At 40.2% G+C, this 72089-nt stretch overlaps 1 protein-coding gene and 2 non-coding genes across 7 annotated transcripts; all 3 read right to left on the bottom strand.

The window, feature by feature from the left end:
* Positions 1-17347: 17347 nt before the first annotated feature.
* On the bottom strand, positions 17348-54073 carry TMPO (thymopoietin). 5 transcript variants are annotated; one of them, XM_066262119.1, is made up of 9 exons: positions 53391-53975; positions 41445-41571; positions 37447-37605; positions 31894-31991; positions 22859-22978; positions 22664-22759; positions 22132-22242; positions 20691-20779; positions 17348-19718 (listed from the first exon to the last, which is right to left on the bottom strand). In XM_066262119.1, exons 1-9 carry the CDS (start codon positions 53661-53663, stop codon positions 19433-19435), a joined length of 1359 nt encoding a protein of 452 aa, XP_066118216.1. In that variant the 5' UTR covers positions 53664-53975; the 3' UTR covers positions 17348-19432. The 5 variants fall into 5 exon arrangements, with proteins under 5 accessions (XP_066118216.1, XP_066118225.1, XP_066118234.1 ...); XM_066262128.1 differs by lacking the exon at positions 22859-22978; XM_066262137.1 differs by lacking the exons at positions 22664-22759; positions 22859-22978 and having other exon boundaries at positions 53391-53973.
* An 11646-nt stretch (positions 54074-65719) lies between these two features.
* Positions 65720-65791, bottom strand: TRNAW-CCA (transfer RNA tryptophan (anticodon CCA)). Its single transcript has one exon. It is a non-coding gene; the product is annotated as a tRNA-Trp (tRNA).
* A 653-nt stretch (positions 65792-66444) lies between these two features.
* Positions 66445-66516, bottom strand: TRNAD-GUC (transfer RNA aspartic acid (anticodon GUC)). Its single transcript has one exon. It is a non-coding gene; the product is annotated as a tRNA-Asp (tRNA).
* Between the last annotated feature and the right edge of the window lie 5573 nt (positions 66517-72089).

Here is a 72089-nt window from a genome sequence, read left to right as displayed (position 1 = left end):
TTAGCCTAACCTGTGGTGGCGCAGTGGATAAAGCGTCAATCTGGAAAAACTGAGGTTGCCGGTTCAAAACCCTGGTTTGCCTGGTCAAGGCACATATGGGAGTTGATGCTTCCTGCTCCTCCTCCTTCTCTCTCTCTCTCTCTCTCTCTTTCTCTCTCTCTCCCCCCTCTAAACTGAATAAATAAATAAATAAAAATTATATATAAAAAAAGAAAATAAAGAGATTAAGTTTTACCAAAAGGAGTAGAAATAGTTCTGTTTATCCTTAAAGACATGGGACAGAGCATATTTAACACCTAAGTTTTTGTTTATGTCCTGGGACATTATGAACTGAAATGTATATGGTTTTTTTGTTTGTTTTTGTGACAGAGACACAAAGAGAGGGACAGATAGGGACAGACAGGAAAGGAGAGAGATGCGAAGCATCAATTCTTCATTGCAGCACCTTCGTTGTTCATTGATTGCTTTCTTATATGTGCCTTGACCAGGGGACTACAGCAGAGCACCTGCTTGACCCCTTGCTCAAGCCAGCAACCTTAGGCTTCAAGCCAGCGACCTTTGGGCTCAAGCCAGCGACCATGGGGTCATGTCTATGATCCCATGCTCAAGCCAGCGACCCCACATTCAAGTTGGTGAGCCCACGCTCAAGCTGGTGACCTTGGGGTTTCAAACCTGGGTCTTCTGAATCCCAATCCAACACTGTATCCACTGCTCCACCGCCTGGTCAGGCTGTACTGTGGTTTTTTTTGTAGTTCAAATCTCATACCACTTGTGTTATTTTTGCCTTAGATGCAAGGGGCCTACTCACAAATGAGTACCATATAGGTCAAGTCTGCCCTACATGAAATTAAAATTTACAAACATAATGACACCTTAGAAAAATATTTTGAGTTCTACTATATCTCTAAATCTGGAGGGTAGTCAATTGGGAAGCAACAGCATTAAGGACTCAAATATATCCTTTAGAGAGCCTTAACTTCAAATGCCAGTGAAATTGACTTTATTCTTCTGAGAGAAGCTAAATATTGCTGTTACACAATTACAATTAACCTACATAACACTCACAATTACTTAAATTTTCTATAATTTCTGCTGACTTGAAACATTGTGTAAAAGAAACAGTATTTTTCTTCTTATGATTACAAGAATGTAAACTTTGAAAATATTTAAATCATCCCTCATTTAAATTATAGAGTAGGAGAAAATAAAAATTAGGATTTTTGTCAAAAACCTAATTTACTTACCTACAGCAGTTTATGGGTCAGCATAACTTCTGATTAGATTTGATACCTCAATTAAATGAACAATATATATATATATTTTTTGTATTTTTTCTGAAGCTGGAAACGGGGAGAGACAGTCAGACAGACTCCCGCATGCGCCCGACCAGGATCCACCTGACACGCCACCAGGGGCGATGCTCTGCCCACCAGGGGGCGATGCTCTGCCCCTCCGGGGCGTCGCTCTGCCGAGACCAGAGCCACTCTAGTGCCTGGGGCAGAGGCCAAGGAGCCATCCCCAGCGCCCGGGCCATCTTTGCTCCAATGGAGCCTTGGCTGCGGGAGGGGAAGAGAGAGACAGAGAGGAAGGAGGGGGGGGGTGGAGAAGCAAATGGGCGCTTCTCCTATGTGCCCTGGCCGGGAATCGAACCCGGGTCCCCCGCACGCCAGGCTGACGCTCTACCACTGAGCCAACCGGCCAGGGCCATGAACAATATTTTTAATATTATTTACTTCAACCTGCCCAGGCAGTGGTGCAGTGAGTAGAAGGTTGGTCTGGGACACTAAAAACCCAGGTTTGAAACCCCGAGGTTGCCAGCTTGAGTTGGGGGGGTCACAGCTTGAGCATGAGATCATAGACATGACCCCACTGTTGCTGGCTTGAGCGCAAAGTTCACTGGCTCGAGCAAGAGGTCACTGGCTTGTCTGGAGTCCCCCCACCCCCGGTCACTATGAGCTGATGCTTCTCATCTCTCTCCCTTCCTGTTTGTCTGTCCCTGTCTGTCTGTCTGTCTCTCTCTCAAAGAAAAAATTATTCACTTCATTATTAAGTATATAGTATAGGTGAAACTTAGAAACCAATTATCCATTTTTTAAAAGATTTTATTTATTCATTTTAGAGAGGGGAGAGAAAGAGAAAGTAAGAGAAAAAGAAGGGGGAGGAGCAGGAAGCATCAACTCCCATATGTGCCTTGACCAGGCAAGCCTGGGGTTCTGAACTGGCAACCTCAGCGTTCCAGGTCAACGCTTTATCCACTGCGCCACCACAGGTCAGGCTTATCTATTTTTCATAATTTGGATTTTTTATTAAGTTATAAGAAGGTTGTATCTGCACAAAGTGATGCTGTTTTTTTACGTATTTAAAATTTATTGGGGTGACATTGGTTAATAAATTTACTCAGGTTTCAGGTGCACAATTCTACATCACCTGTATATTGCCTTGTATGTTCACCACCTCAACTTAAGTCTCCCTCCATCACCATCTATTCCTCTCTACCTTCCTCTACCTCCCCACCTCCTTTCCCTCCTGCAATCCCCACAGTTGTCTGTATCTTTATTTTCTTTGCTTAATTATTTCACCTTTCCACCCAGTCCTTCAACCCCACCCCCTCTGATAGCTGTCAATCTGTTCTCTGTATCTGAGTCTGTTTCTGTTTTGTTTGTTAGTTTATTTTGTTCATCAGATTCCACATATGAGTGAAATAATATGGTACTTGTCTTTCTCTGACTGGCTTGTTTCATTTAGTATAATAATCTCCAGGTCCATTCATGCATTCACAAAAAGCAAGATTTCCTTCTATTTAGCTGTAAAATAGATGTATAAATGTACTACAGCTTTCTTATCCACTCATCTACTGATACTCATCAGTAGATGAACTTGAACTGCTTCCAAATCTTGGCTATTATAAATAACTCTGCATATATCCTTTCAAATTGGTGTTTTGGGATTCTTTGGATATATTCCCAAAAGTGGAATTGCTGGGTCATAAGGCAGTTCCATTTTTAATTTTTTTTGTGTGTGTGACAGAGACAGAAAGAGGAACAGATAGGGACAGACAGACAGGAAGAGAGAGAGATGAGAAGCATCAATTCTTTGTTGCAGCACCTTATTTGTTCATTGATTGCCTTCTCATATATGCCTTGACCGGGGGCCTACAGCAGAGTGAGTGACCCCTTGATTAAGCCAGAGACCTTGAGCTCAAGCCAGTGACCTGGGGCTTCAAGCCAGTGACTTTGGGCTCAAGCTAATGACCATGGGTCATGTCTGTGATCCCACGCTCAAGCCAGTGACCATGTACTAAAGCTGGTGAGCCCACCCTCAAGCCGGATGAGCCCATGCTCAAGCCGGCAACCTCAGGGTTTGGAACCTGGGCCCTCTGCATCCCAGTCCGAGGCTCTATCCACTGCACCACAGCCTGGTTAGGCAGTTCAGTTATATTTTTAAATTATTTAATATCTATTGGACACCTAATTTAGGGTACCGTGAATTTCTAAAGTTCTGTTCTAGGCCTCTCTTCTTTAACATTCTCTTCCCAGGACGCTCCATTACTCCCATGGAAATGAGCTTTTCATTTTTTTCTTATTTTTTTATTTTTTTATTCATTTTGTTTTAGAGAGGAGAGAGAGAGAGAGAGAGAGAGAGAGAGAGGAGAGACAGAAAGAGAGAAGGGAGGGAGGAGCTGGAAGCATCAACTCCCATATGTGCCTTGACCAGGCAAGCCCAGGTTTTGAACCGGCGACCTCAGCATTTCCAGGTCGACGCTTTATCCACTGCGCCACCACAGGTCAGGCCTGGAAATGAGCTTTTATTCTTTAGGGGAAACACTTCAATATTTTTAAATTTTCTGGTTTTGCTTATTTGCTTACTTTGTAAAAATTTGAAGTAATTTTAAATTTACAGAGAAATGTATGTATGAATATATAGATTACATATACACACATAAGTAAACACACATAGACATAGAAACACCTACATTTACACATACATATATTTTTCCTGAATATATAGGATGCCTTGTTATACTTAAACACTTCAGTGTATATTTTCTAGAATACAGAGCATACCATCAAAATCAAGATATGAATATTGATATAACGGTACTATCCAAGTCATAAATTCTATCCAAATTTCCCAATGTCATTTAAAACAAAAGACAAATCAAAACAAACCAAAATTATTTCTTCTCGAGTACCCAGTCAAGGAGCACATTGCATTTCATTTTTATGTCTCTAAGCTTCTTCCACCTGAAACAGTTCTTTCTTTGTCATTCATGACCTTGGCATTTTTTATTAAATATATTATGATTTTTTTTTTTCCAAAGTGAGAAGCAGGGAGGCAGAGAGACAGACTACTGCCCGCGCCCAACCTGGATCCACCCAGCATACCCACCAGGAGGCGATGCTCTGCTCATCTGGGGTATTGCTCTGTTGCAACCAGAGCCATTCTAGCGCCTGAGGCGGAGACCATGGAGCCATCCTCAGCATCCAGACCAACTTTACTCCAATGGAGCTTTGGCTGCGGAGGGGAAATGAGAAATAGAGAAAGGAGAAGGGAGGGGTGTAGAAGCAGATGGGTGCTTCTCCTGTGTGCCCGGGAATCAAACTAGAGACATGCACATGCCCCCGTGGCTCTACCACTGAGCAAACCGGCCAGGGCCCACCTTGGCATTTTTGAAGACAACTATGTTGGAGAATGTTACTCGATTTGAATTCATCTAATGTTTTCTTGTGATTAGATTTAGAGTGATCATTTAAGGCAGAAATATCATAGACATGATTCTTTGTTCTTTTTGGAGTATCATATCAGAAGGCATGTGATGCTGATTTGTCCTTTTATGGTGAGGTGAACTTGAATCACTTGATTGAGGTGTGATTTGTCAGCTTTCTTCATTATAACTTACTGTCCTTAATCTCTAACAAGTAATTTGTGGAGAGATGCTTTGAGACTTCATAAGTATTCTGTTCTTCAACAAACTTTCACCCACTAATTTTTGTATGTATTGATTGTTACCCAAATCTATTTTCTATTTTCTATTTGTGTGTGTGTGTGTGGGGGGAGACAGAGAGAGTCAGAAGAGGCACAGATAGGGACAGACAGGAAGGGAGAAAGATGAGAAACAATTCTTCGTTGCGGTTCCTTAGTTGTTCATTGATTGATTTCTCATATGTGCCTTGACCATGGGGCTACAGCAGACCCAGTGACCCCTTACGGGGGTCAGCGACCTTGAGCTCAAGGGTGGATCCTGGTTGGGCACATGCGGGAGTCTGTCTGACTGCCTCCCAGTTTCCAACTTCAGAGAAAATACAGGGAAAAAAAAGCGCCTTGATTATCAAGTTATATTTTATTGGAAAAATTATAAGCTGACATTAAGGCTACTTGTTTCCTATTTATTTATTTGAACCCGCACTCAAACTAATGACCTCGGGGTTTAGAACCTGGGACCTTACCATCCCAGGTTGACACTGTATCCACCGCACCACCACAGGTCAGGCTGTTTCCTATTTATTGATTGTCCTATTACTCTACCTTTATTTTCTTTTTTTTTTTTTTTCTTTTTTTTTTATTATTTTTTTTATTTATTTATTCATTTTAGAGAGGAGAGGGAGAGACAGAGAGAGGAGAGATAGAGAGAGAGAAGGGGGGAGGAGCAGGAAGCATCAACTCCCATATGTGCCTTGACCAGGCAAGCCCAGGGTTTCGAACCGGCGACCTCAGCATTTCCAGGTCGACGCTTTATCCACTGCGCCACCACAGGTCAGGCTACCTTTATTTTCATTTTAGTGTAATGATATGTACATAATAAATAAAGTCTCATAGCATTTTTGATAAAGCATGAATGACAGCAACTCAACATTTTAAGTATTATAAGTGACACAATGTGATAAAGCTCTCTGGTAGTAGTAAACACAAATTATCGTATTTCCCCATGTATAAGACACTCCCATGTAGAAGACACACCTTAATTTTGGGGCCCAAATTTTTTTTTTTTTTTTTTTTTTTTTACAGAGGCAGAGATAGACAGGGACAGACAGACAGGAACAGAGAGAGATGAGAAGCATCAATCATCAGTTTCTCGTTGCATGTTGCGACTATTTAGTTGTTCATTGATTGCTTTCTCACATGTGCCTTGACCGTGGGCCTTCAGCAGACCGAGTAACCCCCTGCTGGAGCCAGGGACCTTGGGTCTAAGCTGGTGAGCTCTTTGCTCAAGCCAGATGAGCCCGCGCTCAAGCTGGCGACCTTGGGGTCTCGAACCTGGGTCCTTCCGCATCCCAGTCCGATGCTCTATCCACTGCGCCACCACCTGGTCAGGCGGGGCCCAAAATTTGAAAAAAAAAAGTATTACGTAAAGTTAATGAACTCATTTTATTCATCATAAAATTCATACAACTCATCATCATCAAAACTCCCATCCATTAGTTTGTCGTCATCTGTGTCTGATGACGAATCACTGTCTTCAACAATGAGAGCAAACACAAGCATGAAAAAAGCAGGAAATGCAAGTAAAAAAACCTACAACCACTGTATAAGACGCACCCAAATTTTAGACCCCAAATTATTTGGTGCACCTTATACATGGGGAAATACGGTACAATGAGTTCCACAGCGACATCTAGTGTTCCATTTTATAAAATTGTTAGACACCAGGATATTATTTCTGGAAAGTAGGTTGTGGTCCATGACCAGGCACTACTTTTAAAGTCCTGAAATAAACAGCCTAACAGGAGTCTGCTTATTAAGTTGTGATTTTTTTTAGATTACAGTACAAAATGTGGTATTATTTGGGATTCTCACAGTACATGTTTTAGCTGGAACAGAATTTATTACAGCAGTTGACACTGCAGTCTAAAAATAGTTGTTTGATTACTATAAAATTTACAGTTTAAATTTTTTCCATTGATTTGAGAGTGAGGAAGAAAGAGCAAAGCACAACTCGTTCCACTTAGTTTTTCCATTTAGTTGTGCACTCATTGATTGCTTCTAGTATGTGCCCTGACCTGGGATTGAACCCATGACCTCAGCACGCATGACGATGCTTTATCCACTCAGCAACTTGGCCAGGGCTACATAGTTGTTGATGAGAAGAAATTTAGTAAGTGTGAAGTCATCTATAATGTTTTAAATTGTTATAAACTCTTCAATTCAAAGATGTCTAACTAACTCAAGCTATAATATGAAAATGGTATACCATATTACCCCATGTATAAGACACACCGTTTTCCAAAAAATGTGGGGTCTAAAAACTGGGTGCATCTTATACAGTGGTTGTAGATTTTTTACTTGCATTTCCTGCTTTTTCACGCTCATTGTTTTACACTTGTTACCGGTATATTACGGTAGGTTCTATAATAATTTTTTTTCAAATTTTGGGTCCCCAAAATCAGGTGCATCTTATACATGGGAGCATCTTACACATGAGGAAATATGGTAGAAGGAACCTCCACAGCAAAACAAAGATTCTATTTGTATAATATTTAGAAGTTAGAAATCACCTGAGTGAAAATATCAGACTTTTTTTTTTTTTTTTTTAGCAAAAGAGACAGATAGGGGCAGACAGTCAGGAAGGGAGAGAGATGAGAAGCATCAATTCTTTGTTGCGGCCCCTTAGTTATTCATTGATTGCCTTCTCATATGTGCCTTGACCAGGGGGCTCCAATCTAGCCAGAGATCCTTTGCTCAAACCAGAAACCTTGGGCTCAAGCCAGTGACCTTGGGCTTCAAGCCAGCAACCTTTGAGCTCAAGCCCGCAACCATGGTCCCATGCTCAAGTCAGCGACCCCACACTCAAGCCAGCAGCCTTGGGGTTTCGAACCTGGGTCTTCTGCATCCCAGGTCAACACTCTATGCACTGCGCAACAGCTTTATCAGGCTCAGAGACATTCTTGACTAATAAAGGAGTAACAGACAATAGGTATATGCTTTGGCATTGCTAACATTCTCTAGTATAAAAAAGATGCCCAAGTAGCTCCAAAGTGATTCATTTGCAAAAACAAAATCCGTAAGTGAACATTTACTGATAATGTCATATAACTTTTTCCTGTTATATTTATTTGGAATACTCTTGGGAAAAGTGTCACTGTTACTATGATACCTGGAAAAAAAATCTTAGTATTATGTCTCCAATCCAATTTAACCAAACTAACCTTATTTGAAGCCTTTACCAAAGAAAGATTATTACTTGTTCTGTTACCTTATGATGGCTGCCGTCTTTCCATTGATCAAATTCTCACTTAACTAAAAAGCAGAGTCTAAATGTCTTGAGTTACTTAGCTGTGCCTGGTTTGACATTCCTTTGTCATTATCACAGTAGGCATATACCTTACATTCACAAGTAAGAATACTCTTGGGTCAGATCGGGATTCAAAATTTCAGTCTCTGTTACTAGCTGTATGGCCTCATGAAAATTCCTTAACCTGTTTAGGCTTTAGTATCCTCAACTGCAAAATGAAGATCAAACCTACTTCCTAGAGATGAACAGATACAGATGATAGCAAGACCTACAAATCAACTTACCAAAACTAACTCAAGAAAACGTTAATAGTAATTACATTTTAAGTACATAAAATATAAAACTTATTTATTAACTACATTAAGTATGGAATTTGAAGCTTCAAAGAAAACAGCATAATAGAATTACAGAATGAATTCTATCAAAAATATTAGACATCAAGGCCCCAGCTCAATAGCTCAGTTGGTTAAAGCGTTGCCTAATATACCAAGGTTGCAGGCTTGATCCTGCAGTCATGGCACATACAGGCATCAACCAGTGAATGCATGAATAAGTGGAACAACAAATTGATGTCTTTCTCCCTTCCTCTAAAATCAATAAATAAAAAAAATAAAAATAGGCCCTGGCCAGTTGGCTCAGTGGTAGAGCGTTGGCCTGGCATGCAGGAGTCCCGGGTTCGATTCCCAGCCAGGGCACACAGGAGAAACGCCCATATACTTCTCTACCCCTCCCCCTCTCCTTCCTCTCTCTCTCTTCTCCTCCCGCAGCCGAGGCTCCATTGGAGCAAAGTCAGCCCAGGCGCTGGGGATGGCTCCATGGCCTCTGCCTCAGGTGCTAGAATGGCTCTGGTTGCAACAGAGCAACGTCCCAGATGGGCAGAGCATCGCCCCCTGGTGGGCATGCCGGGTGGATCCCGGTCGGGCGCATGGGAGTCTGTCTGACTGCCTCCCCGTTTCCAACTTCAGAAAAATACAAAAAAATAAAAAATAAAAATATATGGTATTATACCAATCTTGCACTGCCAGGGAACAGAAATATATAAATCACTTAAGTTGTTTCACACAATTCTGTTAGTGAAAGGATAATTTTTTTTTCTTTTTTTAAACAAATTTTTATAGACAGTGAGTCAGAGAGAGGGATAGACAGGGACAGATGGACAGGAACGGAGAGAGATAAGAAGCATCAATCATCAGGGGTTTTTTTTGTTTGTTTGTTTTTCATTTTTCCAAAGCTGGAAATGAGGAGGCAGTCAGACTCCCACATGCGCCCGACCGGGATCCACCCGGCATGCCCACCAGGGGGCGATGCTCTGCCCCTCTGGGGTGTCGCTCTGTTGCATCCAGAGCCATTCTAGCGCCTGAGGCAGAGGCCACAGAGCCATCCCTAGCGCCCGGGCCATCTTTGCTCCAATGGAACCTCGGCTGCGGGAGGGGAAGAGAGAGACAGAGAGGAAGGAGAGGGGTAGGGGTGGAGAAACAGATGGGTGCTTCTCCTGTGTGCCCTGGCCGGAAATCGAACCCGGGACTCCTGCACACCAGGCTGACGCTCTACCGCTGAGCCAATCGGCCAGGGCCCATGAAAGGATAATTTTTAAAAGTAAATACTGCTGGAGAAATTAGATCTTTATATAGGAAAATAATAAACATTGACCTTGGCCCTGGCCGGTTGGCTCAGCGGTAGAGCGTCGGCCTGGCATGCGGGGGACCCGGGTTCGATTCCCGGCCAGGGCACATAGGAGAAGCGCCCATTTGCTTCTCCACGCCCCCCCCTCCTTCCTCTCTGTCTCTCTCTTCCCCTCCCGCAGCTAAGGCTCCATTGGAACAAGGATGGCCCGGACGCTGGGGATGGCTCCTTGGCCTCTGCCCCACTCGTTAGAGTGGCTCTGGTCGCGGCAGAGCGACGCCCCAGAGGGGCAGAGCATCGCCCCCTGGTGGGCAGAGCATCGCCCCTGGTGGGCGTGCCGGGTGGATCCCGGTCAGGCGCATGTGGGAGTCTGTCTGACTGTCTCTCCCCGTTTCCAGCTTCAGAAAAATACAAAAAATAAAAAAAATAAAAAAAATAAACAAACCTTGACCTTCACTCACACTATTCACAAAAAATGATTTTGAGGTGAATCAGTGACCTAAATATGAAAGCTAAATCAAGCTTCCAGAAACCATGCTCCCTGTGAACTTCGACCCCACGAGGCCTCTTCTCTACGGTGGCTGCGGCTCTTTCAATGACCAGTAGCTGCATCCAGTGTGGAAGCTGTGCCCCGCCTCGCCCTTCAGCTGGCAGCGCCCCTCCACAAAGGTCTGAGTGTCAGCCCCACGGGGTCCTGCTTTCAGCTTCCAATTTTTAACAATTCCAACCTCTTTTCTGTTTTCTTGGCCTTAGGTTTTGTAGCTACTACAGTTGCTGTCTCCATAATACCTCAAAATCCTGTTACTCCTAGTTACCTAGTCAATAACTTTGGTTAATAATTCTTTAAATTATTACTGTACAAATAACTGGTGTCACATTTGTTTCCTGATTAGAATGTGACATATTAAAAAAGCATTCAGAACATGTAAAGACCTTTTAAAAATCAATATGAAAGACAACTGGCACATAAGCAAACCCAGTAGCTGAACAGACAGAAAGTTATGCGCACCTACCAAAAATATGCAGATTCGTAGCAGCATATGTGGTACTAGCCAAATGCCCATTAACAGTTAAAATGATAAATTATGCTATATCCATACAAAATACATTATGACAACAATCCACCACTACATATTTATATATAGATTAATCTCACAAAGTTAAATGAGAGCTACTGAGCACAAAATGTACAGTTTTATTTACAAAGTTGAAAAGCCTGGAAAAGAAATTCATGGTGTTATTTTTGTCATCACAGTGGTTGCTCTAGGAGGGGGTTTAGGTTAGAAAGGGATAAAAACTAGAAGGGAGATAAGTCTATGGGGGACTATTTCTTTTTTTCTAATTATATTTTAAAAATTTATTGATTTTAGGCCCTGGCCGGTTGGCTCAGAGGTCCAGTGTTGGCCAGGCATGTGGAAGTCCTGGGTTCAATTCCCGGTCAGGGAACGCAGGAGAAGCAACCTTTTGCTTCTCCACACTTCCCCCTTCTGACTCTCATCGCACCTATCCGTAGCCATGGCTCAAATCAGGGGTAGTCAACCTTTTTATACCTACCGCCCATGTTTGTATCTGTTAGTAGTAAAATTTTCTAACCGTCCACCGGTTCCACAGTAATGGTGATTTATAAAGTAGGGAAGTAACTTTACTTTAGAAAATTTGTAAAGCAGAGTTACAGCAAGTTAAAGCATATAATAATAATTACTTACCAAGTTCTTTATGTCGGATTTTCACTGTTTGGCAGAATAAATCTTTATAAAACAACTTACTATAGTTAAATTTATCTTTTTATTTATACTTTGGTTGCTCCACTACCGTCCACCATGAAAGCTGGAACACCCACTAGTGGGCGGTAGGGACCAGGCTAACTACCACTGGCTCAAATGTTTGGAGCAAGTTGGCCCTGGGCTCCAAGGATGGCTCTATGGCCTCCACCTCAGGCTCTAAAATAGCCCAGTTGCCAAGCAACAGAGCAGCAGTCTCAGATGAGCAGAGCATGGCCAGGTAGGGGGCTTGCCAGGGGGATCCTGGTTGGGCTGCACACTAGAGTCTATCTCTCTGCCTCCCCACCTCTCACTTAATAATTAATAATAAATTATTGATTTTAGGGAGAGGGGAAGGGAAGGAGGGAGACAGAAACATCCAGCATGTTCTTGTATGCACCCTGACCAGGAATTGAACTGGCAACCTTTGCACATCAGGATGAAGCTCTAAACTATCCAGCCAGTGCTCTGGGAGACTGTTTACTGATCTGTGTGCTGGTTGAATAGTGTCTCCCAAGTTGCTGTCTTAGTCATCTTAGAGCTGTCTCCACTTCTGTAACACTGAAATTCTCACTGAAGTCGTCTGATTTTATTTAGGAGACATCATTTCTCTGCCCATATTTTACTCAAGGTAACTGTTGACCAGTGGTTTCTTTCTCTCCCTCCCTTCCCTCCCTCCCTCCCTCGCTGCCTCCTTTCCTCCCCTCCTTCCTTCTTAATTCTGTGAGAGGAGAGGAGGCAGAGACAGATCCCTACATGGGCCCCAACTAAGATCCACCCAGCAAGCCCACTAAGGGGCAATAGTCTGCCCATCTGGGACGTTGCTCTGATGCTCAGCAACTGAGTTAACACCTGAGGTGAAAGCCATGGAGGCATCCTCAGCACCTGGGGCCAACTCACTCCAATCAAGCCATGGCTGCTGGAGAGGAAGAGAGAGAGAGAAGCAAGAGGGGGAGGGGTGGAGAAGCAGATGGGCACTTCTGTGTGTCATGACCAAGAATTGAACCCGGGATGTCCACACACTGGGCTGACGCTCTGTTACAGAGACAAACAGCCAGGGCTGACCAATCTTCTTAAAATGCTCTTTTCATCAACACTGCATTCCCCTGGTCTTCCTCTATTACCCATCCCTTAAGTACTGATATTTATCCTTACCCATTCCTCATTTCCAAATCTGTGGATATTCTCACATCTTCGCATCACTTGGAATATATGTCTGCTATGGACTTCCAACATCTAGTTTCTCTCCTAAGCTTCAGTCACCTGACTTATTCACATAGTACCTAAGTGCTTACTATATGTGAAGAAATGTTGGTGCTTGAACGTCTCAACATGGATGTCAAATTCAAGGTATTCAGACCCAAAGTCTACCTTCTTTCCCCACATTTATCCTGCCTTTAAAATCCTTTCAGCACATACATGAGACAACTACGAGTTGATGCTGCCCATTCCTCCCCCTTCTCTCCTCTCTGAAATCAATAAATCAAAATCCTTAAAAAAATTAAAAAAAAATTTTTTGTGACAGAGAGGGACAGATAATACAGGAAAGGAGAGAGATGAGAAGCATCAATTATTCATTGCGGCACCTTAGTTGTTCACTGATTGCTTCCTCATAAGTGCTTGACCAGGGGGCTCCAGCAGAGCCAGTGACCCTTTGCTCAAGCCAGTGACCATGGAGGTCATGTCTGATCCCACACTCAAGTGAGCAACCCGGTGCTTAAGCTGGCGACCTTGGGGTTTCAAACCTGGGTCCTCTGCATGCCAGTCCAACGCTCTATCCATTGTGCTACCGCCGGGTCAGACTTTAAAAAACAATTAAAAAAAATTCTTTCAGCGACTTGCACCACCTCCCACTAAGCCAAACAAATAAAATACCTTTAGGTAGTTTCTTACATTTTCTTCTCTATTAATGAGGAAGTCTGTTGAATTTACCTCTGAAAGGTAACTCCAACTTACTTGTCTCCCGTCTCATTGCTATCCATTCATATTTAATTTCATATATAATCATTTTTAAATGAATAGATCAATAATTATTTTTAAATGAATAGATCAAAGTGAACACCCAAAGAAAGGTCCATATGAATTCCAAGCAACACTTAATATTGTTTTCAAACACTATAGCATGACCCAGTTAAACACAGTGCCTCCCCTTATCTGCAATTTAACTTTCTGCAGTTTTTCAGTTACCTTCAGTCAACCACAGTCCAGATATTAAGTGGAAAAGTCCAGAAATAAACAAGTTTACAATTGTGTGCCATTCTGAGTAAAATGAAATCTTGCACTGTCCCACCCTATCCAACCCATGGTGTGAATTATCCTTGTCCAGAGCACCCAGTGTACATGCTGCCTGTCAGTCATGTAGTAGCCTTCTATTATCAGACTTTCACCATGTTGCAAGGCTTGTGTTCAAGGCAGTCTACATTATGTCACAATGCCTATGTCACTCACCTCACTTCCTCGTGTAAGTACTTTATCCCCTCATAGAAAAAGGGTAAGTATAATACAGGATATAATACCTCATTTACATTTTACTAGAGTATAATTATCCTATTATTATTTCTAACTGCCTAAATTACAAATGAGCCTATTAAAGGCAAATAGGTATTGGAAAAAACAATAGTATACATAGGGTTCAGTACTAGCGTGGTTTCAGATATCCACCGAGGGGCTTGGAATGCATCCCCCACAGATAAGGGTGAACTATTTTATCTATATAATGCCTCAGATTAATATATTCACTTTTATGTAGTCCCTTCCCCTTTTATCAGAGTAGATCTGTAAAAACACTATAATCTGGCAAGTGATAGTATATCACTTCCAATATTAGGTTATGTAACGCTGCGTCTTCAGTCCTGGGTCCACTTTCTGTCTTGCATTGCTCTTGGAGGAGCCAGCTGCCACATGAGTGCACTCAGCTAACCTATGGTGTCTGCAGCCCGCAGTCGTAAGAAACTGAGGCCTGCCAACTACTATGTCAGCTTGGAAGCAGATTCTGTCCCCAGTTGAGCCTTGGCAGACAGTTTAATTACAAAGCCATAAGCTCGAGTGAGAACCTTACAGCTAAGTCTCTGCCTGATTTCTGACTCATAGAAATTGCAACAATTGTTTTAAGCTGCTAAAATTTGAGGTTATATAGCAATAGATGACATTCCTCCCAATCAAACCATGTATGATAAACATTATAATTTGTTACTAGGACAAATAAAACAAATACCATTTATACTGCTTCACAATTTAACATTATGAATGCACTATCACAAGATCAATGTGTTCAATTCTTGACAATAAAGTCAGTAGTGCTCTAGCATAAAAGCATATGATTAAGAGGACTGTATTTCATAATCAGCCTTAATTTATTGCAAAGAGCTAACAAATTTTTGGATCTTTGCCTTCTCAGAGGTAAACATAGTATTTCCTCTCAATACAATAGAGAACAATTAGTAATATTTAACTTGCTAATAAACCTATACGTATTGCTATTAGTTAATGGAATGTTCAGTATTTTTCTTTTTCAAACTTCCCAAAAGACTAAGATAAATTTAAAGACATTTCTAAAACTGCATCCCAAAACTGCAAAACACTATACCTGATACAGAGGAGGTATCAAATGGCTGAAGTGGATAGTAAGCTTTTACAAGCAATAACTTTCAAAGCACTGTGACTACAGCATAAATGACATCAAGTGCCAATTCAACTGATTCTACACCATAACAGAATCGATCTGTTCTGAGTGCCCCTGCACTCAAAACTCCATGTCTTTTTCCCAATTTTTTTTAATTAACATTTTTGTGTATTTATTAATTCCAGTGAGAGAGGAAAAGAGAGAGGCACACTGAGCTGTTCCTGTATGTGCCTGGAGACCAAACTGGCAACCTCTGCGCCTCGGGCCGACGCTCTAAGCAACCAAGCTTTCTGGCTGGGGCTCTTCCCAAATCTTTGATGGGAGATCAGTATGTGAACTCTGAAAAGCTCCCTGTAACTGCTAATTCAAGGTGACAGAGTACATGTTTGTAGCCTCTTCCTGTTGAGACTCTATTACTAAAAAGCAAATGTTTTACACAATAACAGAGTACAGAAGAGAAATAAAACATCCAAAGACAATGTTTCAGAAATGTATGATAATGAAAACATTAAAAAATTGAAAATGGCCCTGGCCGGTTGGCTCAGTGGTAGAGCGTCGGCCTGGCGTGCAGAAGTCCCGGGTTCGATTCCCGGCCAGGGCACACAGGAGAAGCGCCCATCTGCTTCTCCACCCCTCCCCCTCTCCTTCCTCTCTGTCTCTCTCTTCCCCTCCCTCAGCCGAGGCTCCATTGGAGCAAAGATGGCCTGGGCGCTGGGAATGACTCCTTGGCCTCTGCCCCAGGCGCTAGAGTGGCTCTGGTTGCAACAGAGCAACGCCCCCTGGTGGGCAGGGCGTTGCCCCTGGTGGGCGTGCCGGGTGGATCCCGGTCAGGCGCATGCGGGAGTCTGTCTGACTGTATCTCCCCGTTTCCAGCTTCAGAAAAATACAAAAAAAAAAGAAAAAAGAAATGAATTAACAAAGGTAAAGGCTTCAACTTAAATGACCACGGAGGAAGATTCAATGTAGAAGTAAGCTTTAAAAAAATCCCCAGCATGACCAGGCAGTGGCGCAGTGGATAGAGCGTCAGACTGGGATGCTGAGGACCCAGGTTCGAGACCCCGAGGTTGCCAGCTTGAACATGGGCTCGTCTGGCTCGAGCAAGGGGTTACTCGGTCTGCTGAAGGCCCATGGTCAAGGCACATATGAGAAAGCAATCAATGAACAACTAAGGTGTCGCAATGCGCAACGAAAAACTAATGATTGATGCTTCTCATCTCTCCATTCCTGTCTGTCTGTCCCTGTCTATCCCTCTCTCTGACTCTCTCTCTGTCTCTGTTAAAAATAAATAAATTAATTAAAAAAAAAAAAAGTCCCCAGAGGTCTGGAACTTAGAAGCACCATCAGTCATGCAGAGAGAAAGGCTAAAATAAACAGAAGTGGTATAGAGTATGAACTCATCATTGGTCTTTTAGATCCCCTGATTTCCCAGCTGTGCAAACTTGGGCAAGTTTCTTAACCCCTCTGAGCATCATTTTCCTCATTTGTAATATGGGAATAAGAAAATACCTAGTTCATAGGAGTAGCACGAGGATTAAGTGAGTCAATACATATCAAGTACACAGAATACTATTAGTACATAGTAAGTATTCAATAAAAGCACACTTTATTGTTATTTTAGGCCTTTGATGCTATTTCCTATCTAGTTAATTATACCAAATATATTACTATGAGAATCACTAATTTAAATAAAATCACCTCTGGGGACACATGGATGATGAAGAGACAAAGGCACTTTGATCCTTGTGAACACAGCTCTGGGATATATGTACAACAGTAAAATTTCTGATTAGTCTCAGAGCAAGACTAACAACCATGAGTGCTATAGAGAAGACATATACCTGGGCAGTTAAGAGGACATAACTGAAAAGAAGTAGCTACCACATTGTAGTGAGTGGTCAAGGTGTCTCTGTAATTGTTCTAAGTATAATGGCTATACATTTGCTTATTGATGAATAAACAAGGACCCGATTACTACAGTGATTAGAAGCAAATCAGAGGAGTTGATTGAAATGAGAACTAAAACTCAACAATCCATAAATACCACATAAAAAATGTTACCAGGAAATTTTATAGTTTGTTCTATGTAAAAAGCATTTATTGCAATGACAAAACTAGAGGTTAATTACTTTTTATTGTTGAATTATATTGTAAAGTCTACATCTACAGTTTAATCAGGAAGAAACGCTTTGCATTTACATTAAGGGCATATTCATTCTACTGGAATAAACAGACACCGACAAAAGACCAAATACACATTAAAAATAAAAGGCTACATGTTTTACCTGGTCTACCTTTGCTATTTTGGACCATACCTTTCCTATGAGAAAATTGATCTTACATACATAGTCTGATTTATCGTCCCTCATTTTTAAACATTAAATGCAGCTTCTCACAATTTCTAATTATAAACAAAAGAATGAAAACAAAATGGGAAACAAAGTTTAAAAACAGAGGAAGTGAAAGGAGACTGCTATTGCCCTTTTTTTTTTAAGTTTTTACTTATTTTAGAGAGAGAGAAAGAGAGAGCAAGCACTACAGAAACAGGGCTCCTGTATGTGCCCTGACCAGGGACTGAACTGGCAACCTCTGCACTTCTGGACGACGCTCCAAACAACTGAGCTATCTGGGCAGGGCCTATTACCTTACAAGCAGAAAAGTTGAGGAAAGCTTGCCCTCTATGTGGCACATCTCAAAGAAACCCTTATCCACAGAGCAGCAAGCGCTTCTGATGCAGGAGTATGTTTCTAGCCCCCTCCACAGTATCAGGCCTATAAACATTTCTGCTAAACTGCCAAGTGAAAAATGTCTACAAAATATCTAAAAGCTAAATATCAGAATAGGACTAATTCAACCCAAAGTTGTGTGCTGATCTAAATATACATCTTCAGCTTTTCCTCTTTTTAAAAGTATCTTTTTATTTCAGATGATATTTAAAAATAACTTATGTTTTTAGTGTGCTTTATGGTCAAAGGCTGTAAAATTAATAACTCAAATGAGTAAGTTTAAAATTTTTGTTTTACTTGATTCTATTGAAATTTCAGTTACTTAACCAAGTTATACATGAGGTAAGTTTTAGCTAAAAAAATAAATCAACCAAAAGATAAAACTGAAACCACTTTATGAATACACAAAAATCATAATGCCCGCCTCATATTAAGAGTTCACAAATTCATGTATCAACTACTGTGTATCCGAGAAGTTTACTATGTAATTTAAAAGCAAATATTTTCTGTACTCTTAAATCAAATTATATTGAGAAATACAGGGCAAAAATACTTGGCAAAATTTGTTTTTGGTAACATAAGACAGTGCAATAAGGAATCCAAATGGAAGCTAAAACCAGTGTGTAAAGTTCCTAACTTTTAAACAGACACACAATTATCTTAAAAACTATTTTGGTAGCAAACTGGACTGACAATATTTTTTGCTGTAAATAAAAAGCACAGGTTTCCAATTATAGCCTTATAGCTAGCTTAACAGCTTCTAAGAACATGTATAGCCAGCTAATAGCTAACATGTATATGTATGTTCCTTTAAAAGATCCCTGCTAAAATTCAACTGTATTTAAATGGGTCTTACTGAAGTAGGACATTCATGATATTAGAAATCTTTTACAAAGTGAGTACAATAGGGCTACAAATAATAGCATTACTATTAATAAAAGTTACAGAAGAGATTATTGCTGTACTTTTCCCCATAAACACCATCAAACTTCGCTGCTGTTACAAAAAGTACAACTCCAAGTTAAATTTTCTCATACTGAATTTCATGTTTCACATATCTCTAAAGTTTTTATTCAGCAGAGAATAATTCTTAAATCTTTTCTGTAAGAATTCAAAGTATTTAAATGTGTAGCTTCACATTATACATCTTGCCCTTCTTGTTTCCCAAGTACACAGAAACAATATACATTTTTCTCAAAAATGAAATAAGATGTCCACATTAAAAAAATAAAGCCTACAAAAAAGTTCCAGAGCTAAAAAAGATTATTCGTATGGCACAAAGTGATCTCCTACTAGTCCAATGTCCAAAACATTTAATGAAGTCCATTTATATATCCTGTTTGCTTTTCAATAGAATACTACATTTATTGAGGTGAAATCACATTATTTTTCAGCTTGAATCAAGTGTACACAAATGTTTTTCTATAGTTATTAAAAATAGGAGACCAAGTTGAGTGTGCCAAAGAGATATCATTCAGTTGGTATTTCCAGAGTAGTTAAAACGTAAACGAGAGAATGGATTTCCTTGGTTGGTTTCCATAGCTTGATAGACCAAAAACAAGAAAGTGGCCACAATAACAAACAGCAAAATTTTTATCCACATGGGAATGGCACGTCCCTTTTTTGTCTTTTCTGATTTGATATCTGCCAAGGGAACATACTTAGGGATATATTTAGATGAGTAAGATTCCTCCATCCTGAAATCACTGTGTTCTAGTGGCCGGCCTGCAGCCCCTTTGATTGGCCTGCGGCAACTAGCGCTGTTGGAGTGAAAGGAGAAAAGATAAAAGTCAGTTTTAGATGAAGCCATGAGTTCGATAAATAATATAAAATGTTATTACCACCCCTAATTCCAAACATATTCCCTGAGGTAACAGTAGAAAATTGTCACATATAAATAGTGATGTCAGTCTAGTATTTAAATCTTCTACACATCTTCCATTTAAAAAGTTACATCTTTTATTAAAAAATAATATTCAGAACACTGATAAATATTCACTAAACTTGCCTTCTCAGAAGTTTTTCTGATAATATATGTAGGGTATAAGAGGAAGAAATAAGTTAGTTTGGTGTGATTCCTTCAGTCAGGAAACAATTCAACAGATATTTAAATACAGTCTCTTCAATCAGAAAACAGAAATCTCGGAAAACAGTTTTCTTCTTAGTAGGTTTCCATTTAGATTTAAAAATAGGAATTAAATAGTAGGTAAATGATTTTTTTTTAATTTTTTATTTATTCATTTTAGAGAGGAGAGGGAGAGACAGAGAGAGAGGAGAGACAGAGAGAGAGAAGGGGGGAGGAGCCGGAAGCATCAACTCCCGTATGTGCCTTGACCAGGCAAGCCCAGGGCTTTGAACCAGTGACCCCACCATTTCCAGGTCGACGCTCTATCCACTGCGCCACCACAGGTCAGGCAGTAGGTAAATGATTTATCTACAGTACTTTACTTTAAAAAAGTTAACTTTGAAACTGACTGAACTTTCCAGAATATGAATTAGTAACTTAGAAGAACTGCTCCAAAAAGAACGGTTTAATTCTGAGAACACAGGTAAAACTTTGTGAAGAATTAAAATCCTCATTTATGTATATTAAATCATATTGTAACACACTATATATATGTGTATATATATATATTTAATTTTACCTGTCCATTATACCTTTAAAAAGTGGAATAAATGAAAATATAAATGCCTCAGTAAAATTAACTACTTGTTTCAATGTATCTGAATACCTAATTCCTGTTGGTGTAGATGCTTCAAAGGGAAACATTTCCTTAAGAATATCCCTTTCTATTCTTCTTTCCTCTGTTTTTTCTCCCACCTAATAAGAAACAAACAACAGTTAAAAACGACAGTGTAAATGTGCAGCAATTAAAATACATTTTAAATATAAATTTGAGATGAGAATACATTTAAACTTATCTAGCTTTTAACTGCCATTTCTAAATTCATTATCGCCTAAATACACACATTTCCAAGGCTCTCTCCCAATTTCTTCAAAGTGGATATAAGTTAATGTGATAATTGGGGAAGAAAAAAATTGCTACACATTAAAAGTTAAAGTCAGAAAATAAATATTCAGTGCAGCTAATATGGCAAAATATATTCCCCCAGTGGACTTCTCATGCTATGGAGGTAGAATTGTTTCTTCCTCCATTAAAAATTTTATAATAAATAATTATAGAAGATATCAAATTAACATAAATCTTTAACAAATTTTAGTATATGAGTTTTTTAAGTAGCGTCAATCTAATCTTCCTAACTTAAAAAACATAAAATATAGGTCCTGGCCAGCTGGCTCCGTGGTAGAGCGTCAGCCCACTGTATGGATATCCTTGGTTCAATTCCTGGTCAGGACACACAGGAGAAGTGCCCATCTGCTTCTCCACTCCTTCCCCCCCCTTCCCCTTCTGCAGCCATGGCTCGACTGGAGACAGCTGGCCCTGGGTGCTGAGGAGGCTCCATGGCCTCTCCCTCAGGAGCTAAGAAGAGCTCAGTTGCTGAGCAATGGAGCAATGCTCCCTAGTGGGCTTGCTGGGTGGATTCCAGTCAGGGCCCAAGCGGGAGTCTATTTCTGCCTCCCCCTTTCTCTCATTGAATAAAACCCATTAATAAATAAAATTTAAAAACCCACAAAATATATACTTTTTAAACAATCTGATTATTTAGCTGTGTTTAACTTTAAGCCCTAATAAAAATAACTGTTGGTAACAATTCATGAAAACTATAATGCATCATGCAGTTAGTACTTTAAAGCTTAATTATACAGGAGTTAATCAAATGAAGCCATTATCCAAAGTCACTTTAAAGTCCCACTATTTAACCTTTCAAAAAAGATAATATAGCCTCCCGTACTGCCCAGTTACACTTTCAACTCACATCCATAACAAAAAGAACATGTTATAAGCAGCACACTAATGACCACTCCCTTGAAAACTGGAACTTATGAGGCACACAGTAGCAAGAGGATAGTATTAGCATGTCATAGTATATTGGTTACTCTTTATTGTCACCAATTAAAAGTATGTCTTAAAAATAATATATGCATATACACACATCCCCACACATACATCCCCCAGTAAAGCTCTGTACCCTCCCATTCCAAAAAACAAATATAAATATTTCCTCTTTAAAAGATCAATGATAACATCGATCTAAATTTTATTCATTTACTTCAGCTCTTGTCAATGGTTTCTTTGGTGTTCTTCTGGATATGTCTGAGAATTCAGTGATTGGCAGAATAGGAGCTGCATGCTTGAAATTTCCAGTCACCCTATTGACAACCTGCCAAGATTCAAATTATTCAGACTCAGAATTATCCAAACATAACAAAGACATGTGAAAAAAAGAAAAGATATTTTATTTCTGTAATATTTGAACTTTCCCTTAATAAAAATTTAGGCAAAGGTCCCAGAAATGAACATATTCAGTGTTTCTCACATGTGAAGCCTTATTGTGCTTTAAATATTTTAGCAAAAAAGTATCCTTATAACACTTTGGATTCTTGTACAATGAATTAAATTTATATATATAATTCGGCTACATTGAGTAAAATCTAAAATTCAGAAATATAGAGGAAAAATAAGTTTATCATTTAATGTTTAAAACCATGTTAAGTTTGAGATTTGCCAAAATTCACCACCTCCCCAATGCTAAGGGTAATTTACACAGAATACCACTTGTATAGTTTATGAAACATATTTACTAAGGTTTCGTTGCTTGAAGCCATTATAGTTTCAGCTATGGGAGTACTCTCTGAAATTATTGCACCATCTATACGAAAATGTTCTGAAGTATCCACCTGTTAGTTTGAAAACAAAACAAAAACAATAAATATAAAATAATCACTAAAACCCTACCAATCTGAAAACCCAATTCTAAGCAATAAGCCTTGCATCACCCTTTTCCTCGGAGTTCTTCTTGACCCTCTTGTGGACTCCCTAGTTAATGCCTGCAGAGGTCCGCCTTTTGAAGATCCACTTGTCCATTCAGTCTCAGTTATTCCAGCTCGAGAATAGCTCTAATCAAGCATTGACACATTAAAAAGTCATATTCTAACATCAAACACCTTACAATGGCCATATTAGCACACTGAGAAGCCATAAAAAGTCTCCAATGCTATGCCTTCAATATATTTCTACATGTATCGATTGAGCCAATATGTAAGTATCAGAAACCACATAATATATGGTAAAAACACACTCAAGGGTCTGACTATAGGAGCTCACAAATTATTACAGAAGTGAGGGGAGAAAAAGCACATCAACTTATCACTGACTCCTTCTGTGACTTGTTTGCTATTTGGCTCTAGGATTGTAGCTGCATCTCTTCACCTAAACAAAAAAGCAGGCTGAGAGGCTGAGCATGACTTTCTTTGACTTATAAGAAAGTTATTTGTTACAAGTCAGTTCCTTTAAAAACAAAATACAAAATGTATAATTGTTAAAATAGATTAAACATTATTATTTGCCTTTGGTTAGGATTATTTGAAATACATAGCATCAGTTTAAATTATAAGCCATATACAGCTACCTAAACCTAAAAATTCCCAGGTATCAAACTCTTCTTATAAACAGATATTAAAATTAAACAGCAACAAAAACCTGGTCCCCTTTCATGACCATGCACACCTAAAGTGTCTGTGCCAAGCCTCATTCAAGTGCTACCACTCCACTAGAGAGAGCTAGAAAAATTTTTTTGAGAGCTAGAAATGTAATAGTGATAGACCATTGTTACCTTCCAGTCCTGATTCATTTCTCCCTGAAAAGCCAAGTAATGTTCCTTCATTTAAAAAATAAGTTAGTAATCCTTATAAAATAGCTTGAAAACCATTAGACTAGTGCTTCTCAAACTGGAGTATATGTATTAATCAACTGGTGCTTTTGTTAAAATGCAGATTCTGCACCCCAAATAGCAAGTTACTCAACTTTGAAGCCACTGATGATCCTTTAAAACTCTTTTAACTAGAGAACAGCCATCCATGATTGGTATTATATTAAAGTGCGCTTATATATGTCACTTTTGCTTTTCAAACTAATATTTTATCTAGATAATGGATGTTTTTTATAGCTGAGTCAGTATCTATTAATTTTAAAGACGGATATATTTTACTTTTGTCCTGGGACAATAGTGGTCATCCAATAAGCATGCTTATTTAGCTGGGAAGTATTAGTACTAAACCCATAAAGTACAGACACAGTCTCAGAACTCATTTTGTAGTGTCTCTTTGTCACAACCTGGATCTCTGTGTTCCTTTCCTTGATATCAATTAGATTTTTGCTGAATGTACATGTTAGTCAGAAGACCAATCTCTGCCTGACCAGGCGGAGGCGCAGTGAATAGGACAGGGGTCCCCAAACTTTTTACACAGGGGGCCAGTTCACTGTCCCTCAGACTGTTGGGAGGGCCAGACTATAAAAAAAAAACTATGAACAAATCCCTATGCACACTGCACATATCTTATTTTGAAGTAAAAAAACGGGAACAAATACAATATTTAAAATAAAGAACAAGTAAATTTAAATCAACAAACTGACCAGTATTTCAATGGGAACTATGCTCCTCTCACTGACCACCAATGAAAGAGGTGCCCCTTCCAGAAGTGCGGCGGGGGCCGGATAAATGGCCTCAGGGGGCCGCAGTTTGGGGACCCCTGGAATAGGGCATTGAACTGGGACGCTGAGGACCCAGGCTGAAAACCCTGAGGCCGCTGGCTTGAGCGTGGGATCATAGACATGACCCCATGGTTGCTGGGTTGAGCCCAAGGTTGCTCGCTCTGCTGAAGCCCCCCCACCCCCCAACAACTAAGGAGTCACAACGAAGAACTGATGGTTCTCATCTCTCTCCCTTCCTATCTGTCTGTCCCTCTCTCTGTCAAAAAGAAAAAAAAGACCAATCTGTGAACAAACTGCATATACATATAACTGCTTATTATTTGTTAAGTTCCCAATTATTTGACTAAAAGGAAACAGTAGTGTGTTTTTTTTTTCAGACAGAGAGAGAGTCAGAGAGAGGGCTAGATAAGGACAGACAGACAGGAACGGAAAGAGATGAGAAGCATCAATCATCAGTTTTTCTTTGTGGCACTTTAGTCGTTCATTGATTGATTTCTCATATGTGCCTTGACCGCAGGCTACAGCAGACCGAGTAACCCTTGCTCAAGCAGCGACCTTGGGTCCAAGCTAGTAACCTTGGGGTCTCGAACCTGGGTCCTCCGCATTCCAGTCCGACGCTCTCTCCACTGCACCACCGCCTGGTCAGGCAGGAAACAGTAGTTTTAATCTTAATCCCTGCAGCACAGCATCACCTGGGGACATTTTTAAAAAAAAATCAACTGCCCCCAACCCTGCCTTAGACCAATCAAGTCAGAATCTAGAATGGCCTGTGCACAGTAAATTTTTATAGCTCCTGAAGGGATTGCAATGTGCAGCCAGAGTTGAGAATAATTAGTTTAGTTTGAAAACAAAACAAAAACAATAAATGTAAAATAATCACTAAAACCCTACCAATCTAAAAACCCAATTCTAAGCAATAAGCCTTGCATCAATCACCCTTTTCCTCGGAGTTCTTCTCGACCCTCTTGTGGACTCCCTAGTTAATGCCTGCAGGTCTACCTTTTGAAGATCCACTTGTCCATTCAGTCTGTTAGTCCAACTTGAGAATAGCTGACTTATGATGTATCTCAAAGCCAAGCACTTTTAAAAACTACTTTCAACACTGCTGCCTCTTTAATAATTAACTGCTCAATGCCAATAAATTAAAAGTATTTGAAAATTATTCTAGTTTAAAATAGTCTATGTGGTATTACCAATGTATACTCAGTACTTTAAAACTCTTCAAATAATTTAAAATTTAAAACTACATTGTTTGAGCCTGACTAGGTGGTGAGAGAGCACTGACCTGGGACTCTGAGGACCCAGGTTTGAAACCCCAAGGTCACAAGCCTAAGTACGGGATCACAGACATGATCCCATGGCCGTTGGCTTGAGCTCGGCTAGAGCCCCCAGTCAAGGAACATATGAAAAAGCAATCAATGAACAACTAAAGTGCTGCAACTATGAGTTGATGCTTCCTATCTCTTTCCCTTCCTGTCCCTCTGTCTCTGCCTTTCTTTTTCTCCCTCCCCTCTCACTAAAAAAACAAAAACAAAAAAACTACATTGCTTGAAAGGTCTAATAAAGTCCATTTATGCAAGTGATACAATAGAAAGACCAGATATTTTACCTATGTCCATGAAGGTAAAAGGTTTGGGGAAAAGATATCACTTTCCTTAAAATTAGTTATCTACCAAATTGTAAAACTTACCATGCTATGTTTTATTTTGAATAACTAAAATAATTCCTTCATCAAAATTTTATCAAACATCTAGTAAAACTATTATGGTTAATAACAAAAGGGCCAAGTACCACTTAATGATTATTTTCTTCTGTGAAAGGAAACACAGAAACTCACTAGTTACCTGTGGGAATAGTTGGGAACAGGGGTGGGATGAACTTTCCCCAGTAAGTTATTTTTACTTTCTTTTGTTCAGATTTATTAAATTCTTTGGTTGAAGACAATCAACCAAATTTGAATTTTATTCTTGACCATCACTAATTTAGAATTACTGTAATCATATTCACAAATAACTAAGTGACAACCCTTTACACACAGAGAAAAGATACTTTGAAAATTAAAAACATTTTTTTCTATCAGAATCCACTATAAACAAGTAACTTTGAGAAGAAAATAGATTTAAAAATAATAATTATAATTCAGTGTTATAACTACTTAGGAGATAGACTAAGCAATTATTGAGAAAAAAATACATTGCTATGAAAAATTATAGCTAATGTGATTGCTAAATGTTCTGTGGCCAAATACGAATTGCAGTATCATCTATTTTTCAGCAAGATGTTCTTTCTATGTATGTCCTGAATTTATCATGGAGACAACAGGGGGAAGAAACAAAAACCTCACAGTGCCATTCAATAAATTGTCAAGTAAAAAGTTATTCAGAAGACATTAGGCAGTAGGGGCACATGACAGTGAGGAAGCTTGGCTATTAAAAGGAGGCCATAAATCTCAGTGAGTAGAAATACAAGCTATAAACAAAAAATTTACACAAAACTAGGTTATAAAAAAAAGTAATCACAGGCTCTTTAAAAACCACCTTACTTTAGAGTAAAACTTCTTCAAAGAACTAAAGATTTAGGTAAAACATGATGGTAGGAATGCAAAGTGCTTCAACTATTATGCAGGGGAACATCTAGCAAAAATACCCAGCAATTCCACTTCTAGATTTCTAGAAGATAAACTTGCTAAAATATTAAATGACACATGTAAAAAGTTATTTACTGGTTCATCTTTGCATTATTAAAAATAGCATATAACTGGAAACAATCCAAATATTCATCAAAAGAAGAGTGGCTAACTAATTTTATAGTACACCCATAAAATGCAATACCACACAGTGGGACAAAGCAATGACGAAGATGGCTATACTATATTTTGATATGGAGTAATCTCCAAGATATGTGCTTAGATAAAAACAAAGAAATGTGCCAAGTACTCTGTTCTTTGAGGGGAGCATATACAGTGTGTCCGTAAAGTCATGGTGCACTTTTGACCGGTCACAGGAAAGCAACAAAAGACGATAGAAATGTGAAATCTGCACCAAATAAAAGGAAAACTCTCCCAGTTTCATACCTATTCAGTGCAGTTTGATGTGGGCTCACGCACAGATTTTTTAGGGCTCCTTAGGTAGCTATCCCGTATAGCCTCTACAGACTTGTCACTGACTGGTGGCCTACCGGAACGGAGTTTCTCCACCAAACTGCCGGTTTCCTTCAACTGCTTATCCCACCGAGTAATGTTATTCCTATGTGGTGGCGCTTCACTATAAACGTGTCGATATTCACGTTACACTTTGGTCACAGATTCAAATTTAGCGAGCCAAAGAACACATTGAACTTTCCTCTGTACCGTCCACATCTCGACTGGCATGACCGTGGGCTGCTCCGCTGTATACACGGTGTTACGTCATCATCTGTGCATGCACACATGCTGCCACATCATCCTACAGAAACTGGGAGGGTTTTCCTTTTATCTGGTGATTTCACATTTCTATCATCTTTTGTTGCTTTCCTGAGACCGGTCAAAAGTGCACCATGACTTTATGGACAGACTGTATAGTATAAAAAACTATGTATTTACTTATATAGTCAAAAAACAAAAACAAAATATAAACCAAAACTTAATAAAAACTAGTACTCATTGATAGAACAAAGAAGCCAGAAATAAAAAACATCCATGTTTCCCAATAATTAAAAAATATGAAAAAAACAATGATTTCAATATATTCAGCATGAGAAAAGAGATACAAGTATAACACACAGAAGACCTGCATTCATTCATTTGATGAATTCATAATCTATTTTCTTTCTAAAAAATAAGTACTCCTAGCTCTGCCCACTACAAAGGCCTAGAAGCAGTGAAAATCCAACAGTAATGAACACCGTAGCACCCAGATTGTAGGTAGCCGCCAAATAATATTTTCTATTAAAAGAATTAGGTTCTTGCCTGTCCAGGTGGTGGCGCAGCGGATAGAGCATTGGACTGGGATGCAGAGAACCCAGGTTCAAGACATCGAGGTCGCCAGCTTGAGCGCGGGATCATCTGCTTTGAGCAAAAGCCCACCAGCTTGAACCCAAGGTCGCTGGCTCCAGCAAGGGGTTACTCGGTCTGCTGAAGGCCCATGGTCAAGGCACATATGAGAAAGCAATCAATGAACAACTAAGGTGTTGCAACGTGCAACGAAAAACTAATGACTGATGCTTCTCATCTCTCTCCATTCCTGTCTGTGTGTCCCTGTCTATCGCTCTCTCTGACTGTCTCTGTAAAAAAATAAATTAATTAAAAAAAAAAAGGATTAGGTTCTTCAGAAAAATGGCTGATGTAAAAAGCCGGAAATATATATATGAGCACGGGACATCTTATTGTGCCCAAAACAAGAAACTATCAAAGACAAACAAGGCCAATAAAGGGACAAGAACCGCCCTGGCCGGTTGGCTCAGCGGTAGAGCGTCGGCCTAGCGTGCGGAGGACCCGGGTTCGATTCCCGGCCAGGGCACACAGGAGAAGCGCCCATTCGCTTCTCCACCCCTCCGCCGCGCCTTCCTCTCTGTCTCTCTCTTCCCCTCCCGCAGCCAAGGCTCCATTGGAGCAAAGATGGCCCGGGCGCTGGGGATGGCTCTGTGGCCTCCGCCCCAGGCGCTAGAGTGGCTCTGGTCGCAACATGGCGACGCCCAGGATGGGCAGAGCATCGCCCCCTGGTGGGCAGAGCGTCGCCCCATGGTGGGCGTGCCGGGTGGATCCCGGTCGGGCGCATGCGGGAGTCTGTCTGTCTCTCCCTGTTTCCAGCTTCAGAAATATAAAGAAAAAAAAAAAAAAAGGGACAAGAACCAATTCAGTAATTCCCAATGGCTGAAGATTACATGATTTAAACTCACACAAAAAGAATGACTGCAATTGATCATAAAACAGAAAAACCATACTGTTCAAAAACTTTTACTGATCATCTTTCAAAGTGACTAGAACACTGATTTGAATAGTAGAAAATAAAAGGCAAGTAAACATTTATTTTGGCTCTCCTATTTGAACTTTATTTCAAGGCAGCCAGGTAGCTCATAAGGGAAATGTTCTTTATAAAAAAATTCCAGTTATAGATGTAAAGGGATGAGAAAATTAAAAAAATCGTCATGTTACAACCTCTGAAAGAATGGATCTGGACTATAATCATAAATGGCTATCATAACCATAAAATGAATGGGCAACATGGAACTTTATACTGAATGGATTAGGCTCTAAACCTTTGAACCCATTATTAACTAATTTTAGCAAGACCAAAAAGAAATCATGTGACTACTGAAATAATGCAATATGAAGGCCACAACACCATTTATAGTGTTCTTGTCCAAGAAACTGAACCTGAATCTAACCAACCGGATAACCTGTGTTGTCCAGTATGATAGTTACTAACCACATGTAGCAATTCAAATTTAAGTTACAAAATTAAAATTTTAGTTTTTCAGCAACATTAGCCACATTTCAAGTATTCAATATCCACCTGTGGCTCGGGGCTACCATAATGGACAGCAGATATAAAACATTTCCATCATCACAGAAAGGTCATCACATTGCCCTCCTATAAGTCTCATTCCCAGATGACAGGAAATCCAGGGTCTGGAGGAGCAAATTAAGTGACACCTGAAGAAGCAATCTGCCAAATCCAGAATGTGGAAAATTCTGTAGTACACAAAACTGGCTTCTTCACCAACTAAATGGAGGGAGGAGAACAGTTATAGTGGAAATAGCTATAGATTTAAGAAATAAAAAAACACACAAATAATTGAAGTTTGATTGAATCATGATTTTAATAATTTAATCATGAGAGATTTCTGAAACTGGAAAAATTTGAACAGATTAGATAGGAAAAATAATTAATTGTACTAGCTATGATAATGGCATTGTGTGTAAAAAACCAGCTTCTACCTCTTAGAGATAATACAGTTAATCAAATTTTAATGTGAAAACACATCAGAGATTTGCTTTCATATACTCCAGCAAAAAGCAAAACAACATAACCCAAGAATTTAAAAAGCTAGAGGGTTAAGGTAAAAATGAAATAAAACTGATAAAATGTTGACAACTGTTGAGGCTCTGTGATGGAGGGTCGTTAATTACCCCCTTCTACGTTTTAAATTTTCTATGTAAGGCCACTAATTCTGCCTGTCATCTCCTAACTCGACTCCTTTGGCTATTTATCCTGGCCTTCAGTCTAGCTTCCCAAACTGAGAACCACCACCTGTCAAACCATCTTTAATGCCATCCTTCCTCCAGCCTTTTAACCTATTACCTGACCCGTCACGCAGTCCTGCCAGCACTATGCCATCTTGCTTTCATACTCTGGGCCAAAATTCTCCAAGCTTGTCTATTTTAGTGTCCTTCACCAGATTTTCCTACTTTCTGCATTAACTACATCTTGCCTCACCCACAAATAGAAAAGTTAATTTTCATCTAATACAAGGAAAGAAATCAGTGTGGTGATAGGACCAGACGAGCTTCAGAGCTGAGGGGAAAGTCACAGAAAATAGGCAAAAGCAAAAGCAAAGCCAGAAAACCAGAGATAAAAACAAAAGTATAAAACCATTCCCCTGCCTTTTAAAGATATTATATCAGAATTATCTAGGCATTTCCACCTTTTAAAATATTTCTTAGACAAATACCATATAATTTCACTTATAGGTGGAATCTAAAAAACAAAATAGAAACGGACCCCTAGATGCAGAGAACAAACTGATGGTTGCCAGATGAGAGAGCACTGGGGGACTGGCGGAAGGAGGTGGAGGGATTGAGAAGGACGGACTGGTGGTCACAAAATAGTCAATGGGGATGTAAAGCACAGCATAGGGAGTCAGGTTAATAATATTGTAATAAGTATGTATGGTGCCAGGTGGGTACTAGACTTATCAAGAGGATCACTTTATAAATTACATAAATGTGTAACCATTATACTGTACACCTAAAACTAATATAATTGTTAAATGTCAATGGTAATTGAAAACAAAAATTAAAAATGATCAAAACTAAAGAAAAAAATTCAAAGCAGTATGACTGACTTTGAACCATGCTCAGCACAGAATCAAACACAAATGAGACAGTTATTAAACACTTGCTTTTGCAGTAAGCACAAGCTACACCACTGAAATAACCCTCCCCCCCAACACACATAAAATTCAGGTTTCTAATGCCATTTAACGAACAATGGAATGAACACTTTATTTAGTACGCTGTAATCTGGATTTCAACTATTAAACAAAACCTAGGACATAGGCAAATTAGTGTTGCCTGGAGATGACTTATGCCTGAATACAGTGGTGATAAAACTAAAGATACCTGATTGTGCTCAACTCTTCTTTGCTTGAGTGTTACTGGAGTCTTTGCTCTGCCCTTTAGTGGTTCTCTCTTCTCAAGCTTGAGCTCTATTTTAGAGTCTGGAAATAACATCGGAGAAACCATTACTGTCTGAAACATACAATACACTATAACCGTTTTGACATTGGTTTGGAATGCTGGTTTTAGGCACACTAATATGTAAAACAAGTTGTGTATTGGTATTACCTCAAGAGACCCAAACTGTTTAACTGTGATTTGTCTTTAAATTTTTTCCTTTTCCATTCTTTCTTTATTCTGTTTCTGTACGTTTCCCCCACTCCCTACTCTGATCACAACTTCCTAGTCTCCCATTTTTCTGAAATTAACAGCCTCAAAGAAAATAAATTCAAACTGCTCCCATGGAGGCTTTTCACTAAGAACAATTTTGATGTGGGAAAAAAATATTAAAATATATAGTTATTACCAATCTTTTGTCCATACAGTGCAAAGGTAAGTTATTAACTCAAAATTTGAAATATGAAAAAAAAGCGATAGGGAATTTTAATGAAAAAACAAACAAACCAACAAACATACAAAGAAAGAGAGATGGTATCAGCTTCTAATAACAGTAAGTGTAATGATGTTAATAAGCGCTAAAAGTTTAAGTCTCTCCTCCTTTTTTTGATGTGATTATAAAATACCTAGGTAGTCGAGGAGTTAAGGAGGACACTTAGTGGCAGAAAATACAACCTATCACAGGCCACTTCTCCCTACTCCCAGTAACACAAATAACAATTATTTGAAGAGAAGCTAGTGCATATGTATTACTTAACATACCACCATAATAGTTAACATAACTCAAATAAACGTTTATCTTTTTATAGACTTCTTTATTCCATCCCCCTAAGTCTTCATTATATCACCATTTGAAGAGCAGGATTTATTAAAACTGACATAAATTTTATTTATAATTTTCACATTTTGTGGCCATTTATCATGGCACAGCAAAATGTCAGTTGACACTTCTAAAACTTATCAAAAACTTTAAATTATTTTCTTACCAGAGACAGAAATGGAGTTAATTCTTAAAAGCTTAGTTTTGCATGAACTCAATGCAGTTGTACTAGAAAGCACTCAAGATAGCCACATGTCCTGCTGTCGACTCTTGCACTAGTCAGTCAAGTGTCTACTTGCCTAGTTTCCCCAAAATGAACAGTGATTTTTATTTTTCGCATGCTAGTTCAAACTTTATTTAGGATTAAGGTACCAACTCTATCCTCCACCCCCCAAAGCTCCTATTAATAGGTCTCTCTCTCTATATATATATATATCTATATTTGAAACAATCCTTAGCACTATAAAATCTAAGCTTTGTTAACTCAGATTGTAAGAATTAGAAAGTATCCTGGCCCTGGCTGGTGGCTCAGTGGATTGAGCATCAACCCAGCATATGGATGTTCTGGGTTTGTTTCCCTGGTCAGAGCACACAGGAGAAGCAACTATCTGATTGCTCCCCCCCAGCCCCTTGCAGCCAATGGTGTGAGCCCTGGGCACTGAGGATAGCTCAGTAGGTCTAAGCCTGTCAGCCACAGGCACTTTAAAGTACTTGAGCATCAGGGTTGCCAGGTAGATCCCCATAGGGATGTATGTGGAAGTTGGCCTATCTCCCCTCCTCACACATTAAAAAAGAAAAAAGCGGGCACCCAAAGAACTCAATAGTAGTTGAGCAGAAATTGACTTAAACAAATAAGGCATCTGGTTAGATTAATTCCTTTTACAGTCAATAAAAACTCAAAAAGAAAACAGTATTTAGAGTACTTTCAACTGTATCATTGTAATGTCAAGTGAGTTTCAATGATGAAATGATAAAAGGGATGTTCAGCCACAATATCTAACTTACTGCAACTCCAAGAATAAAACACACATACAACATGTTTCTGGAGACCACACAAAACTGTTCAAATTGAACAACTTTATTGAATTTGCAGAAGCATTCTACAGTAATACATTTTTAAAGTCACAAAGCACTTAGTAGGTACATGTATACATGTACATTTCAGAAAACAAATAACAAATAAAATTACTCTCAGAAAGCTGCAAAGATGAACATGTATAGACTAAGAAAATGGCCAGAAGTACCCAAGGGACTGTATTTTGCTTATACTTAACACTATTTCCATAAAAATACAAAGAAATTTGATTATGAAATGCCTCTACAGTTAGACTCTCTCATCTTACAATCACAGAAATAAAAACACAAGATTATATACTGTTTTATATAGACACAAAGACACTGGGATATAATATGATTTCTTACGACTTTAAAGAAAACCCCGACTAACTTAAATTTGCTTTTAGAATGAAGCCTACGAACTACAATATACCTTAAAAGTGTTACTTAAAAAGCTCCATCTTTCTAGTGTCTAGTTTATCTTAAAAAACTACAGTGATGGTGAAAATGAACTGGCTTAGAGTATTATAGTCAAAAGCAGTATGGTCAAGTGGTCCACAAACTGTTGGCTACCAGTCCATGAAGAAATAAGTCACTTAAACACACTGTAGGTCAGCACACTTTTCTCTAACTAAATTTTTACCAAATATAAACCCTGTCATCAATCTAAAAAGTGTGTCTAGATTCACTTTCTGGTACATGCTATCTTGTCTGTGGATCAGTAACAGTTTGTAGACTCGCACATTGAGTTGCAATGATCTAGACTATTATGAATGACACTGTAGACATAAGTAAAAAACAAAAGTGAGAAAGTGAAAGAAAAAATGTAGGTAAGTTGTTGGAAGTAAAAAATATCAAGATCAATAAATATTCTACTTATATTCTAGTTAATAAAATTTAGTTTTGAAGAGTTATAAAATCTTACGTAAAGTAGGGAAGAGTGAACTACTTGAGATAAAAATATGATTTATAAAGCTTTAAATTTTATTAGGCTTTCTATCTCTGCAACGTTTCAAAAAAGGCAGTTCCATGTAGGCAATTACTTTTGAACTATAATTTGATGGGTAGAAGCATGACACTTTAAAATTAGCCCCATCTGCAAACTAAAAAGACCTTAGAAAATTTTTTTTGGTTTTAAAGTACTTAAACTGCCTAGAAAATCTGCTGTTTCCCCTATCAAAGATAAAATAGATGTCTGTATTTTTAACGTTAGCGTTTATTTCCACGCTTTTTAACTACTTTGTGTACTTCTCCAAACAGTGTCCCACCTTTAAAGGGAGTAATTGCCAGCTTATTCTTAGAAGCTAGATTAATTTTGCAATCCTTCAGCCAAAGATAACGGCGACCTAGAGTAGAAGATCCCATGGTATGGGCAGCCACCTTTACTTCATCAAATGCAGCTTCACAAAGAAATGAGGCTGCATCATATGATTTGCTCAGAATTCCAAGTGCCTGCTGGACATGACTAGGATCTGAGCTAAGAATTTGTGCAGCCTGACTAATGTCAGCCTGCAGAGCCCGTACTACAAAGGCAGTATGGGTTGCAATCCGCAATGCTGATGCTGCAGCTTCATACGTTCTACAAAGTGCTAAGTCCACTTGTTTATCAGCTGGAGCTACCTGAATGCCTGCTGGTGGAGTGGCTTCAGAAATAAACCCCAGGATTTCATCATCTACTTCTGGAACTGATAGTATCTGTGTTGCCTCTTTGGAAGAAATGGGATACTTGCATGCCAATGAAGGCAGCTGCCTGTCAATTTGCTGCCATTCCTCTTCAATTACTTTTAAAATAGATTCGTGGAAAGGAAAAGATAGTTCTGGGGCATCTACTTTATCATGCTGTGATTGCTTAGACATTTCTATGCCTAAGGTAGCAAGTGAGTGAGAGACAACAGTTTTGGCAAAAGAAGACATCAGTTCAGATCCATGTATATTTTGAAATGTCTCAAAGGAACCTGAATCCTTTTCCTCTACTGACTTTTTACTGAGTCTAGGCAATTTTCGTGGAGGAGACAGGGATTCAGTTTCTTGAAAATTAGACTGATCAATTCTCTTCCATATATTTTCTACATCCAGTAGGGGCGTAGAGTTAGAAGCCCCAGGCAAACTACCTACCCCACTCTGGACCAACAGAGAATTGATATAATCTTTGATTGCCTGAGCAAGTGGTGGAGAAATTACTCGTGATCTCTCAGACTCTTCTACTGTTTTCCTTTCACTGGAGAGAATCGACTGACTTGAACCATGGGACCTCTCAGTACATAATGGCTGCATTCCACTTTTCTCTCCAGAGTAAATATTTTCTACTATGTCTGTGTAGCAAGTAGTGGTGGTTTCTTTAATCACTGAAGGAGAAGCTGCAGCAGAGACCAACATGGCAGTGAGTTCATGCTGAGATGATGTCGAAGAACTTTTCTCTAAACATCTATCACGTCTAGAATTGGAGGAAAGAGACAAATTCCCTCCAGAAGCTACCTTTTGCAACTGTTCCCTGCTAGGCAAGGTTGTGGCCATAAGAGGCTCCCTAGATGGGACTCCCTTAGCAGTGTGTACTTTCTGAGCTGCCTGTCGTTCAGTCCTGCCCAAAGGAGGACGGGGGGAGATTTCAGGAAAAGAAATACCCTGAAAAAATCCACCAGAGGGAGTAGTTGGAAGTTCAGAAAAAGGAACAAAATCCCTAGTGGACTTCACTTTCTTGTGTTCTTTCTTCTTTCCTGTAGAGGCAAAAGAGGCAGGAAGTTTAAGCATTACTTGTTTTAAGCTGATTTTATTCTTTGCCTCCTTGCTAACATAGAGCTGTTGAAGGAAAAGACTCTCTATTTTATATTCTGAACAACCAATTTGACAGGCAAATGATAATGGACATATAAGCAAGTTGGGTCAAAATAAATAATCATGAAATTAGCAAATGTCATGTAAAGGAATTAAATATCAACTTGTTCTTATAATAAAAATCTAAAGTTATTTCTTCTATTTTCAAAAATATTTAAATGAGTCGTTTTAAAATGGTTTACCAAAATGTCAAAATATTTGCTTTAAAAATTGCCTTGAAATCAGATTATCTAGCAAGAACTGAAAATTTAAATGCTTATCAACAGAGAAAACATGCATATGTAAATCATACTGTTATATATTAAGAGGAATAAATCAATGACATCTTGATAATATAACAGTATAAAGGAAAGTGACAAGATTTAGCCTATCATTTATATATTTAAAATATAAAATAATACCATGTATTACATAGATGCATAGACAGTATTTTTAAATAGGCTGGAAAGATACATTATCAAAAAATGATAGTGGTTGCTTCTATGGAGATAATACTTAAAAAGGGTAAATGGAGGAATTTTGTCTTTGTAATTCTCTTAGAAAAATAAAATCTGAAGCCAAAAAAGACAAGTATTCTGGTAATTTTAGGTCGTGTGAAATGAGACATTTGTACTTTTCTATTTCATAGTTTTCAAAAAAGCTATTTAACATAAACTTCTTGTAAAATTAATGATATGAACAAAAATTACATGTCTTGGTAATATTTTAAATTTTATCTTCTTCATGGTTACTGTATCTTATGAGTCTGAAAAAGATCACATATATTTGATGCACATCATTTAAAATTTTACCTTCCTCATTGTCACTGTATCTGTCGGAGTCATTACTTCCATTCTGCCTTGCATTTTCTGCTGAAGAAGAAATTGTTGGCAAAGGAGTAGAAGATCTTGACTCTGTTCCTTGTTCCCTCAGTTTCAACAGCTTTTTCTCATACAGCTTTCTGGTAGTTCCTATTTTAAGGCAGAATTAGCATTAGTATTTGTATTACCTTACTGAAGATCCAGCTCTGATATTATCTTTAGCAACATTAAAATGTTACTTTAACTTTCCTTTCTAAATTTAAGTGCTTAAAAATACTATACAATGGTCTGGCCTGTGGTGGCGCAGTGGATAAAGCATGGACTTGGAACACTGAAGTAGCCAAACTGGACTTGCCTGGTCAAGGCACATAGGAGTTGATGTTTCCTGCTCCTCCCCGCTTCTCTTTCATCCCCTCCCCTCTCTAAAATGAATAAATAAAATCTTAAATACTATATAATAAATTCTTTTATAAAAAGATGTTGTTATGGTCATTTTAATATATTATTAAAATAATATCTCTCATGAAATACACAGTAGATTGATACAGGCTTTACTAAGAGCCATGTACAACTATTTTATGTTAAATGAATTTATTGGGGGTCATGCTGGTTAATTATACAGGTTTCAGGGGTATAATCCTATAAAACATCACGATATTTTGTAGTGTGTGTTCACCACACCAAGTCATGTCTCACAACTGAGTATTTTTGACTGAAAAGTTTTGAACTTTGTGTATTTTTTCCAGTACATATAATAGTACTTGCCTTTGTAGAAAAACTTATTGATAGATTGTACTCCTCTAAATTACTATGATTAAACCCCATAACTAGGTCCTGGCTGGGTAGCTCAGTTGGTTAGAGCATCGTCCCAATACTCCAAGGTTGTGGGTTTGATCCCTAGTTGGGACACATACAAAATCAACCAATGAATGCATAAATAAGTGGAACAACAAATCGATGTTTCTCTTTTGCTCTAAAACCAACCAGTAAAAAAGGATAAATAAATAGCCACAAGAGTCTGACCAGGCAGTGGCACAGTGGATAGAGTGTCAGCCTGAGATGCTGAGGACCCAGGTTCGAAACTCCAAGGTCGCCAGCTTGAGCACAGGCTCATAGATACAACCCCATGGTCACTGGTTCAGCTGGAGCCCCCTGGTCAAGGCACATATGAGAAAGCAATCATGAATAACTTAGGTGCTGCAATGAAGAATTGATGCTTCTGATCTCTCTCCCTTCCTGTCTCCAAAAACATACATAAACCCCCCCAAAACAAACAAAATACCTCCATAACAATAGATTAATACACTTATAAATAGCTATCCAGTTATAGGAAAAGCCTTATAACTTAGATTTTTAAAATTTAAATATGTTTGACATGTGTTAAGATACAGAATTTCAGTTATGCAAAAGGAGTAAGTTCTAGAAATCTAATGCATAATGTTGTATAAATTTAAGGCACTAAACATATTTAAATATAAATACTTTGCAGTTAAAATGGCCTTTTATTTCGGAAAAGACATAACAAATTATGTAATGATTAGATGGCAAAGTAAAATGGAATATAAACGAATTAACACATTTCAATGTCAATGACAATTTAAAAGCCCTAAACAGCTTTTATTTTGTTTTACACTAGTTATATATTTATGTCTTCTGTTGATTTCTATAAGATAAATAAAATAATAAAGCAGCTAGAGAGGGGAAATGGGGAGATGTTGGTCAGTGGGTATAAAATTTCAGTTCTGCAAGATGAGTAAGTTCTGGAAATCTAATGTGTAATGTGGGTCACAGTTAATGATACTGTAGTATATACTTGAATTTGCTAAGAATGTAGAACTTAAGAGCTCTCACCACACAAAACTATGTAGTATGTTAGATTATGGTAATCATTTCATATTGTTTATGTTTACCAAAACATCAAGTAGCACACCTTAAATATATACAATTTTGTCAATTATACCTCTAAATAGATGGGGAATAAAATGAACAGCTGGCATACCAATATGTAACTTAATGTATGTTGATAATACACTTTTCAATATCTCCTTTTTGGAATTTTACATAAAATTTAAATTAAAAAAAGGTATTAGCCTGACCAGGTGGTGGCGCAGTGGATAGAGCGTCGAACTGGGATGCGGAGGACCCAGGTTCAAGACCCCGAGGTCGCCAGCTTGAGCACAGGCTCATCAACTTAGACCCAAGGTCGCTGGCTTGAGCAAGGGGTTACTTGGTCTGCTGTAGCCCCAGGGTCAAGGCACATATGAGAAATCAATGAACTCACAGGGGTCCCAAAATTTTTTACACAGGGGGCCAGTTCACTGTCCCTCAGACCGTTGGAGGGCCGCCACATACAGTGCTCCTCTCACTGACCACCAATGAAAAAGGTGCCCCTTTCTGAAGTGTGGCTGGGGCCGGATAAATGGCCTCAGGGGGCCGTAGTTTGGGGACACCAGAACTAAGGTGTCTCAACGAAAAACTAATGATTGGTGCTTCTCATCTCTCTCCATTCCTGCCTGTCCTGTCTGTCCCTATCTATTCCTCTCTCTGACTCTCTGTCTCTGTGCTTAAAAAAAAAAAAAAGGTATCAAATGTCTGCTGGTAATAACATCAATCAGCAAATACCATCTATTCAGAAGCAGTTATCAAAAGACAAATGCTGAATCCTTGTTTGCAACTACACCTATAGGACAAAATAAACCCACAAATCTCCAGTGTTCAAACTTTTATACAACTTAGATCAAAATATTCAGATCGTCCTCATCTTGAGGTTATTTATTGCCAAGAACCTTCAAAATTAAATCATAATCAGCCATGCAAAATCACCAAAAGTAACCAAATGATGGAAATCCAGTGTATTTAGTACCAAGTTTTTCTCTTTTTAGTTTGTTCTTCAAGGTATCAGCCTTGAATTCCAACACTTTTAAAAAGGTACTTTTAGGAACTTCTCTGATCTGGTGCATCATTTTATGATTCTACCATGTGCAAATATTGTTTTTTTCTCCCATTAAGAATAAAACAGGTCCTAGCAGGTTGGCTCAGTGGTAGAGCATCAGCCCAGTGTGTGGATGTCTCGGATTCAATTTCCAGTAAGGGCACACAGGAGAAGTGACCATCTGCTTCTCCACCTCTACCCCTCTTGCTTCTCTCTCTGTCTCTCTTCTCCTCCCCTCCTGCAGCCATTGGAGCAAGTTGGCCCTGGGTGTCCAGGGATGGCTCCATGGCCTCTACCTCAGGCACTAAAAAATGGCTCCGGCTGAAACAGAGAAAGGGCCCCAGATAGGCAGAGCATCGCCCCCTAGCGGGCATGTAGGGTGGATCCTGGTTGGGGCGTATGCCAGAGTCTGTCTCTGCCTCCCTTCCTCTCAAAATAAGTAAATAAATAAATAAAATACAAAAAATTAAATTACTAGCCCTGGCCAGTTGGCTCAGGGGCTAGAGAATTGCCTGGCATATGGACATCCTGGGTTCAATTTCTGGTCAGGGCACAGAGTAGAAGCCACCATCTTCTCTCCCCCTCTCCTTTCTGCAGCCAGTGGCTCCATTGGTTTGAGCATTGGCCCCCTGCGCTGAGGATGGCTCAGCTGGTCCCAGAGTGTCAGCCTCAGGTGCTAAAACTAAGCTCAGTTGATTGGAGCGTGGGCCCCAGATAAGGGTTGCTGAGTAGATCCCAGTCGGGGGCACATGCGGGAGCCTGTCTCACTATCTATCTCCCCTCCTATCACTTAAAAAAATTAAGTTACTAATTTAAATAAATTTGGCCAGCCATACTACCTCAGATTTTCTTTCCTCAGCTGACATATAAAACCCATGCATCTCAACAGGTAGTATAATATGAGCATTATCTCAAACAATCTCAACAACTTAAGGAAATATGGTCTGGTCATATAAATGATTAATGAGAGACTAGCCCTTAGAACCCAAACTTAATTGCTAGATAAGAGTGAAAAACAATTTGGGATACTGCTTCATAGAAAAGATATTCAACTTACCCACAATAGGGCCAGGATTCACCCCATATTTCACAAGCTGATCCAGAAGATCTTCATTAGTGAGCTCTGTCACATCTAAGTCATCTTTATCCTCTAGTCTGGGTTTATCAGTTTTCTTTGTGGCTTTCTGTAAACAAAGTCCAACTATCATTTATTTTCACATGAATTAAGAATGTTTCATTTACTATATAAATAACACTATATACAATAAACATAAAAATTCACCTTCAAGTTGATTTATAACCAGAGTAAATTTTGGCAATTTGACTAAACTAAAAGTAACCCACTGTTTGGAGATATTTCCTAAATTTGGTTATAATTATACAAACCTAACAACCAACCAAATACCGTATTTTCCCATGTATAAGAAGCACCATTTCTCGAAAAATTTGGGGTCTAAAAACTGGGTATGTCTTATACAGTGGTTGTAGGTTTGTTTGGTTTTTTTATTTGCTTGTCTTGTTTTCTCGCACTTGTTTTTGTCCTTATTGCTGAAGACAGTGATTTGTCATCAGACACAGATGAGGACAAGCTAATGGATGGGGAGATTTGACAGTGATGGAGTTGTGTGAATTTTATAAGGAATAAAACTTGAATTCAATAACTTTATGTAATACATTTTTTTTCCAAATTTGGGCCCCAAAATTAAGGTGCCTCTTATATATGGGAGAAATATGGTACCTCAATTTTGAAAGCTGTTATTGTTAAAATAGTCAGTTTTGGCTAACTTGTCTAAAGAGGAGGTGATGGCATAAAAAATTCAAATGAGCAAATAGGCTGGATTTAAATATTTTCATCTAATAACTGTAAATACAATTTACTACTGGCCTCTTTCAATAATATTTAAAAGTTCAAATTAATCTAGGAACTTGACTTTACCATAGAGATACATTTCCTTTAAACAAGCACATCAGAATTTACAAATCCAAATGAATATTCTTATTGTAATATAGTGACTTTAGTAGCCAGTTTTTGACCCATGAAGGAAGTCAGACATATCACTGTTGACACAGCTTTGTTATTATATCTAGTTCTATATGACTACTTCACTAAGACTATAGTAGTCCATCCTTATTCAAGGGGAGGATATGTTCCAAGACCTACAGAGGATGCCTGAACTGCATATAGTACTGGATCCTATATATACCATGTTTTTCCTATACATAAATATCTATGATAGTTTAAATTATAAATTAGTCACAGTAGGAGATTAATAACTAAGAAAAGAACAATTTTAATATACTACAACAAAGTATATGAATGTGGTCTCTCAAAACATCCTTTTAAAAATATTTTTAAATTTATTAATTTTTAGAGAGAGGAAGGGATGGAGAAACATCAATTTGACTTATTTATGCATTATTGGTTGAGTCTTCGATGTGCCCTGACCTAGGATCAAACCCACAACCTTAGTGTATTGGAACAAGTTGGTTAGAGTCTAACCAACTAAGGTATCTGGCCAGGGCTCAAAATATCTTAGTATATTACACATAGAGTTTGTATAAAGGAGTGATTCATGTCCTGGGTGGGACAAAGCTGGACGATGCCAAGATTCTGTCACGCGAGTCAAAACAGCACATAATTTAAAACTTAAGTATGAATTCTTTATTTCTGGAATTTTTTACTTAATATTTTCAGACTGGTTGACCCAAGGTAACTAAAAGTGCGGATAAGGGGGGGACATTGTGCTGTAGTTAAAAGAACATGGAACAAGCTTTGAGAGAAATTACAAAAGTTTTTAAACTAATTTAAGAAATGGCAGTATCTACTGGAAAAACTACTTAAACTTCCAAAGAAAACAGTTGAGAAGGGAGCAAAAGTATGATTTTTCAAGGTTGTGGCAAACAGCCCTACAGATGCTTTAGTAATCCTAGAAAGCATCAAAGCACCAAACAAAAATGGCTGTTTAAGTAATGGCCACAAATATCAGTAAATTTAGGCCCAAATTATTATTTAAGGCATAGTAGTAAATACTAGAAATATTTTATGCCAAAGGGCAAAAATCACAGAGTTGTATGAATTGCTTATTTTCCAATGTTGCTGAGAGGGGAAAATATAAAAATATTTGGCCATAAATTAGAATATTTTTTAACCAAACAAAAATTTAAATACTTCATAAGATTATAAGACATTATTTTTAAAGATAGCTGCTAATAAGAACTAGATAATTTAAGAAAAAACCCTCAATAAAAATCTGGCTAAGTTAGTGAGGGTACTTTAAGAAGACTTTCATGAACGGGTGGGCAAAAGTAGGTTAAAATTTTGAGTATGCAAAGTTTATTCTTGTATTTTTAATTACTGTATTATTTACTTGTTTTACAACTGTAAACTTCCTCTGCACATTCCTGTATAGACTGCACTTACTGGGATCATCAGGCTCAAATCTTGAAGCAACCTACAGTTTGCCTAGAGTCTAAGAGTTAGCAAAGCCTTGAATTTTTTTTTTTTTTACAGAGAGAGAGAGAGTGTCAGAGAGAGGGATAGGTAGGGACAGACAGACAGGAACGGAGAGAGATGAGAAGCATCAATCATCAGTTTTTCATTGTGACACCTTAGTTGTTCATTGATTGCTCTCTCATATGTGCCTTGACCATGGGCCTTCAGCAGACCGAGTAACCCCTTGCTTGAGCCAGCGACCTTGGGTCCAAACTGGTGAGCTTTGCTCAAACCAGATGAGCCCGCACTCAAACTGGCAACCCTGGGGTCTCGAACCTGGGTCCTCGGCATCCCAGTCCAACGCTCCATCCACTGCGCCACCTCCTGGTCAGGCAAAGCCTTGAATTCTTCAGAGAAAAGACTTTTAAATCAAAGAGACCTAATCCCACGTTAGTGATATATAATGCTTACAAAAATCAGGGGTATTTCAAAATGAATATGAAGCAATAAAGTACCCCCTAATTTTTGTGAGCAGTATACTTGGATTTTCCAAAATGTATAGACAGGCTGTAGAGAAAACCTGCATTGTATAATATAAATACTTTAAAGAAAACCAATCAGGTATATATTATTTATAGATAATCCCTCCCACCATAGAATGTTCAAACTCTACTATTAATAAACATCCAGGAATTTCAACTTGTAATAGCTTAAGGTTTTCAAGAAATCTTTCTTTGTAAGCCACCATACTCAACCTACTTTTTATTACTTATTTGTATAAATGTATTATCTTCTCCAGATGGTAAACTGAGCAATAGTCCCTAAGGCTGGTTTGTTACCAAACCTCAAATTTTGGAAAAGTTACCTTTAAAAAGTTTTACCCGCTTGACCAGGCGGTGGCGCAGTGGATAGAGCGTCAAACTGGGATGCAGAGGACCCAGGTTCGAGACCTCGAGGTCGCCAGCTTGAGCGCGGGCTCATCTGGTTTGAGCAAAAGCTCACCAGCTTGGACCCAAGGTTGCTGGCTTGAGCAAGGGGTTACTCGGTCTGCTGAAGGCCCGTGGTCAAGGCACATATGAGAAGGCAATCAATGAACAACTAAGGTGTCGCAATGAAAAACTGATGATTGATGCTTCTCATCTCTCTGTTCCTGTCTGTCTGTCCTTGTCTATCCCTCTCTGTCTCTGTAAAAAAAAAAAAAAAAAAAATAATAATAATAAATAAAAATTATAAAAAGTTTTACCCTAGTCTGAATCCTAATCTTGGGCTGAGAATCTGTATTTTAACAAGTGTCTCAGGTAATTTTGGATGCAGCATTTAATAAGGTAGCAGGAAGCAGCGGCCTTATCATACTTACATTCATATCTCAAGCATCTAAAATAACAACAGTGCCTGACACAGGAACAGGCACCTGATAGATGTTCTGATCAATGAATGAAGAACATACATACCATCTGGGGAGGAAAAAGTCACTCATTTAAAAAAAAATCCATTTCTTATTAAGAAATAACAAAAGGCTTAGCAAATCAAAACAGGAAACCAACTCCTTTATATTTTGTTAAAACAAAAAACTACAGCTATACAAAGAAATATTAAAAGGTCAATAAAGTAAAAATAAGGTTAAGTTAAATAGAGTTGGGGTTAACAGGCTGCTTGGTTTTTAATTTGCAGGGAGAAAAATTCCAGAAAAGTAATGCCATTTTATGAAATATAAAATTTAATAATAAAAATTGGGAGATAGGTAGCATGGGTATACATATAATTATCAAGCCAGCAGTTTCAATGAGGAAGGAAGCACTGTACTGATTCCTACCTATAGAAAGCTTTGTTCCTTTTAAGGAAATCATTTAATCCCTTAGTTTCATTCAATCAAAAATACTCAGTACTTACTATGTGCCAGGCATTATTCTCTCATTTCTTCCCAACTACCAGACAATCTGATCTCGAATATCTTTTTTTTTTTTAATTTAACTTACTGATTTTTGAGAGAGAAAAGAGAAAATGTGGGGAGGAGCAAGAAGCGTCAACTCGTAGTAGTTTGTGCCTTGACTAGGCAAGCTCTGGATTTGAACCAGCAACCTGAGCATTCCAGGTCAATGCTTTCTTTATACACTGTGCTGACATAGGTTAGATTCTAATATCTTTTTTTAACTCTAAAATCCAACAGTTGTATATCATTTTTAAATCTCTACCATTATCAAAGATGCTTAAGTATAATAATAATTATTGTTATAAATTTTAGTGAGTTACTTATGTACCAAGTTGTATTTTAAGTATCTTATATGTATTAAATTAATGAATCCTAAAAAGCCTAACTGCCCCATTTTACAAGAGAGAAAAAAGTGCAGGTGTCATGGGTAACACACAGGCAATCTACACATTATGCTGTACAGTAAGATATCAACAGACTTGATGCACATATCACTTTCACAGACTTCACTCAATTCTGAAAAAATATACTATGGTAACAATGTATTGTTCTGGCATAAAATAAACACAAAAATGTTTAGAAATCACATGTAATAAATAATACAAATGCTGAGCATTAGACCCTTTCACAAAACAACCTATTGTAAGCCTCAACCTAAGTAGCTATTAGATGATTCCTATTTTCCAAATGAGAATTGAATATCTAATAGATAATGCTCATTATTAAAGGTCATCTAAATAAGTGGCTAACCTGGAATTTAAATTTATAATCCTGATTCAGAAACCTATACACTTAACACCTCAGTGTAGAGTATGATGGCCAATTTATGGTTTAATTAACATTCACCATCCTTAGCATACTTTTTCTTTTTGTTCCATGTCTTCAAATATTTCCTGGTAAGAATTCATAACCCACCAGATCAGATCAGTCAAGAATGTTACGTTTCACTGGATTTGAAATAGCTACACTGCTTTCTTTGCACCTTAGAGGGAAAAGGCAGATCGTCAGCTATGTAAATGTTTATTAATCTAGATAATCTCAACACCTAAATATACTGGTATTACCACCTAACCTGTGGTGGTGCAGTAGATCAAGTGTTGACCTGGAACGCTGAAGTCGCTAGTTTGAAACCCTGGGCTTGCCTGGTCAAGGCACAGATGGTGAGTTGATGCTTCCTGCTCCTTCCCCTTCTCTCTCTCCCCTCTACAATGAATAAAATCTTAAAAAAATTCTGACATTAGCTAGATGCATAAAATAAAAAACTTAGGAAAAAAACCCCTAAAAACCATATTTGTGCATGCAAAACATTTTTATGCTATTACATCAAATAAATCTAAGAGATCATGGCTATGACCGAAAACTATTTCTCCTTTAATTAAAAATATTCCTCACAAACCCATGTTTAAATAGACAGTATATGCTATGTCTTTGGTCAAATCCACATTAATACTTGTTTTAACATGTTAAAAATTCACCACCTAAAAATCTGCCTTTTCTGCAACTCTACAATATAACTTGGCTTTCTCCTAGATTGCAAATATTCTTTAAGAATTGGGAGTCTAGGCCCTGGCCGGTTGGCTCATTGGTAGAGCGTCAGCCTGGCATGCAGTTGTCCCGGGTTCGATTCCCAGCCAGGGCCCATCTGCTTCTCCACCCCTCCCCCTTTCCTTCCTCTCTATCTCTCTCTTCCCCTCCAGCAGCCAAGGCTCCATTGGAGCAAAGTTGGCCCGGGTGCTGAGGATGGCTCCGTGGCTTCGCCTCAGGTGCTAGAATGGCTCTGGTTGCAACAGAGCATCGCCCCCTGGTGGGCATGCCGGGTGGATCCCCGCTGGGCGCATGTGGGAGCCCGTCTGACTGCCTCCCAGTTTCCAACTTCAGAAAAATACAGAAAAGAAAAGAATTGTGAGTCTAGTCTGACCTGTGGTGGCACAGTGCATAAAATGCTGACCTAGAACACTGAAATAGCCAGTTCAAAAAATCCTGGGCTTGCCTAATCAATGCATATATGGGAGTTAATGCTTCCTGCTCCTCCCCCCCTTCTCTCTTTCTCTCTCTCCACTCTCTAAAATGAATGTTAAAATAATAATAATAATCAGGGGAAAAAAAATTGTGAGTGTAGCCTGACCTACTGGTGGCCTGGTGGCACAATGGATAGAGCATTGGACTGGGACGTGGAGGACTAAGGTTCGAAACCCCGAGGTCGCCAGCTTGAGCCCAAGGTCGATGGTTTGAACAAGGGGTCACTAGGTTTGTGTAGACCCTCGGTCAAGGCACATGAGAAAGCAATCAATGAACAACTAAGGTGCCGCAATGAAGAATTGATGCTTCTCATCTCTCTCCCTTCGTGTCTGTCTGTCCCTCTCTCGGTCTCTGTCACAAAAAAAGAATTGTGAGTCTAGCCCTGGCCAAATAGCTCAGTTGCTTAAAGCATTGTCCCAAAGCACAAAGATTGCCAGTTCGATCTCCAGTTGGGGCACATACAGGAAGACTGATGTTCCTGTCTCTCCCTTCTTCTCTCACTAAAATCAATAAATTAAAAATAAGAAAAGGAAATATAAGTCTATATTGTTACTATACATGGAGCTAACAATGACTGGGATATAAAATGTTGTATACATAGAAAGAATGTTTATAGAGAAAAATATTATAATAAATGTCCTAAGGTCCTTTTCCTGCATATTCAATATATTAACCTCATGCCTGATAAACAGTCTATCAGACTCCTAAGTTAATTTATAACTTACTTTTAATGTACTTTACATGTTGTTGTTTTTTTAATTGTTTTTTAGTTTATTCATTTTTAGAGAGAAGAGAGAGAGGAAAGAGAGAGACAGGGGGGAGGAGCTGGAAGCATCAACTCCCATATGTGCCTTGACCAGGCAAGCCCAGCGTTTCGGGCCGGCGACCTCAGCATTTCCAGGTCGACGCTTTATCCACTGCGCCAGCACAGGTCAGGCCTTTAATGTACTTTAAAACAGATAATGATACTACTGACCAACTACCACTATTTTTTTAATTTTTTTTATTTATTCATTTTTAGAGAGGAGAGAGAGAGGGAGAGAGAGGGAGACAGAGACATAGAGAGAGAAGAGGGGAGGAGCTGGAAGCATCAACTCCCATATGTGCCTTGACCAGGCAAGTCCAGGGTTTTGAACCGGCGACCTCAGCATTTCCAGGTCGACGCTTTATCCACTGCGCCACCACAGGTCAAGGCCAACTACCACTATTAACTTCAAGTTGTTCACACTATCAACCCTAGCCAACAGTATGCAATTTTTGAGTTTTAAATACTCAAGTAGAGGTCCTAAACCTATGGCTGTGGAACAGTTTTTTCTACATGTACATTTTGTAAAGGGCTTATTTAGCATATCCCTGGACATAGTAGGTTCTCTTACAATGTTAATTTCTTTTTTTTTATTATTTTATTTTATTTATTCATTTTAGAGAGGAGAGGGAGAGACAGAGGGAGAGAGAGAGAGGAGAGACAGAGAGAGTGAAGGGAGGAGGAGCTGGAAGCATCAACTCCCATATGTGCCTTGACCAGGCAAGCCCAGGGTTTCGAACCGGCGACCTCAGCATTTCCAGGTCGACGCTTTATCCACTGCGCCACCACAGGTCAGGCAATGTTAATTTCTTTCACCCAGAGCTTCTTTACATAGTACTGAACAACTTGGACAATATGGGAAACTTGTTCAATTGAGAAAATAACAAACTCCACCAATTATGATACCATGACACTCCCCCCAATCTAAAAATTAAATTATGGTGTGGGAAAGGTCTGCAGAAATTCATCTCCAGGATATATAAAAGGATATAATAAGAACTAAAAAAAAATCAACTAATTGGGCCCTAGACAGCTCAGCAGTTAAGAGCATCCTCCTGAAGCAACAGGTTATGGTATGATCCCTGGCAAGGGCACACAGGGGAAGCAACTAACGAACGCACAGCTAAGTAGAACAACAAGTGAATACTCCTCTCTTTACCTCCATCTCTATAGGGGGAAAAAAAAACACCCTTGCCAGATAGCTAGGTTGGCTAGATAGAGCCTTGTCCTGGAGCATGGAGGATGCCAGTTAGATTCCCTGGTCAGGGCACATATAAAAGCAGCTCCTGTTCCTTGCTCTCAAAAACCCCCCCCAAAAAACCCAAAAAATAAACAAAATTGATTAACTGAACTGAAATTAAATTTTTTTACATCCAGTATTCTTACAACCCTAAGAACCCAAGGTAGATTGGAGCATACTCTCTTCTAAAAACTAGCTTAAGGAAAAACATCAAAACTAAGATGATTATTTCTGTAGAAAATGAATCATCATCAAAATAAGAACCAAACCCATTATAAAACATACAACTAGCCTTGCCGGATAGCTCAGTTGGTTACAGCATCGGATTGAAGCACAGAGGTTGACAGTTTAATCCCTGGTCAGGGCACAGAAGGAATAGATTGATGTTCCTGTCTGTCTGCCTCTCTCTCTCCTTTCCTCTCTGGCTAAAATTAATAACAACACACACACACACACACACACACAGACATACAACCAAATACTTTCATGGCTAAAGAATAATATGCTTACACAGACCAAGATAGGCCTCTATAGAAGACCAGTTATTTTTTAAAAAGTGTGTTTATTTAGCCCTGGCCATGTAGCTCAGTCGATAGAGCATCATCCTGAAATGCCAAGGTTGTGGGTTCCATCCCCCATCAGGGCACAACTAAGAATCAATCAATGAATAAGTGGAACAACAAATCAATGTTTCTCTCCTCTCTAAAATTAATAAATTTAAAACAAGTTTAAAGTGTGCTAATTTAGCCTGACCTGTGGTGGCGCAGTGGATAAAGCATCAACCTGGAAACGCTGAGGTTGCTGGTTCAAAACCCTGGGCTTGCCTGGTCAAGGCACATATGGGAGTTGATGCTTCTTGCTCTTCCCCCTTCTCTCTCTCTCTCTCCCCTCTCTATAATGAATAAATAAAATCTTAAAAAAAAAAAGTGTGCTAATTTAAATGAACAGTATTTTATTTTCAGCCAAATATTTACTGAAAGAGTGTGAGCATTACTTTTTTAGAGGGGCTGAGGAAAAACAGATAAGTGAATAGCTTTACTTTAAAAGTAAATTTCTGTTTACTATGGACAAATCAAGTCGTTCTTTAAATGTACAAAAACAAAACATCAGAAACAAACCAGGTATGGCTGGTTTTTTATTTGCTGAACAAACATTTACTTGGTACTATGCTTTGCAAGGCATTGACTTAAGATTTCTCTTTTTTTTTTTTTTAGGGATGGAGCGAGTGAGCAAGAAAGACAGGAAGGGAAAGGGCTGAGAAGCATCTACTCAATATTTGCAGCACTTCAGTTGTTCACTGATTGTTTCTCACATTGCCTTGATTGGGGGAGGGGGGTCCAGCAGAGCCAGTGACCCCTTGCTCAAGCCAATAGCCTTGAGATTTTCAACCTGGGACCTCAGCGTTCCAGGTAGATGCACTATCCACTGTCACCACCAGTCAGTCAGATAAAAGATTTTCAATTCTCTGAAGCATAGGTAAGATTTTCAATTAAATGTACACGTTATCTATTACATTTTTCTTTCATTTGTATCTGAGTGGTTTAGAAAGCACATGAGATATATATTTTTAAGAACTAAAGTTAAATAGCCCTGGCCAGGTAGGTCACTTAGAGAGCTTCATCAGGCTGAGGGTTTGATCCCAGGTCAGGGCACATACGAGAAACAACCATGAATGCATAAATAGATGGAATAACACGTTGTTTCTCTCAAAACAACTTAAAAAGACCCGTGGTGGCGCAGTGGATAAAGCGTCGACCTGGAAATGCTGAGGTCGCCGGTTTGAAACCCTGGGCTTGCCTGGTCAAGGCACATATGGGAGTTGATGCTTCCAGCTCCTTCCCCTGTATCTCTCTCTCCTCTCTCTCTATCTCTCTCTCTCCTCTCTAAAATGAATAAGTTAAAAAAAAATTGTAAAAAAAAACTTAAAAAAACAAAACTCAAGTTAAACAACATAGCCTTGGCTAAGTTGCTCAGTTGGTTAGTGTCATCTAACATGCCAAGGTTTTAGGTTAGTTCTCAGGTGAGGGCACATACAAGAATGAACCAGCCCTGGCCGGTTGGCTCAGCGGTGGAGCGTCGGCCTGGCGTGCAGGAGTCCCGGTTCGATTCCCGGCCAGGGCACACAGGAGAAGCGCCCATCTGCTTCTCCACCCCTCCTCCTCTCCTTCCTCTCTGTCTCTCTCTTCCCCTCCCGCAGCCAAGGCTCCATTGGAGCAAAGTTGGCCCTGGCACTGAGGATGGCTCTGTGGCCTCTGCCTCAGGCGCTAGAATGGTTCTGGTTGCAGCGGAGCAACGCCCCAGATGGGCAGAGCATTGCCCCACAGCGGGCATGCCAGGTGGATCCCCGTAGGGCGCATGTGGGAGTCTGTCTGCCTCCCCGCTTCTCACTTCAGAAAAATACAAAAACAACAAAATAAACCAATGAATGTATAAATAAGTGGAACAAATAAAAGTTTCTATGTCTCTAAAAATCAATCAATAAATTTAAAAAAATTCTTTAAGTAAAATTAAACAACATAACTTTGAAAAGTACTTTTAGGTTATACTGGTATTTGGTAGTAACAACTTCAAACTCCATATTCCAAGTATTCCAAAGTGTCGTTCCTTCAGCCAATCACTACTTTTAACTACATTGTTAGTATTTGAAGTCTGGCAACTAAGACAGGTTCATACCAGCAAAACAACGTACACAAATCCAGTAACCAAGAAATATAAATTATTCTCAAACAAAATATCCAGAGACAATCTGAGATTTAACTGGGATCGGATATTTCAAGCTGTGATGACAATCAGAATGCCACGAAATAAGCATTTTTCCTGATTCCGAAGTCTTTACTTTCTTCATGCAAAATTTATCAAGACGGAGAAAAAATATCCAAAAACCTAACCAGAATTTCCAAATGTTTGAGCATCTACAACCCCTTAATGATGTATTTTTAAATGTTCATTTTAATTTAGAGTAATGCTCTGCCGCCCAAAGATGGCCTGTTGCTAAAAAAGAGTAACACAAACAAGAAAAACAGGAACAGTTCAAAAAGCCCTCCAGATTAAAAAAGAAAAAAAAGGGCGGGAATTTATTTCAAATTTTGGTTAGAAATTAGTATGTACAAATTGCCCTCCAGGGAGCGCTCTGAGACTCGGTTACTAGTCACTGCAGCGGAGAAAGCGGGAAAACGCTCTAACGTAACCGGGAGCAGTGTCGGACTGACCCCTCCGCGGCGATCCCCAAAGGGCACCAAGTCCCGGTCCGACTACGCCGGCCCGCGGCCCGCGGTGCGGGCACACCGGGGCACACCGAGCCGCCCGCGCGCGCCGCCCACGCGCACCCTCGCAGCGCACGCTAACTTCGCGTCCCCCGGACACACTCGGCCCAGACGCAAGCCCTGCGGCCCCAACTTCGCGACTCTCCCTCCAGCGCCCTCCCCTTCCACGGCCTGCAAGCCCGCGGCGGAGGGCCGGCGTCCAGCCCCGCCGCCTAAGAGGCTCGAGGGGGCGCCAAGGAGGGAGGCCCGCGAGCGCGCGGGGAGCGGCAACGGCCAAACGGCCGCCTTTGTGGCTGGTGCCAGGCGTCCTTACCCGGCCGACGGAGGCTCGGCTGCGGCCCGCGGCCCCGGAGCCGAGGACCGGGGTGGGCTCGCGCTCCTCGTCGCTGGAGAAGTCCGGGGGCCCCTTGCTGTTGGCGCCGCCGGCGACCGGCGGCCGGTTGCGCGCCGTGAGGTGCTGCAGGTAGAGCTGCACATACACGTCTTTGCGCTGCTCCCCAGCCGGGAGCGTCACGTTGTTGGCCACCAACTCACTCTTCAACTTCTCCTTCGTCAAGACCGAGGGGTCTTCCAGGAACTCCGGCATCTCGGCGGCGAATCCCCTTCCCCGCAGCCGTCACACCCGCGCTCACGCCGGCGCGCTCGCTCCTCGCCCGGGGTGGGGGGTGGGGGGCGCTGCCGCCTCCGAGCCTCACTGCTCGCACCGGGAGTAGCTCGCCGAGCAAAGGAAAACAACAACAACAAAAAAAAAAACCACCCTCGCACACACAAAGCAAAGCAAAGGCCGGACACAAAAGCCCCTATAGCAGAACTACGGACCAAGTGGAGCCCAGACAGGAGCCCGCCCCAACCCCAGCCCACACACTACAGCCAAGGAGAGCAGACCGCTTCGCCCACGCCCCAAGAACGCGCGCCGCCATTGGCCGGCGGCCGGAGAAAGCGCGGCGCTGATTGGCCCGACGCCTCGCGCGGGTTCCATTAGCCGCGGCGCCCTGCGAGAGGTTGTAGAAACGCAGTTTAAAAGCAGCACGGGCGGGAGCTCCGGCTCCCGGCCCGTTTCTGTTTCCCTTTCTCCACCCTTCCCCTTAGATACTGATAAGGGGACGAGTTGCGCTACGTTTGTGCGCGGCTTCCTCTCCCCCACCGTGCTAAGGAAGAAGCCCTCCTCCCCGGGGTCGGTCGCCAACCCGCTGTGAGGACCCGGGTTGGGCCTTTTCATCTTACCGAGGAGCAGCCGCAGCCTTTCCTACCCAACCTCTAGCCTTGAAAGGAAGGAAAAGAAGCGAGGCGTGTTTGCAGACGCTCATCGTCTTTGATTTTATTTACTTTTCGAGTAAATTTAAAACAAACGCCTTCACATCTCAGCTTGCAAACGATTCTTTTGTTCCCGAAATTCAGGAAAAGCCAGACCTCGACTGCTGGGCACTTCAACTGCCCTTGAATTTGTGACAAAATCGTATAGTCAAATAATCCCGTATGCTTCTTACCATAAAGATCCTTGGGCATTTCTAAATGATTACCTTTAACAATTGGGACTCAACTGCTTTTTTGTTGAGAGCTATCTCTGAGTTAGATCCCTCCATCTGTATATTCTCATCACTTAATCAAACCTAATGTTTAATAATACAACAAAATAGAAGCAAACATTTAACGCTTTAATGGGCAACTTAAGTCAACTGAGGTAGGTACATACTGGATTTTAGTCAAGAATCCCCGTGACCTATATAATAAAGCCAGGAACCCTAATCAAACCCACATTGCTGATTCAAATTAAATTCTAGTAGGGCCTCAGAAATTTGCTACAATTAATGTCTTTCAGAAAACTACCGCAGATGGCAAATATCTATTTGTATGCCTTACGAATTTATATGTTTCACAAGGCTTTCTTCCAAGAAAGGAAAGAAGCTGACCTTGGGTTTTAGGGTGTCTTAATCATTTCCCCAGATTCTGATCTACCTACTTTATACGCTACTTAAAAATGATTTTTAAACGTTTATCTGTTTTCTGCATGGTTGTTTAAGTTCGAGTAAATTTAAAACAAACGACTTCACTAAAAACCTTTCCTGTGAATTAAGCCATTTTTATTTTGTTCACATGGAGAAGATGTTTTTGTTTTGTTTTTTTCCTTTTTAAAGAAGGTTTTTTTAATGATGTGTTGCTTTCCTAGAAGCAATTTAATATTTTAATTCTTTTATAAAAGCCTCAATATTTGTATGCATTTAATTGATAGTATTTACCTCAGTAATACAAATTAACAATTGTATTTTAATTAGCAGACTTCGCTGAACACATAGGCAAGTATATTTACCTTCAGAGGACTGAGCTGAGTGGCAAAGGACCACACTTTGGCAGTGCGAGTGACCCCATAAGTGTAGTTAATGCAGGTGGGATGGTCCCAACCTGCCTTTTGCCTGCCACAGTTCAGTTACTTCTTCCAGTATAGTCTTAAATTATAAAGGGCAGAGTAACAAGGTCCTGAGCATAAGCTCTGCAAGTTATCCTGCTAAATTGTTACCTCCACAGTTACAAGAGTTTGGCTCCAGCTTAACTATCCTAATAGTTTTTAAGTGGTAGGTTTTACTACTGTAACTGAAAAGGGTCAGAGTTTCCAGGGCTAGATTTGATCTCACTGGGTCTCCCGGTTCTTGTGGACTGAGGATACCTGGGCAGGTAGATCCTGAAGTGGATCCTCAGAGGAAGTGGCATTACTGACACTCAAGGATAATGTTCTACCTTAATTTAATGGGAGTAGAGTACAATGCTGGAGTCACAAAGCCACCTGACAGAATCACCCAGGGATACTACACTGGAACTCTTGCTTTTTTCACAAAGCCTTTGCACCAGAAATTTTCCAGGCAATGTAATCTTTAGAGGCAATATTCATCTTACTTTTACCACAAGCAAAACAACAAAAAACCCGTTGCATCTGAAAGTTGTCTTAAATAGACACAATACTATGGACTATAGGCCAACATTAAAGATAACTCACAAAGAACTGCATTCTGGATGCCTGAAATAAATGTTCCCTGAGCAAAACATCATTTTCATTCCCTTTCATTGACTATCTCTCCTTTTCTTTTCAGGGGACACTATCAACAGGAGGTTACTTGCAGATTCTACATTTCTCAGGATACATGGTTGACGTCATAAACTATGAAATAAATTGCCTAAGTATGGACCTGGAACTCTAAGGTTGCTGGTTTGAAACCCTGGGCTTGCCAGGTCAAGGCAAATATAGGAGTTGATGCTTCCTGCCCCTCCCCCTTCTTTCTCTTTCTCTCCTTCTCTTCTCTCTGAAATGAATAAATTCTTTAAAAAAATAAATATTAAAAAAAATAAATAGATTGCCTTACTACATTATCCACAAACTCATGAGTTATCAGAGAAAGACTTGTTATCATCCTAGATGCATCCAGATATATCCCTATCACCACTATTTTTAGTGATGAAGTTAATTTTTGCTTTTGACTCTGCAGTAGAACTCCAAAGTAGAGGCTATTTTTTCTCCTACTCTGTGTACCTTAAGGCCAAGAGTTTGGATCAATAGTTTGAGTGGCCTCTTTGTTTCTGATTACTACTTCCAAACTATTTCTTCTCTTTCCTCCTTCAGGAACGTTTGAACTTCATATTATCTAAGTCATCCTCTACCATCTTTACTGCTATCATTTACCAACCTCCTGGCCAGTCTCCCTCAGAAAGTATAGATAGTTGCTCCTTGCTTTGGTTTTCCTCACCATCCTTCTTACCTCCATTCTGTGTGAATTCAACATTCTTACAGATAACCCATACAACACCAACACTTAGCCTCTTAGATGTTGGACCTCTTCATCTCCAAAACTTATCCCTCTATCCATCACATCTATTCCCTCCAGGGGAAAGAATCAGAACTTTGTTATCAATTACTGTTTCACGTTTGAAATCTCAATTTCAGCTATCCCAGTTGTCAAGCACTGTCCTTTTTCTCTTGGTTCATTCATTGTACTCTCATTGACCTAAATTAAACCTCCAATCTATGAATACCATCACTTTAAAAAATAATCTATTATCTTGCTTCTGCCATCATAGCATCATTTCCAACTCACCTGACTTAGATTCCCTGATTGATTTTTTAAAAATGTTTACTTAACTTTAGCAAGAGAGGAATGGAGAGAGAGACACAGGAACACCAATCTGTTCCTGTAAGTGTCCTGACCAGGGATCCAACCAGCAACTTCTGCACTTTAGAATGATGCATTAACCAAGCTAACTATCTTGCCAGCGTCTGTTTGATTTTGTAGTAAGTCTTTTACAAATTGTTTCAATTCTCTTATCCTAGTGTCTGTATCTTTCTTACTTGGAAGAACATTAACCCTGCTTGGCCTGAACCCTGCTGGAACAAACTTCCTCATTGTTTGCAACAAGTAGCAAATATTACTGAAGAAAAATCATACAATAAAGCCAACTGGTTTTAATTTATGACATCAGATCTCTTAGGGGCCCTCAACACTGGCTGGAAAAGTTACTCATCTGGGTTAACCATATTCACACCTTCACTTCTCTTTGCAAATCACTCACATCCCTCCCCCCCCCCCCCATTTTCAACTGGTGAGCTTGCCTCATACTTGAGAAAATAGAAACCATCTGTGGGAAATGCTTCAATTTCAAATGGTCAAATCTGCACTCATTTTCTCTTGCATCTTTCTTGTTTTCATGGAAGAGGTTTCCCTCTATCCCAGTGATTTTCTTTTTTTTTTTTTTTTTTTATCCCAGTGATTTTCAACCTGTGTGCTGCAAGAATTTTTAAGACATGCAGGCCATATATATATATTTTTTTTTTTTTAATTTAATTTGTATTTTTCTGAAGTGAGAAGCAAGGAGGCAGAGAGACAGACACCCGGCATGCCCACTAGGGGTGATGCTCTGCCCATCTGGAGCGTTGCTCTGTTGCAACTAGAGCTATTTGTAGCCCCTAAGGCGGAGGCCATGGAGTCATCCTCAGCGCCTGGGTCAACTTTGCTCTAATGGAGCCTTGGCTGCAGGAGGGGAAGAAAGAGAGAGAGAGAAACAGAGGGGAGGGGAAGCAGATGGGCGCTTCTCCTGTGTGCTCTGGCCGGAAATAGAACCTGGGACTTCCACACGCCAGACCAATGCTCTACCACTGAACAAACCAGCCAGGGTCCAGCCTGAGTATTTAAACAAGAACACTGACTTATTTTCCCTTAGATTATCAAAACAATAATAATAACAGCCAGAAAAGAAATGGCAGCAGCCAACACAATAGCCATCCAGTGTGAATGAATCAAAATTATACCTGTTCTGTCAGATTGTCAAAAAATAGATTTTTGGGTGTGTACTGCAGAATGTTAGCAATTAGTTTATGTGTGCATGAGATGAAAAAGGTTAAAAATCGCTATTCTATCAGAGTGAATTCCACCACTTATACTCAGGATCTCATCCTTCTTTCTTAAGAATTTGATTCAGTCATCACCTATGAAATTGCTGAATAAAAAATAAGAAGATTGGCATTTTATTTTGTGTTACATTCATTCAATATAACATTTAAAAAATTATATAAAACCTTGACAGATAGTGGAAAGATTTCTTGGCTGGAGTCACAAAGCCACCTGTGAAGCCATAGCTTAAAAAAATGTTGATGTAATTACTTTTTGTTTTTTCTTTTTTTTTTTTTCCGAAGCTGGAAATGGGGAGGCAGTCAGACAGACTCCTGCATGTGCCCGACCGGGATCCACCCAGCATGCCCACCAAGGGGCAATGCTCTGCCCCTCTGGGGCATCGCTCTGTTGCATCCAGAGCCATTCTAGCGCCTGAGGCAGAGGTAACGGAGCCATCCTCAGCCCCCGGGCCATCTTTGCTCCAATGGAGCCTCGGCTGCAGGAGGGGAAGAGAGAGACAGAGAGGAAGGAGAGGGGAGGGGGTGGAGAATCTCCTGTATGCCCTGGCCGGGAATTGAACCCGGGACTCCTGCATGCCAGGCCGACACTCTACCACTGAGCCAACCGGCCAGGGTAGATGTAATTACTTTTTCAGTAAACTTCCAAAAAAATTTTTTTTCTAATCACTTGGATAACTGCCTCCATTTTCCTTTTCTTTTTAAAATTTTTTTTAAATTTTATTCATTTTAGAGAGGAGAGAGAAAGGGAGAGAGAGAGACAGAGAGGTAGAGAGAGAGGAGAGAGAGAAAGAGAGAGAAGGGGGAGAAACTGGAAGCATCAACTCCCATATGTGCCTTGATCAGGCAAGCCCAGGGTTTCAAACCAGCGACCTCAGCATTTCCAGGTCGACGCTTTATCCACTGCGCCACCACAGGTCAGGTTCCATTTTCCTTCTTGAGGTTCTTTTTTTTCCTTATTCAGCAAGAGGAGGGGAGGTAGGGCGACAGACTTCCACTCTTGAATGCACTCAGACTGGGAACCATCCGGCAAGCCCACCAGGGGGTGACGCTCTGCCCATTTCTGGTGTTGTACAGATACTCAGCAACTGAGCTCCTCTTAGCGCAGGGGTCAGGAACCTTTTTGGCTGAGAGAGCCATGAACGCCACATTTTTTTTTTTTATGTGCCTTGACCCCGGGCCTTCAGCAGACCAAGTAACCCCTTGCTGGAGCCAACCAGATGAGCCCTTGCTCAAGCTGGCAACCTTGAGGTCTCGAACCTGGGTTTTCCGCATCCCAGTCCGACGCTCTATCCACTGTGCCACCGCCTGGTCAGGCGAACACCACATATTTTAAAATGTAATTCCGTGAGAGCCATACATACCCGTGTATTTACGCATTATCCAATAAAAATTTGGTGTTGTCCCGGAGGACAGCTGTGATTGGCTCCAGCCACCCGCAACCATGAACATGAGTGGTAGGAAATGAATGAATTGTAATACATGAGAATGTTTTATATTTTTAATGTTATTATTTTTTTAATTAAAGATTTGTCTGCAAGCCAGATGCAGCCATCAAAAGAGCCACATCTGGCTCACGAGCCATAGCAACCCCTGTAGCCCACGATAGTGCCTGAGGTGGAAGCCGTGGAGCCATCCTCAGTGCCTGGAGTCAACTCGCCTGGAGCCATGGCTGCAGGAGGAAAAGAGAGAGAGAGAGGCGAGAGGGCGAAGGGTGGAGAAGCAGATGGGCACTTCTTCTGTGTACCCTGACTGGGAATCAAACCCGGGACATCCGCCTGACCTGTGGTGGCGCAGTGGATAAAGTGTTGACCTGGAAATGCTGAGGTTGCCAGTTCAAAACCCTGGGCTTGCCTGGTCAAGGCACATATGGGAGTTGATGCTTCCAGCTCCTCCCCCATTCTCTCTCTCTGTCTCTCCTCTCTCTCCCTCTCTGTCTCTCTCCTCTCTAAAAATGAATAAATAAATAAAAAAAAAAACAAAAAAAACCCCCCGGGACATCCACGTACCAAACCAACACTCTAACACTGAGCTTACTGGCCAGGGCCTTGAAATTCTTAATACTATTAATGTACAGCTGACTTTTTTGTTTTTCATTAACAAAACATTGCATATAAGAGGGAGAGGGTTGGGGGAGAGTAGGGGCACAAAGAAAACCAGTTAGAAGGTGACAAAAAACAATTGGACTTCGAGTGATGGGAATGCAGCATAAGCAAATGGCAAAATAACCTAGAGCTGTTTTCTCTGAACATATGTACCCTGATTTATCAATGCCACCCCATTAAAATTAATTAAAAAAAAAAAACAAAAAAAAAAACAAACAGGCCCTGGCCGGTTGGCTCAGCGGTAGAGCGTCGGCCTGGTGTGCGGGGGACCCGGGTTCGATTCCCGGCCAGGGCACAGAGGAGAAGCGCCTATTTGCTTCTCCACCCCCACCTTCTCCTTCCTCTCTGTCTCTCTCTTCCCCTCCCGCAGCCGGGGCTCCATTGGAGCAAGGATGGCCCAGGCACTGGGGATGGCTCCTTGGCCTCTGCCCCAGGCGCTGGAGTGGCTCTGGTCGCGGCAGAGCGACGCCCCGGAGGGGTAGAGCATCGCCCCCTGGTGGGCAGAGCATCGCCCCTGGTGGGCGTGCCGGGTGGATCCCGGTTGGGCGCATGTGGGAGTCTGTCTGACTGTCTCTCCCCGTTTCCAGCTTCAGAAAAAAAAAAAAAAAAAAAAAATCCATTGCATATAAAAGTAACATTTTTGTTTGACATAAGACTGAGTTTTGAATTTAAGGATGTCATCTCAAACAGAGCAAATGACGAAATACTACATGGTCATAAAAATCATGTTCTTAAAAAATTTTAATGCAAATGTTTACAATACAGCAATAAGTAAAAAAATAGAAAAAATAGAGAAACATAAAAGGGTCTGATCTTCGTTCTATAAAGAACTAAAGCATGTATAGTTAAAAATATATACAAAGAGCCTGACCTTCTGTCCTCACTCTCTCTCTGTCTCTCCCTCTCCTCTCTAAAATGAAAAAAAAAAAAAAAAAAAAAAAAAAAAAAAATATATATATATATATATATACACACACACACACACACACACACACACACAAAGAAAAAAAACAAAATGAATATGGAACAAAATATGTGTAGTAATTTCCTCTAGGTGTTGGGGCACAGGTGATTCTTATTTTCTTCCTTATGTATTTCTATATTTCCCAAGATTTCTGCAATGAACACATGACTTTATAACCAACTACTTTTCTTTCTGAAACAGTGTGAGAAATCAGGGAATCAATCTGTCAGTTTTTCATTTCAAAGGCTCCATTTCATCAGTTGATTTAGAGAATGTCAATCTTAGGCAACTGATTAAAAAATAATCTCAAAAAAGAAAGCTAGCTTACTAAACAGATGAAATAAATGCTCAAAGTATTCTGTACTAGTGGGAGAATAAATGGTAGGCTGGAAAATTTTTGGTGAAATAGAACAAAATCACAGACAACTATTGTCAGGGTTTGGTAATTCAAACATGGATCTATTGCAGAGCCTTTTCCCTCACATCATTCCTATATAATGACTGTAGAAATTTAAGTTAAAATGAAGTGTTGGGTTTTAGATCATTTCACATTTATAGCAAGTCAGCAAATCAGCCATTCTGAGAAATTACAGACAGGCCAGTCTTGGGAAAGAAGCAGGAACCTGTGAAGTAATAGTTGTAGAGCTATAGCAGTATGAATAATGGTATGTATATAAACTGCTTCACAACTTTATGTATTTTATCTGATTTGATTTTCTTAGCAACCCTGTGAGTGAAGTGGGAACTCCAGTCTGGCCACAGTATAGGCCAGTGTTTCTCAAACATTAGCTGCATCAAAATCACTTTGAAGGCCTGGTTAAAATTCAGGTTGCTAGCCCCATCCCCAAAGTTTTCTGAGCCTGTAGGTTGGGTGGGGCCTGAACATTTGCAGTCCTTATTGTTCCCAGGATGGAGAAACAGCTCTAGGCCATTTTTACATTCTTTGTAAAGCCTCAGCCAACCATTTCACATTCTTGAATAATAGCTCAGCATTGCCCTCAAAATACAATCTAGACTAGTTAGAATGGGCACACAAGGTCCTGAGTGATCTGAACTCCTGTTTACCTCTACAGCTTTCTTTTTCTTCCCTGACAGCCACACTGGGGAACACGCCAAAAAAGCTGTATCAGTTTGCTAGGGCTGCCATCACAAAATGATTACCAATGTACTACAACCTGCTGGGTCTGCCTCACAAGACTGTGATTTTGTGCGAATGAGATAACATGTGTGGTCCAAGCTGAGACCAAGTAAGTATTGTTGCAGATATAAGCTGTACATGCAAAGGTTGCCAGGGGGAGGAAAGAACATAACTTTTGTTATTGTCCCCCTAAAATTCATATATGTTGCCTGGCCTGTGGTGGCGCAGTGGATAAACCTTCGGCCTGGAATGCCAAGGTTGCTAGTTCGAAACCCTGGGCTGCCCTGGCCAAGGCACATACAACAAGCGAGCAATGAACAACTAACATGAAGCACCTATGAGTTGATACTTCCCAATCCATGCTCCTCTTTCTCTCCTGTCTCTGTAAAATCAATAAATAAAGTATTTAAAAAAAATTCATATATGTTGAAGTCCTAACCCCTAATACCTCAAAATGGGACTGTATTTGGAGATGAGGCCTTTTAAAAGGTGATTAAATTAAAATGAGGGCATTAGAGTGGGACCTAACCTAATCTCACTGGTGTCCTTACACACAGAGAGACACCAGGGATGTGCCAGTACAGGAAAAGACTATGCGAGGTGTTGGGCAAATAAGTTTGTAAAATTTGTGTTGAGTTTGCTCAATTTATTGTTAAAAATTGCGTTGCTCACATGAATGGTGCTGCCCAGGTGAAACAACTAATTACCTTCCTGCTTGGGAAGGGCCATTGTTATGCTAATATTGGCTAGAGGAGAAGTTTTTGGCGCCAAAGAAGTTTTAAAAAGGAGGGTAATGCTTGACCAGGTGGTGGCGCAGTGGATAGAGCGTTGGACTGGGATGCAGAAGGACCGAGGTTTGAGACCTTGAGGTCGCCAGCTTGAGGGGGGGGGGGCTCATCTGGTTTGAGCAAAAGCTCACCAGCTTGGACCCAAGGTCGCTGGCTCTAGCAAGGGGTTACTTGGTCTGCTGAAGGCCCATGATCAGGGCACATATGAGAAAGCAATCAATGAACAACTAAGGTCTCACAACAAAAAACTGATGATTGATGCTTCTCATCTCTCACCATCCCTGTATATCCCTCTCTCTGACTCTCTCTCTGTCCTTGTAAAAAATAAATAAATAAAATAAAAAATAAAAAGGAGGGTGCTGAAGGAGAGGAAGAGGGAAGCCAAGATGTCAGGGTGCTGAGGAAGCAGCAAGTTGTGCAGAGAGAGAGGTGTGCAGATGGGGAACCAGAGGTGACTGAGACTGGTGGGGGTCTCTGATTCTAGGAAAAACCAGATGAGTCAGTGGCTTTGGGAGCCCTGAATGTTGGTTGCGAGGCTAGAATAAAGGAGTGGCCTATCAACTTTTGGCTCCACTGTTTCTTTACCATCTGCCCGAATCTAATGGGAACCTACATGTGAATGGCCACAATGGCAGAGGCTACTGGCCATACACAAGGACACCCTGAAAAGGTGGCCATCGCTAAGTCAAAGACAGGTTTCAGAAAAATCAAGCTCTGCTGTCACCTTGATCTAGCCTCTAAAAGTGTGAAAATAAATTTCTGTTGTTTAAGTCCCCCAGTCGGTGGTATTTTGTCATAACAGCCCTAGCAAAATAATTTAAACCTCTACTTTTGTAGTTGAAGAAATCAGATCCCAGGGCTATTAAGCAACAAGTGATTGACTCATGGAAGGCATTCAAATATGTCCATTGGTTAAACAAATGCTTTAAAAATCACATAGCAAATTTTTCATTATTTTTCAAGATCCTGCTTAATGAGGCCTTCTTGAACTATCCACAGCAGAGTTAGTGTCTGTATTTTAGCACCGTCACACTACCCTGTTCATGCTACTTTCATGACACTTACCCAATGCATTTGGTTACTTAAAATATCTGTTTCCTGTTGCTCAAAAAAAACCCAGAGACCCATTTTTGCTCAGTGCATCTTTTTCCTCGGTGCTTTAGCACAGTATCAGGCTCATCATACTTTGTGGGCCATAAGTATTTGTTGAAATGGATCACCTCATCTCAATCCAACCAAATAAGGGAAGGAAGAACAAAGTACACAAAGTGAAAATACAGGGTCTAACTATACTGCTATATTAAATTGAATCCTTAGCAATTAATGTTTGATATTTACAAAACACTAAATAGAAAAACTCATGGACTTTAAGAGAACATATCAAATAAAAAACTAAAGTATTAACTTCTCACAGTCTTGCTATTCAATTTTTGTACAACAAATAGTTGACACATGCCTGTAAGGAACTATGTTGTATTAGCGTACAAAGGCGAATGAGTAAGCTATGCTCCCTGCTATTAAAAAGATTAATACAGTAATTTAAAGTGGTTATCTGACTTGTCACTACTCGCATGAAATAGTGAAAACATAGATGGTGAATTGGTATCTCACTGAAGTCCAACAACTTCTAGCATGTTTTTTCAACAGTTTATTTCCACCTTTATTATAAAACCTTCAGTAAAAAGGGGGCTCTGGAATCAGTCACCTGAATTATAATCTTGGGTGACCCTTGGTAGGTCACTATTCCGCTGCGTGCCACAGTTTCATCTGTAAAAGTGGGATATTAATCACATGTTGTAAGGTTGTTTACAGTGCCTGACACACCGACTACAAAATGTAAACTATTATAATACTCAAAATTAGAAATTATACTAATTTTTTCTTGCTTTCAAAAAGCATTACCGGTCTAAAACCATTTTTAGAAAAACATTTTGCACAGTATATTGTACATATCCGGTATAGGACCAAAATGGACTGATTTGCCCATTAATGTACAATAAAAGTCCTTATTTTTATGCATTCTGCACGTTGTTACAGAAAACTAACCTTGCAAAGTGAAACAGTACAAAAAACATCAGCTTTAAGGCTCTGCGATGTGCAGTGAGCCTTGTCTTTTTACAGATTAAGGATCACTAGGATAACATTTGAATGACGAAGGTTTAATTCTAACTAACGATAGTTTTAAAAAATGGCGGGAGTACCCTAGGTTTATAAGAAGCTAGTGGTTGTTGGGGGCGGGGAGAAAAAAAAAAGTGCCATGACCCCGACGTGATTCGAACACGCAGCCTTCTGATCTGGAGTCAGACGCGCTACCGTTGCGCCACGAGGTCCTGCTGGGTTAAGGCTCGCGCAGTTTCTTAGGACTCCAGTAACATGGCGTCTTTTCCGGGTACTTTCACTTTCCCTTCTATTCTTTCCTGGCCTCTCTTCACAAAGTATAGGTCGGAGGTGGAGATTGACACCTTCACCACCAAGATTGTCCTGACAGCTAGCCCTCTACCTACGTTGGGAAGGAACTAACAGAGGCCAGAGAACGGAGTTTCCGTTCAGTCCAGTCCCCACGTTCGGAGGAAATCCGTCCTTCCTCTTCTTCAGCGAGCGATTTCCGTTTCTTACTCTCCGCTTTAGGGGCGGAGACTCCACCCTCTCTCCCCTCCCCCTACAGGTTCGTAGCGCTGAGTTCGTGACCTCCTTCTAGTTGGAATTTGGCGGGGCGCCACTGCGCACGCGCAGGCCTTTGCCAGCCAGTAGCTGGAAACCAGCCCGGGGGCCCTGCGAATGTGTTCTTCCTCCCTCGCTTCTCGTTCCGTCAAAAATTTAAAGCGATGACTCTCAATGTAGGCACTTATTTCGTGGTGAGCTTTAAGATCGAAAGTCCTTTTGAAAAGACACATACAAAAATTAGTATATTGTATTTGTCAGCAATGTCACTCAGTTGAATTACAACGAAAAAAATAGAGAGCTGTTAAGTAAAAGGAACAACCTCCCCGTCGGGGAATTGAACCCCGGTCTCCCGCGTGACAGGCGGGGATACTAACCACTATACTAACGAGGAGCTGGTGTCAGCCGTTGACACTAGTGCCTCTTCAAAGAAAAGAAAGTGCCTCTTCAAAGAAAAGAAAGGTTTCTCTGCCTCCCCTCCCCCCCTTCCCAGTTTTCTTATTCGTCCCTTCCTCATTATCTCCCCTTCTGCCTGCCACCCGGAAGAGTGGAAACTCAGACACTTGATTCTCTGATCTGCAAATTGTTCTCTCTCGGTACCTTGGACTCTTCGGTGAAAAGAGTTAGCAAATGGTTTAGAATAAATGAAACAAAATGCGCTTCCAATTTTAGAGGTGGTGTATTGTTGAAATAATTTCCCGGGCTCTCTATGTTTTTCGGATAATTTAGGCTTCTGGCGGGAGAATTGAAGCCGAGCTTTACTTGCACAAATTTACATTTTCATTCTGAAGTCGAAGTTCAAGGATATCTTCTGGTTGCCAGATGTCCGGAGCTGCGCGGGTTGTCCCACGGTATAGCGCCTCTTCAAACAATTTGTAAGCTTTTGTGACACAAAGGGGCTCACGTATTTGAACAGCTGAAGCCAAATGAAATTTTAGTCGATTTTTCCTGTATTTCCGTCTCTTTCCTGAGATGTCTACAGTTACTTGAGAATGACAAATAAACACGTAAGTTGTTAAATAATGATACAGTAAAATAATTTAACACAAGAATATTCCATTGATTAAACGTAGGGTTAGAAAAAATGAACTAATAGAATAATTTGTATCATCCTGGGCCTTTTCATAAACAGTAGCAAGCCTCTTGTCAGGGGGATCAGCAGGGACTCACATAAGTATAAACTTTTGATATCTCTAAATAAATAAATTCAGAGTCACAAACTGAGATGATTGAAAGTTTCCGTGATAGGAAAACTTGTGCCCTAAGCAACCCACCCCTTGTAGTGTACTATGAATTAATATATTTTTATAGATCATAGGTTACATGGTATTTTCCTTCAAATATTTTTTTAATGCTGATATTAAAATAAGGCAATTAAAAAAATAAGGCAATTTTTGAGGCCTGCTTTGGCGTATTTTCACTCTTATATACACTAAAAGCCTCAATAAAATTCAGTATCTTGGAGTCGCTTTTTACTTCTGACCCTCCAATAACTCGTGAGTTCCAAAGGACACTGTAATAACTATGACGATGTTCTTTTCCTGGTAAGATTGAAGAGACAGAAAGGGACTTGCCCCAGGTTTCTCTGCTGTCAAAGCCAGGGCAGTGGGAACCTGGGTCTCCTACACTGCCTGTGTGTCCCATGACTTTGAATGCCCCCGCTCCTGCCCCGCTGCCTCTGGGCACCCCCAAGTTCCACGCTTGAGTAGAAGAGACTTCGCTCCATCTTTGTCCCTTCAGAAGAGACACCATCCTTTCCACCTAAGCTCTGGTAAAGCTATTATCATTGTTCATACATGTGTTTTCTCTGGTTTTCATTCCTACCTAGGGAAGTGAAGAAGCAGTCTGAGTCAGCAGAGATCATGGATCAGGAAACTCAGCACCTGCTGTCTGTCTTCCTAAAATGGAAAGGAAATGAGTTATTAACCCGAACAGGGTGAGGGAGATGAGAGATTCCTTACTGTCAGCACTGGGAGAAAGTAAAGGTTAAAATCTGACTGGCACTGCAGAGAGCACAGAACTCTCTTTGGAAGTAAATAGCATGATGGCAATTGATATTGTTGAATGTTTCAAATCTTGCTCCACCTACATAACCGTTTGTATAGCTTATCACAGCTTGCAAAACCATTTCTATTCATTTCATTTCCTCAACAGCCCTTTGAGGTCAATAGGACAAGTGTTTTTTTTTATTACTATTTTTATTGGTGGATAAAGAGAATTTTGGGTAGATTCATACAGGTAGGAATTAGAGGCCAGGAATCACTCAAGCCACATACACATATATATGTGTTATGAAGAGAAAAACTTTATTACTAGTATCAACACATATGTTATACTTGTTCCTGCATTAATATTTATTAATCTTTAATATGTAGCAGGCACTAAAGTTGTTCGTTTCACTGTTGAGCCTACAATATGCCAGACATTGTTTTAGATGTATGGGCGGTTTTAATGGATGAATTTTGTTCTAGTGGAGCTTATATTCTAACAGAAGGAAGATAGACAATAAACAATGGGATAATAAATATGTTAGATGGTGACAAGAGAGGACATGGAAAGAAATGGCACGCTAAGGGGATTTGGAGAGTGGCAAGTTAAGCAGAATGTTCAAAGTAGGACCCATTTTAAGAAGGCAACATTTGAAGAGACCTGAAGGAAGGGAAGCATGGAGCTGTACAGCTGCGCGGGAGGAGTGAGGAGACCCGAAGGAAGGGAGGCATGGAGCTGTACAGCTGCGTGGGAGGCGTGAGGAGACCCGAAGGAAGGGAGGCATGGAGCTGTACAGCTGCGTGGGAGGCGTGAGGAGACCCGAAGGAAGGGAGGCATGGAGCTGTACAGCTGCGTGGGAGGCGTGAGGAGACCCGAAGGAAGGGAGGCATGGAGCTGTACAGCTGCGTGGGAGGCGTGAGGAGACCCGAAGGAAGGGAGGCATGGAGCTGTACAGCTGCGTGGGAGGCGTGAGGAGACCCGAAGGAAGGGAGGCATGGAGCTGTACAGCTGCGTGGGAGGCGTGAGGAGACCCGAAGGAAGGGAGGCATGGAGCTGTACAGCTGCGTGGGAGGAGTGAGGAGACCCGAAGGAAGGGAGGCATGGAGCTGTACAGCTGTGTGGGAGGCCTGTAAGGCCCCCAGGGATTCTCAAACTTTTTGAAATCAGGATGCATTTAAAATCCTACAAATAATTGTAGGCGCACTATATACAAATTTCTGAGAAATATGTTATAATAATTAAGTAAAATATTAAAGAAAAAAAAATAAAGTCCAAGCGTGCTTTTATGGTAAATAAATGAAATAAATATGACAAAATTAAATTCTGACATTAAAAAACATTTTTATGTTACATTTTTTGAGTTATGCTTTTTAGAATTCATTAAAAAGAGAAGTTAAAAAATAAAAAACTGACAAAAAAGTTTTCTTTTTATATATATAGATACATTCTTAGTAAGATTTAGTAAATTCGGCAGGTCCTAGCGCAAATGTGTTAAGTTTTTTCATTCTTGTGTTTATGAGAACATGAGCCTGATGTCTCCTAGCGATTTCTTCAATGTTTGGGCATATATTTGAAAGGCAAACTCTCATTTCCTCATCAATACATTGAAGAATTCCTCTCTTTTTACTCTTAATTGTGTTGAGTGCAGAAAACCCCCACCATACATATCATCTTAACTTGACACCAAACAAAGGATAGAAGCAACTTGCCTCCAGTCTTTCCGGGGAACATGGGGGGTAGTGTAAACAATCCAGCACCACAGCTTGACAGCCTTTTGCAACCTAATCAGGCAAGTGAGGTGGGAGCTTGGGCGGACTGTCAGCTTCCAGCCAATTCCTCACACTTCTGTCCCCCAAATATCTAAACTCCAAAAACCCTGTTGATTTTTTGGTCTCCAATAGGCACATATTTCTCTGGAATACCATAGGGTGCACCTGGAAATCTTCTAGGGTGCACCACTGCACCCTGGCGCACACTTTGAGAACCACTGCCTTAGAGGTGCGCCTAAAAGACTTTGGCTTTTATTCTGAGAGGAAAGAGGGAGCTACTATAGAATTTTGAACAAAGAAGTGACATGGTCTGATACGTGTTTTGAAGGGTTTTTGACTCTTGGTTAAGAGTAGACTGTAGGGGGCCAGAGCAGAAGCAGGGAGACGAAAGAGGTCCACTGCAATATCTACATGGGAGATGATGGCGGTCCAGTCTAAAGTGTGTGTGGTGGAGAATGTCAGAGGTGCTGATGATATATTTTGAGGGTAGAGCTAATGGAATTTTCTTTTTACTTATTTTTGTGTGTGACAGAGACAGAGACAGATAGGAACAGACAGGCAAGCAGGGAGAGAGTTGAGAAGCGTCAATTCTTTGTTGCAGCACCTTCGTTATTCATTGGTTTCTTTCTCATATGTGCCTTAAGTATGGGTGGGAGGGTACAGTAGAGCAAGTGACCCCTTGCTCAAGTCAGCAACCTTGGGCTTCAAGCCAGTGACCTTTGGGCTTAAGCCAGTGACCTTTGGGCTCAAGCTAGCGACCATGGGGTCATGTCTATGATCCCATACTCAAGCCAGTGACTGCACTCAAGTTTGATGAGCCTGCACTCAACTCGGCGACCCCAGTGTTTCAAACCTGGGACTTCTGTGTCCCAGGCGACATTCTATCCACTGTGCCTCTGCCTGGTCAGGCTGGAATTTTCTGACATAGTGAATGTGAGGGATGAGTAAAAGAGGAATCAAAGATGCTTCTAAAAATTTTGACCTGAGCCATTGTAGGGATCGAATTGCCATCACATGAAGTAGAAAATAATAATGCACAACTTCAGGGGACACCATCCAATCTGATAGTCCATGTGAAGGGCTCAACTAGGGAGGAAGCAGGGTGCCATTCTATGAATGGAATTGTGCAGTGTGGCAGCTCTGCATGTAGAGCAATATTTCCAGGAATGATTAGCATTTCAGTTTGGAATGTGTTACGGTTCAGACATTGAGTAAGCAGGTGAGTGCAATGGTTTAGTACTGGTTGTGTAGGTTAAGTATAGTGCTGGGAGCTGGAGATACAGTAACAAAGATAGACCCTAATCTCAATGAGCTCTCATTTAGTGGAGTAGACACTATATCACTAAAAGAAAATCAACAACAACAACAAAAGTAAAATTGCAACTGTAACAGTTACCAAGAAGATGAGGAAAGAGTTTTCTGGGTTGATGAAACTGGATGTGCAAAGGTTACAGGAACTGAGGTTTGTGATGAGCAGAGGGATAAAAGACTGAAGTGACTAGGGAAGAGTGAGGAGCATGATGGGAGAGATGAGGCTGAAAGGCCCATGGGAGTGGAAAAATGCAGGTTTCCCGTCAGGCTATGTTAAGAACTTTGTTTTGGGCCTTGGCTGGTTGGCTCAGTGGTAGCATATTGACCTGGCATGTGGACGTCCTGGGTTTGATTCCTGGCCAGGGCACAGAAAAGAAGTGACCTGCTTCTCCACCCCTCCCTCATCCCCTTCTCTCTCTCTCTTCCCTTCCTGCAGCGATGGCTTGATTGGTTCTAGTGTATTGGCCCAGGTGCTGAGGATGCCTCCATGGCCTGCCTCAGTCACTAAAATAGCTCAGTTGCCAAGCAACAGAGCAATGGCCCCAGAGGGGCAGAGCATCACCTGATAGGGGGCTTCCTGGGTGGATCCCAGTCAGGGAGCAAGCTGGAGTTTGTCTCTTTATCTCCCTTACTCTCACTTGGAAAAGAAGAAAAAAAAAAGAACTTGGTTTTGGCCTCTTATTACTACTTCTAAAATTTATTTATTATTTTTAGGGTTTATTGAGGTATAATTTATATTCAGTAAAACTCACTTTTTTTTTTTTTAGGTTTAGTTATATGAATTTTGATCGTTTCAAACTATCTCCATCACCCTATCCCATTCATCACACTGTTTCCTCTTTTCCAGTCAATGTCCCGCTCCAGGCCCGGGCAAACACTGATTTTAGTTCCATGTCCA

The sequence above is a fragment of the Saccopteryx bilineata genome, chromosome 1, assembly GCF_036850765.1.
Source record: "Saccopteryx bilineata isolate mSacBil1 chromosome 1, mSacBil1_pri_phased_curated, whole genome shotgun sequence".
Taxonomy (NCBI): Eukaryota; Metazoa; Chordata; class Mammalia; order Chiroptera; family Emballonuridae; genus Saccopteryx; species Saccopteryx bilineata.
The sequence above is the reverse complement of the archived record's forward strand: the minus strand, read 5'-3'. Positions and strand labels throughout refer to the sequence as shown.

What these genes read in the sequence shown, in the direction of transcription:
- TMPO (XM_066262110.1), bottom strand. Translation starts at nt 53,663, where the DNA reads ATGCCGGAGTTCCTGGAAGACCCCTCGGTCTTGACGAAGGAGAAGTTG. An exon ending in GCCGAGCCTCCGTCGGCCGG is followed by an intron (nt 41,572 to 53,390) that starts GTAAGGACGCCT and finishes CTTTGTTTACAG; the next exon opens with AAAGCCACAAAGAAAACTGA. An exon ending in ATACAGTGACAATGAGGAAG is followed by an intron (nt 36,538 to 37,446) that starts GTAAAATTTTAA and finishes TTGCCTCTACAG; the next exon opens with GAAAGAAGAAAGAACACAAG.